The following is a 72,089-nucleotide window of genomic DNA, read 5'->3' as shown; positions in this document are numbered from 1 at the left end:
GCGTGAAGAGTGCTGCCGTCAACAGCTGGAGGTATTTGAAAGGGAACGGCGGGAGAGGCGAATCCGAGAAGAACAGTTGCAGGCCCGGAGCGCGGAGCAGAAGCGCAGGACCCGACAAGATCCCCGAGCCGCCCGCGGTCCCCGAGTCAACGGGACCGTAATAAAGTTCCAGCTGGAGCATGGCTGGGGCTTTATCCGAGACCATCGAACCCCCGGCGACGTCTTTGTCACCCGCAGGGATGTCGAGAGCAACCTGCCGGAGGGACACCGCGGACGTGATCTCTACCCGGGTGATGTGGTCACCTTCACCCGGCACAAGGGTGCCAAGGGACCGTACGCCCTCCACGTTCACCGGCTCACGGAAGAGGAACTACAGTACCGTCCAGAAACAGAGTACACCGAGGGTCCGGACGGACCTGAAGACTACCCGGAAGAACAAGGAGGACACCATTATTAGATAATGGTAAAGTGGAACTGTATATAGTTACCCGTCGGGGTACAAGAACTGTCGTGAAATTGTTGATTGTGTGAACTGTTACCTGTGTGCCCCTAATCCCTAACCAGGCTGAGGACTGTGAGCAGCCATTCCCCTATTCCCACTGGCCGAGGACTGAGAGCGGCCATATCCTTGTACATAGTTGCGCTTCTTAAAGCGCCCCCTACTGGTTTTATACAAGAACCGCAACGTCTACCTCAAAATTAAAATGGACTGTTGCACCTTTACCTGGTCGCAAGTTGCACAGCGGCCAGAGCTCAAGAATATGTTTTGAAAATGTTTTATTTGAAAATGTCTTATAATGGAAAGTTTAATATGTTGCTAAAATAGTAATGCCAAAAGTTTTATATGGTGTTTTGCAAAAAGAGTCCCAGTGGCTTTAGTAGAATGTTTTATAAAAAAAAAAAAAAAAATGTTTTATACCAGTAACGTTAAGAAGAAAAGAGTACCTCCCATAAAGGGATGAGTGGGGGCGTGGCCTAGCTCTTGATGTGAGAGGTCGGGTGGCAGTGCCTCTCCACCACCATTAGCTTCAATTATCCTGCACAGAGCCCGAACCAGCCAAATCCCTTATCAGGAATGGGTGGGATGGGTTGGATTTGCGGGAAAATGGGGTTGCTTATGCTGTTTGACCTGGTATGCTGGGGAACAAAATGGGAAGATGTTACTTGATGATGGTGGATTGTTTTTTCTAATGCACAATGAGTAACCGTACGGTTCAGATTTTAAGTTGGAATGTACGTGGTATATCTGACAGGATTAAGAGGGCAGCAGTTCTGAATCACATCAGATCTTGTGATCCTATGATTGCGTGCTTACAGGAGACCCATCTCACTAGAGATACTAGGCACTGGCTATCGAGAGGGTGGATGTTAAAGACATATCATTCCACTTATTCCTCATACTCCAGGGGGGTGTCAGTCCTAATATACAAAAACGCACATTATGAAGAGCTGGCAGTGCAAGTAGACAGTGAAGGGCAGTATGTATGGATTGCGTGCAGATTGTATGGACACAAAATGATTTTAGTGGCTTTATATATCCCTCCACCTTATTCTAAAAAGGAACTTCAAGCAGTAATGGACTTGACGGCCAGATGGGGGGAGGCTCCGATGTTGATTATGGGAGATGTTAACAACACCATGAATGATTACTGGGATAAAGTACGTCCGGCAGGTATGGAAGCTGGACGGGACGGAATGACTGCATTTGGCACCTACGTGGGGGAGCTGGGGCTGGTGGATCTGTGGAGAGTACGAAATGAGGGTAAGAGGACCTTCTCGTGTCACTCGGCTACACACGGAACACTGTCAAGGATAGACCTGGCTTTTGGGGATACTGCTATGGATGGGATGGTTGGGGAGGTGGAATACCTACAGAGGACTCTATCGGATCATAGTCCTATGGTTGTCACGCTTCTAGTGGGATCTGCTCAGGGTCAGAGGGGAGGCTGGCGTCTTCACCCGACGTGGCTTAAAGTGGTGGATATGGGTGGCATAACCAAAGAACTAGAGCACTTCTTCCAAGTGAATGAAGGGAGTGCTGAGGCCACAGTGGTGTGGGAGGCTATGAAGGCATTTACGAGGGGACTCTTTATAAGTGAGATCTCACGGTGTAAGACCAAAACTAAATTGGCAGATCAACAAATAAAGGATGACTTGACAAGGGCAGAGGCAGACATGATTCTGGCGCCAACGAGTGTAGCTCACAATAGACTAAAATTGGCACAGGAGGCAGTTAATAAACTGCACATGATGCAAGCTGAGAGGAAAAGGGCATTTCAGCAAGCCCAATTCTTTGAGGAAGGAGAGAGAGTGGGTCACTTGTTGGCGGTGATATCTGCGGCACAGAGGGAGTCTTCCAGGGTGTACAGGTTGAGAGACCAAACGGGGACGACTCTGACAGACACAAAGGACATATTGGAGGTCTTCAAGGAATATTACATGGCACTGTACAATTCAAGAGTACGGGACACGGAGGGGGCCGTAGAGGAATTTTTGGAAGGCATCTCACTGTCTAAATTGTCTGAGGAAGATAGGATGAGGTTGGATGAACCTGTGAGTGTGGAGGAGGTGGAATGTGCAATTCTGTCTATGCCCAATAACAAATCACCGGGTGCTGATGGTCTACCTGGAGAGGTGTACAGGGAGCTGGTGGAACTGCTAGCTCCAAAATTGAAATCTGTGTTTGATGAGGCTTTGGTGAAGGGGGCGTTACCGAGATCAATGGAGGAAGCGGTGATAGTGGTTCTGCCAAAGGAGGGGAAAGACCCCATGGATGCGGAGTCGTATAGGCCCATATCGTTGTTGACAACGGATGTCAAAGTACTCGCTAAGATCCTGGCCACCCGGCTCACCGGGGTTGCGCATACTGTTATTCACGAGGACCAGTCAGGCTTTATGCCCAACCGCTCCACGGCTGTTAACTTGAGAAGATTATTTCTTAATATGCAGCTGCCTGCTGATAATGGTGGCGGGAGAATAGTGATGTCATTGGGCGCTAGAAAAGCATTTGATAGCGTGGAATGGAAATATTTATGGAAAATCATGGAAATAATGGGATTTGGCCCCGCATTCATGGCCTGGGTGAAGTTATTGTACTCATCCCCAAGGGCGGTAGTTAAGGTGAATGGTGAACGGTCCGGGATGTTTGACTTACATAGGGGCACAAGGCAGGGGTGCCCGCTGTCCCCGCTATTGTTTGCGGTGGCAGTGGAGCCCCTGGCGGCCAAAATAAGAGCTGAGAGAGGAGTGGTCGGATTTAAATTTGGGAGGCTGGAAGAAAAAATATCACTGTATGCCGATGACATCCTGTTATTTCTGGAAAATGCAGGAGAGACATTGGGGTGCACGATGGATGTAATTAAACACTTTGGGAGCATTTCGGGACTGGAGATAAACTGGCACAAGTCTTATGTCATGGCTGTAGATAGACCAATAAAAGCGGAGGAGATAGATGAGAGGGGGAAGCAGCTCCAGCTGGTTTCACAATTTAAATACCTTGGGATATGGGTGGCGCTTCCATTGACACGATTCACGGATCTGAATTTAGTTCCTCTGCTAGAGAAATTTAAAAAGAAAATAGGCGCATGGTGCCAATTGTCTTTGACGGTGACGGGTAGAACTAACCTGATTAAGATGGTCCTTATGCCACAACTAATGTACGTTTTGCACAACTCACCGATATGGCTACCAAAAAAATGGTTTCAGGGTATTGATTCTATCTTCAGATCCTTGATATGGGGCAAGAGGCAGGCAAGGATTAAATTGGGAACGCTGCAAAATGGGAAGGAGGAGGGAGGATTGGCCACACCCAATCCCTGGGTCTATTTCTTGGCAGTACAGGGCCAGCATGTCAGGGGATGGAGAGAACCCGATTGTGGAGGGGCAGCTTACCGGGTGCTGGTACATGTGTCGGGGAGACGCCCACTGGTCCAGGCGTTAGAGGATGGTACCTTTAAGAAATTGGGAGCAATATATCCTACCTTAGGCTTGACTCAGAAGGTATGGGACACTATTAAAAAGATCAGGGGGGTGGACGGGCTGACTAAGTACTCACCGGTGTTGGGCAATGAACATCTGCCGGAACTTAATAAGCTGTGTCAAATGGGCAATTGGAAGGCGCAAGGAGTGAGATATGTGTGCCAGCTGCAGAGTGGAACGGACCTGAAGACCTTTGAGAAATTGAGAGAAGAATTTGATTTGCCTTTGGTGTGGGGATTTCAATACTATAGGCTTCGACATGCTTGGAGGGCACAGTGTGGATTGGGAGCCATGACGGTTCAGGGTGACATTGTACTAGACTCTGTGTGCATGAAGGGAGGGACGAGGGGAGTCATATCGAGCCTATATCATGACCTACTGCACTCCTATCTGGGGGGAAATCACTTCATTGCAAAGAGTAAATGGGAAAGGGAGGTGGGTACACTCACAACAGAACAATGGGAGGCAATTCTAGAATATGTCCCGAAGATCTCTCTAAGCGAGCAGGCACCGATCTCCCAATTATACATAATACATAGGACATACAAAACACCGCTGCGCCTGTACAAGGCGGGCTTGAGGGGAGATTCCAATTGCCCTAGATGTGGCACGGACCAGGCCGGACTGCTACACATGCTATGGTCATGCCCGCGGCTAGTGGCTTATTGGTTGGTCGTTGTTAACAAAATTGAGAGGGCTTATACATGTACAATTGACAGAAACCCGGTGCTGTGTGTTTTGGGGGAGGTGGATGGAATACCTGTCTCAGAACATTACAAAGTGGCGATAGCGCGATTGCTATATGTGGCACGCAAACTAATAGCACGAAAATGGACAGATTCGGAACCCCCCACTAGGAGGGAATTTATTGCTCAGACACGTACGGTAATGCATTTAGAGGAAAGCATTTACAGGCGGAGGCATGGAGAGAGAACTTTTGGGAAAATATGGTCCGCATGGATGGCAGTAATATGATTGTCAATGTTCCCAGGTATGCCCGGCATAAGGAGTATTGGCGGGAGGGGGGAGGGGGGAGAGGGTTTTGACTGTATTACTACACGTTATGTGAATTGTTATATGTATATTGATAACTGTTTGCTGTAAATTTTTGAAACCTAAATAAAAATAATTGGTTTAAAAAAAAAAAAAGGGATGAGTGAAAAGTTAATGTCTTATATATGAGTGCACTTTAAAAATTTGTATGTTTTAAATTGTCTTTGCTCTTTTCCAGCCCGAGGACGTGCTGTGGTTTACCAGGGGGGAATGTAGCACCCCGAGGACTCGGCTGCTACAGGGGTATTGCACCTCGAACCAGAGGTGTGATGTTCCACTCCCGGGTAAGGATGGAGTGTGGACCGGGGCTCAGTAGGCTGCATGCACCACACACACCCCATTTCCGAGGAACAGACCAACGGTGCTCCCACTAGACAGAGTGCAGGCACGACAGCTTCTGTTCCTGGCTGGAGTGGGGAGGGGGAGGAAAACCCAGTGGTGTAGGAGCAGATAGGGGTGGGTTTCTGGGCATAGGTAGGAGCCCATTGGTTGCTAGTCACCTGGGCTCACACATAGAGGGAGGTATATAAGGTGGACACCATCTTAGATCAGGGTTCAGTTCAGAGAGGAGGAGAAGAAGAGAGGAGCTCAGCCAGAGAGGGCTGACAGGGAGCTGTGGCTCAGTCTGGGCCCAGCTCCAGAGGCAAGCCTGGAGTGGAGGCCTGAGACAGCAGAAAGAGAAAGGAGAAGGAACAGGAAGGAAAGTAAGAAAGGAACTGAAACGGAGGAGAAAGGAGGCAAGGAACACAAAGAAAGGCCCAGAGACACGAAGGCAGAAGGAACCCCATATTCCCAGAGGAGATACTGGGTGAAGGGTTGGCAGAGCAGGGTACCGGAACCCGAATTGGTGGAGGCGACGAATCCTCAGCCAAAACCGGAGGTCGTGACCACATCTTGGTGCGACCCCTCACTACATCCACCAGAAAGGCATACCGTATAGGGTCAGGGAGACCGGAGAGAGGTTTCACCAACAGAAGGCCCGAGGAAGCTGGACAAAGGTGGGTCACTGGTGGGGACGGCCAGTAGAAAGGAAGAGAGGGGAGCTTTCAGCCACACTCTGGAATTGCTTGGGAGTTGACCGAGTCCCTCACCTGGTGGACGCAGCACGGCTCGGGCGGTCACTGCTGGCCGAAGTGACCGAGCAACAACTGTGAGTAAAGCTTTGGAAACTGCACCACACGTCTCTGTGATTCCTTGCCGCTCCAGCACCACTAGCACTGGGACCCTCACACCATCACTACCACCATCATCCACATTAGCTGCCCTGAGGCAATACTTCTCCCGTGGGGAGTCATCCCATACTCAGCTGCGCAAACAACATCAGCCTCAGCGGTCTGCAGCGCAGCGGCGGTCCCCACTGACCGCAATCCACGGGTGGCGTAGTCGGACACTTATTACCATACAAATAGACTGCCACTGGTTTGACCACCCTGGGCACGGACCGGGTCACCGCCACACGGAGACTACAACCCCCAGCATTCTACAACAGGCCCGGTTCCGGGTTCCCCTGCACAACACAGGCCCAGGGGGCGCGTCATATATATACAGTGGGTACGGAAAGTATTCAGACCCCTTTGCATTTTTCACTCTTTGTTTCATTGCAGCCATTTAGTAAATTCTAAAAAGTTCATTTTTTTCTCATTAAAGTACACTTTGCACCCCATCTTGACTGAAAAAACCCAGAAATTTAGAATTTTTTGCAAATTTATTAAAAAAGAAAAACTGAAATATCACATGGTCATAAAGTCTTCAGACCCTTTGCTCAGTATTGAGTAGAAGCACCTTTGTGAGCTAGTACAGCCATGAGTCCTCTTGGGAATGATGCAACAAGTTTTTCACACCTGGATTTGGGGATGCTCTCTGCCATCCTTCCTTGCAGATCCTCTCCTGCTCCGTCAGGTTGGATGGTTTTTCAGGTCTCTCCAGAGATGCTCAACTGGGTCCAGGTCAGGGCGCTGGCTGGGCCAGTCAACAATGGTCAAAGAGTTGTTCTGAAGCCACTCCTTTGTTACTTTAGCTGTGTGCTTAGGGTCATTGTCTTGTTGGAAGGTGAATCTTCGGCCAAGTCTGAGGTCCAGAGCACTCTGGAAGAGGTTTTCGTCCAGGATATCTCTGGACTTGGCAGCATTCATGTTTCCTTCAATTACAACCAGTCGTCCTGTCCCTGCAGCTGAAAAATACCCCCATAGCATGATGCTGCCACCATCATGTTTCACTATTGGGATTTTATTGGGCAGGTGATGAGCAGTGCCTTGCTTTCTCCACACATACAGCTTAGAATTATCACCAAAAAGTTCTATCTTCGTCTCATTAGATCAGAGAATCTTATTTCTCATAGTCTGGTAGTTGTTCATGTGTTTTTGAGCAAACTCTATGCGGGCTTTCTTATGTCTTGCACTGAAGAGAGGCTTTCGTCGGGCCACTCTGCGATAAAGGCCCGACTGGTGGAGGGCTGCAGTGATAGTTGACTTTGTGGAACTTTCTCCCATCTCCCTACTGCATCTCTGAAGCTCAGCCACTGTGATCTTGGGGTTCTTCTTTACCTCTCTCACCAAGGCTATTCTCTCACGATTGCTCAGTTTGGCTGGACGGCCAGGTCTAGGAAGACTTCTGGTGGTCCCAAACTTCTTCCATTTAAGGATTATGGAGGCCACTGTGCTCTTAGGAACTTTGAGTAATGCAGAAATTCTATTGTAACCTTGGCCAGATCTGTGCCTTGCCACAATTTTGTCTCTGAACTCCTTGGGCAGTTTCTTTGAGCTCATGATTCTCATTTGGTCTGACATGCACTGTGAGCTGTGAGGTTTTATATAGACAGGTGTTTGCCTTTCCAAATCAAGTCCTATCAGTTTAATTAAACACAGCTGGACTCCAATGAAGTAGTAGAACCATCTCAAGGAGGATCACAAGGAAATGGACAGCATGTGACTTAAATATGAGTGTCTGAGCAAAGGGTATGAATACTTTATGACCATGTGATATTTCAGTTTTTCTTTTTTAATAAATATGCAAAAATTTCTACATTTCTGCTTTTTTCAGTCAAGATAGGGTGCAAAGTGTACTTTAATGAGAAAAAAAATGAACTTTTTAGAATTTAGCAAATTGCTGCAATGAAACAAAGAGTGAAAAATTTAAAGGGGTCTGAATACTTTCCGTACCCACTGTATGAAAAAGAATTGTAGCGGTAGGCCTCATACACATCCTGTAACAATTATGAAGGAAGACATCATACACATCCTGGAAAAATTAAGAGCTAGGACTACAAGAAGACACTGTAAAAATTTGGAGAGAGGACCGCATGATCACGATGGCGAAGTTGGCAGGATTAAGCCTTGCCGTCAGAATAGCAGAGTGATGCGGGGAAGGCACGGGTTACATTAAAGATTACAACTGTTTCGTGGTCAGAAACAATCAGTGGGTATGTGTGTATCGGACATCTTGTCCTCATCTAAGTCCATGTTGTCCATGGAACCAACTTAAGGAGGGAGGAAGCAGTGGCTGCAGCCTGCAAGCCTCATATTTGGCTCAAGTCTGTGTGCCATCAAAAACTGCACTTATCGAATGGATGAAAGGCCCAAATGCATCTCTTATCTCTTGTGTCGGATACCTGAAGCTCCTCGTTGTGACAGTTGTACCCTGAGTGGCCTCGAAACTGGCACTCATTGTTGTTGGGCACAGATGGCCGAAGGTTTGGATTGCCACTTTGTAAGAGGATGTAGCATAAGCAATGATAATCTCCAGCACTGTGCGGCATTTGTGAATGAGGACTGACATCTACTGTCCAAATGGGACCTTGTGGAACCGACCGGAAGAGAGAGACTTGTGACTTATGGAGACTTATATCAAATCCCTATCAGTAATTTATTAATTTTTCCCCCTCCCCTTATCTCCACCCACAGGGACTCTACATTTTCATTAGATTCACATATATTCTCACGCAAGATGGGTTTTAAGGATGATTTTACATATAAACACCCCCCTCCCCCCCTCGATTGTTTGTACGATCATTTCTGAACAGACTATAGTCCTGTAAATTAACTGCCCAGTTATGGCTCTCGTCCAGCCATGTTTCAGATATCCCCATCATGTTATAATTATTTTCCACCAAAATTAATTCAAATTCCTCCATTTTGTTGGTGAGGCTTCTGGCATTAGTGTACATGCATTTTATGTATCTCTCTGTACCTCTATTCCTTCTTACTATATTGACTTTTCTAACCCCACCCCCAATTTCTTTATTTGTGCCCAAGTCACTATCTTCCCCACCTATAAAATGAATACCCTCCCTCCCCCAATCCCTAGTTTAAACACTCCTCAAACTTTCTAGCCATTTTATCCCCCAGCACAGCTGCACCCTCCTCATTGAGGTGCAGCCCGTCCCTAGCGTAGAACCTGTAGCCAACTGAGAAGTTGGCCCAGTTCTCCAGGAAACCAAACCCCTCCTTCCTACACAAATTGCTCAGCCACTTATTTATCTCCCTAATCTCCCATTGCCTCTCTGGCGTGGCACGTGGTACAGGCAGTATTTCAGAGAATACCACCTTGGAGGTCCTTGCTTTAAGCTTGCAGCCTAATTACCTGAAATCATCTTTAAGGACCTTCCACCTACCTCTAACTTTGTCATTTGTGCCAATGTGCACCATGACCTCTGGGTCCTCACCAGCCCCTCCCAGTTATCTGTCAACCCGATCAGCGATGTGCCGGACTCGAGCAGCAGGTAGGCAGCACACTGTTTGACGATCCCTGCCTTTGTTACAGATTGCACTATCTGTTCCACTAATAATTGAGTCCCCCACTACCAGCACCTGCCTGGCCTGCCCTGCTCTCCTATTTCCCCCTTACTGGAGCTGATACTCCTCCGGCTTTCAGAGGACATGCCTTGCTGCAGCAGTGCTACCCCTGTACTGACAACCCCCTTATCTGCCAACTTTGCAAACTTATTGGGGTGTGCCAGATCAGGACTAGCCTCCCTGGCACTTGTGGCGCCCCTGAGGGTTCGATCATCACAGAGGTATTGCATCTCATCCAGAGGTGTGGTACCTCACTCTCAGGTAAGGAAGGAGTATGGCTCAGGATCCTAACACCAGCATTCACTACACCACATTTCCGGGGGACAGGGCAAGATTGCTCCTACGGGAGAGCACAGTCCCTGATTCCTGGCTGGAGTGGGGGGAACCTCCTAGAGAGGGGGAACCATGTAGTGGATGGGGTGGAGGAAGTAGATCCTGGGAGCACTTGAGTAGGAGCAGTGTAAAATAGGGACACCATCTTAGGTCACAAAGAGAGTTCAGTCAGTCCAGTCAGAGGAGAAGTGAAGGAGCAGAGGCTCTGTATGAGCTCTGCTCCAGAGGCGGGCCTAGCCTGTGAGGCCCAGGACTGAAGGAGAGAAGAGAGGAGTGGGAGCAGGAAGGCTCCAGGAACCGAAGGGACCCTAGGGGTATGGGCCATGCAGAAGGCCACCCGTACGCCCGCTGCTACCAGGAGGTAGAGGGGTCAGGCCAGATAAGGGGAACCGGTCCCTCAACTAGCGGAGAAACAGCAAGGCTCAACTAGAAACCGGAGGCTGCAGAACTTTAAGTACCGTAGGCCGAGAGTCCACACCAGTCCCACTAAGAAGGTAGCAATATAGGACCCATGGGACGGAACACACGTCGCCCGCCAAGGCCCAGGGTACCGGATAGAAGTGTCACTGGGTGTGAGGTGCAGGGAGAAGGCCACACAGAAGGGGGTCCTGCTAAATGCTCCGGAGTTACCTGGCGGTCGGCTGAACCCCTCACTGAGTGAGTACAGAACAACGAGGGCTGTTACATAGGTCCCTGTAACAAGAACTGCAAGAACTGTGAGTAAAGATCTTTGGACTGCATCACACGGACTCTGTGTTCATTACAGACTCCCTGCACTACAACCACCATCATCCACCCACACTGCCCTGAAGCTACAATCTTCCTCTGGGGAGTAATAATACCCTTGCTGCAATACCACCAGCTTCAGAGGACTGTTCTGCAGCGGTGGCCCCCTTTAGCCGCACTCCACAGGTGGCGTAGTCGGACATTATAAAAACCCATATATACAAATAACCCCGTGGATTGACCGCCCTGGGTCACGGACCGGGTCACTGCCACTGTGACTACAACCCCCAGCGTCTACCGGCCCGGCTCCGGGTACCCCACGGCCCCGGGGGCGCGTCACACTCTTCCCCCTACCCCCCCTTCTAACTGTCACCCAGCTAGTTGCTTCACTGTCCTGCTGCTCAATACTACCACCCTCCCCCACATCTACCCCAGTGAGCAGCTGCTCAGTGAGCATCAGACTCCTTTCCATATTGCCAATGGATCTCAGTGTTGCCAGCTGCTCATTTAGATCCAGTATCCTGGGCTTCCAAACGCACAACGTGCACACATCTCGCACAGCAGTATGCACCCACGACCGGCTGTTCAAGGATTGCATACATGTGGCAAGATGTATACTGGAAAACATTGTCAATAATGGAGCTCATTTCCTAATGGGGATTGCACTAGACAGAAATGCTTAGTAAAAAGAATTGTAAAAATACTACTAATAAAATACAGACAGCAATTCAGTCCAAATTCCTCCCTTCCAAACTCCCTGAATACAAAGTCACTGAATCACAAGTCACACACTTTCTTCCATTTGCACTTATGCTCCGGTCACACTCAGCTCGTTCACACTCGCTAAGGAAGAAGATTTAAAGACTTGTTGTTTTTTTTCCCCTTTAGCAGCAATCCAACCTACAGCTCAATGCACTTCCAAAGGACTGGAAGCCCCAACCAGCTGCCCCTTATAAACACTTAATTATGACCCCTCATCTTTAATTAACCCCTTGTGAGTATAGCTACACCTCAAGATTAAAGTGCAAAGTAGTTAACCCTTAAAGACACAGGTAGTAAAATAACAGACTGTAAAACAGTTGAGAGAAAATAGGTTTTAAAAAGACCAATAAAATTAAACAGGTAGATAAGCACTCAGCAGTTCTCAATTCAGCAACTCACAGCAATTCACACAGGTATTTTCTGCAGGATTCCCAAATACCTCTTTACTGAATCAAAAGTCACAGGCTTACTTCCGTTTGCACTTACGCTCTGGTCACACTAAGCTCGTTCACACTCGCTAAGGAAGAAGATTTAAACCTACATGCTCATATATGTAACATACCTGCGGCGTCCTTGCATAGTGGTCCACCTCCCACTGTGCAAGAGCGCGCACTTGATCTCCAGTCCAGACTGCCACTCTGGTTTCTTTCCATGTTGTCTGCTTTGCTTTGCTCTTGCTGTTTAGGGCGACGCCCGCTGAACTTCCTGTTTCTTGTAGCTGCTGCTGACACTCCCCTGATGCGTCCTCAGCCTATTGCTGTCGGTCACCTGGTATTTAACCCAGCTCCTCCCTGGAATCCTGGCCTGAGCATCTTGTTCTGCCGGTTGGCTTCTGGTCGCTGACATGCCAGGTCCTGTCTATGTTTCCTGCCTTACGGTATCAGTTCCCGTGTCTGAACTGTGTCCTGTCTGTGCACTCTAGCCAGCTGTCTCTCTGCCTTCCTGGAGGCTGTATTTCCAGGCCTGTCTGAACACGCTCTTAGCCTATTTGTCTCGCCCTCTGGGGCCGCATACCCAGACTCGCTCCTGTATTTGTTGCAGTACAGTTCCTGTCTGAACTGTCTCCTAGCTTCCTACCTGTTTTGTCTTTATGTCCGTTTGTTCCCTTTTTCTGCAGTGTCTGAACCAGCGCTTGGCTTTACCTAGGCTCGTTCCTGCATTTTGTTGCAGTAACTGTTCTTGTCTGAACTGTCTCCTAGTTTCTTACCTGTTTTGTCTTTATGTCCGTTTTCTCCCTTTTTCTGCAGTGTCTGAACCAGCACTTGGCTTTACCTAGGCTCGTTCCTGCATTTTGTTGCAGTAACTGTTCTTGTCTGAACTGTCTCCTAGCTTCTCACCTGTTTTGTCTTTATGTCCGTTTGCTCCCTTTTTCTGTAGAGTCTGAACCTGCACCTAACTTCTACTCGTTGTCATTGTACTTCCGTTTGTGAGTTGGAGTCCTTTCGCTACTTCTTTGCAAGTACCTTGTGTGTATCTGGTTATGCTTTTCTTTTCCAGTCTGTTCCGTGTGAACAGAGCCCTATCCCTTTTGCTTTGTCTTTGTTTACCTCTTCGGCGATTTATCTCAGCCTTGTCCACCGCGTCTGCGGTTTCGGTCTGCTCAGCCTTGTCCACCGCGTCTGCGGTTTCGCTCTGCTCAGCCTTGTCCACCGGGTCTGCAGTTTCGCTCTGCTCAGCCTTGTTCACCGCGTCTGCGGTTTCGCTCTGCTCAGCCTTGTCCACCGCGTCTGCGGTTTCGCTCTGCTCAGCCTTGTCTACTGCGTTTGCGGTTTCGCTCTACTCTGTTTGTTTACCGCATCTGCGGCTCTGAACTCGTCTCCCAGTCTGTACTGGACCCTACCCAGCCTGCGCTCTAGTCTGCCTGTTCCTGTATTCCCTGGTGTGGGTCAACAGCCGTGTCCGGAGTCTGACCTGGAGTAGACCCTGGTCCCTCTGCTCGGTTCCTCCCTGGTGCACTGGCGTCGTATGCCGTCGTGCGACCTTGGTCAGATCGGGCAGATACTTAGTTACGCCCCTCCAGGCACTCTCCGGTTCATGGCACAGTGGAACCACTAAACACGCACACGTCAGTCAGTCCGGGTGTGTGCATTACAATATAGATGGTTTAGGGAGGGTTGATCCTACTGACAGATGCCCTTTAACAGAAAATAATATGCATATTGCATTCCTTTTAGGATATTATAATTGTTGTAATGCCATGTATGTGTTTGCGTTCCAAATGTAGAAAATGTTGCCACTCATTGTATAAAAATGTTATTAAAAAATTCCTAATATGGTAGATGTTGCTTATTATGCCTCTCAATAATAAAGACCAACCTATTTTAGAGATATAATTCCGTATAACGTGAGGTCGGACTCATGGCAGTTTATTCTGCTCATAAACAACTTCTAAATCTGATCCATCTGTGCAACACAGCAGTAAATAAAGAAGAAACTGCGCCCAAAGATATGTCGGGACCCCATAGAGAGATAATAATTAGAGCTTTCACCACAGCAGGGGATGTATGTGCAGCAAAAGGAACATAAAGTTAAAAAAAAAAAAGACATTTACAGCACATATTCACATGCCACATAAAATGTTACCCACTAGAGGTATGGAATACTTGGGAAAATAAAACCACACAGTAAAGCAAGTTGTCCTATCAAATGTATACAATGCAAATAATTGTATACAAAAAAATCGACAGCACCAGTAAATGTTATTCACTCAATTTGGATTCTGCATGGAAATTAAACGTGTTGCAGACTTCAGATCTCATTATCATCACTCGCAAGTTGAGCAGTCTGGCAATAGGCAAATTATACGTAGTTTACGTATACACTTTGCATAGGTGAAAAGTAATATTTTCAAAGCAAAATTTTAATAGTGGCAGACTTATTATTACTATGCCTAAAGGTAGGTAGCCCAGTCAGGTCGACAATGTGCTAAATTATTATAATGGTGCAAACTGCACAATAAATTTGGCATAGAATGCTAGATTTCTTAAATACTTAGATTTTTCTTACCTGACCACTAATTAAGCTTACTCTTAGAACAATTCTTTTTGTTACAACATTTTGGCACAATTTCATGCATTTTAGGCTAAGTGCCCACATTGCGGAGCTGAAGCATATTTTTTACGCTTCTCCCTGGCGGGAAAATCGCATGCGGATTTTACATGCGGTTTTCCCGCCAGGTAGAAGCGTTTGTGAGGCGTCTTTGCAGCGTCTTCACATGCATTTCTACATGCAGGTTATCAAGCACTTCTCCAAGTGATTTTAGCATCACTTGGAAAAGTGCTTGACAACTTGTTCACACTATATAAATCCATGCAACCGGCATGGATTTATATAGTGTGACCAAGTAATAGTTAAAAAAAAAAGAATCAGAATGGTAAAAAAGAAAAAAATAAAGTTTATACTCACCTTCCGATGCATTCTCTGCCCCGTCCGGAGTCTTGAGCGGCACACGCTGTTGTGTGCAGGACCTGCGGTGAAGTCATTGAGTCATGTGATGGGTCACATGACTCAATGACGTGGCAGGTCCTTCACACAACAGCGCGACGGAGGGAAAACATCAGAAGATAAGTATAAACTTTATTTTATTCTTTTTTTTACAGGTTCTTTGGTACCCAGGTCTGGATGAGAGTCTCCTCTCATCCAGACTTGGGTACCATCCGCACATTGATTCCGCTGCGCTTCCGCAAAATTAATGAACATGCTGCGGATTTTTGACCGCAGCATATACGCTGCGGAAAAATCCGCAGCATGGGCATTGACATTGCGGAATGCCATTGGGGACCATGGGGTGCGGATATACATGCGTTTTACAAGCGTTTACGCTGCGGAAATTCCGCAGCATATACGCTTGTAATACGCAACGTGGGCACGCAGCCTTAGGCTTCATTTCTTTTCTGATACCACAGTCTCTTCTAGACACTTTTGAAATCTGCATCCTCAAGAGCCAATGCACACTGGGCTCGATTCATTAAAACTGCTGTTGTAGATACCTGTCTTTAAGAGCGGGCATGGTTAAAGGGGTTTTCCCATGAACAAAGTACATTTTAATCAATAGTTCTTCTTTCTGTGAGCTAAAACTTTTGCTGCTAGTTTTCAAACATGTTTTACCTCACAGAAAGTAGCAGCTGTGATCCCATGCTGTAATGTCTGTATACTATTTTGCTTCCTCCCTTTCCAAATAGATGTGGTATGATCAGACCATGTCTCTGTACAGTCAGACACAGCCATTACACAGTACACAGCAGGGGAACATTTATAAGATATCAGCACAGGAACAATTTTTTTTTAACACATCCAATTGTGGAACTTTTTTTTTATTAATTCCAAGATCTCTATTAACTCCTTCATGACAAGGCAATTTGCAGGCTTTTTTGTTTTATTTTTTTCCTCCCCTTCTTCCAAGAGCCATAACTTTTTTATGTAATCACACCTGTGTCAGTGTATAGTGCTGAGCTGCCGTGAGAGAGGTCACTTGAGTTCATCAGATAGGTTTGCCCTGGTCCACCACAAGAGGGTATTCCTGGTTCCCAAAGAAAGTTCTATTTTCCCTTCTTAGCAACTTTTGTGCAGACAATATTTCCCACTGAAGCTGCTTTGTGTGTAGTTGGGCTCACATCACTGCTGGATTGCAGGATGTTCGAGTTCCCAAAAGGTACATTGCCTTCCTTAGGCTATGTGCGCAATTTCAGGATTTGAAGCAGAAATTCCTGCAGAGTTTCTGCATCTCCTTGGCAGGAAAAACGCTGTGGAAGAAACGCGCAGTTTTGACATGTTTTTTGACGCATTTTTGAACATCAATGAATGCTTTTTGGAGCTAAATAAAGTTATTTGGTGGGACATTGCTTTTTAGGTTACTCTCAGAACTACGGTGTATATTAGTTAAGTTAACTGATTAAAGAAGGTGTCTGTTATATTTCAAATAAAGTGCTTACTCTGTGTCTGTGTGTTTATTAACTCTTTACTTTAATTAGGTTTGGTGATGAAAGGATCTGATTGACACCTTGTCATCACCAAACAAAAGAGCTAGGTGTCAGCTAATCCCATTAATCCAGTCTCATTAGCATTTCCATTCATGTAATTTCTGGGGCAGCTGTGAGCCTAGGAAGGTGCCAGTAGGCAAACATGGTCTCTGGCTATTATTAACAGCTTACAGCCGCTTCGTTAGCCGCTACGTCCCCCCAATCAGCAATCAGCAGCGCTTTGGACAGAGCTTATTTTTGCGGTGTTCTAATGCTGCACTTTTGATGTCGGTACATGTGAATCCACAGCATACAATGACACTTTAATTGGACAAAATCTGCAGCGAAGACAAGTGTGTCCGCTACAGAAACTGACATGCTGCGGGTGAGTTTTGGGTACGTGGCCACGATCAGGAGCTGCTGCAGGTTTGATGATGCGTGTTTATACAGCATCCAACCCGCAGAGTCCAGATGTTACAGCATCGTGGATGGGATCTCTAGAAATCTAGTCCACTATGTGTGCATCAGAGGTTGCGAATCACCCGTGGACACTGACATGCAGCGCATCTTTCAGGACCGCATGCTAGTTTCCGCAACAGAAATTTGACCACTAGAATGTATTGAATGCGGTAAATACATATGGTTCAGTGAACACATGTGGATTTATCTGCGTTCAATAGAATGCAACGTTTTGGATGCAGCAAAAAATATGCTCTCAGAGCGCCGCTACGTCCGGATTGTGGGCACAGAGCCTGAAATAAAAAAAATGGCGTGGGCTCCCGCGTCATTTTTATGACCAGCAGAGGGAAAGCCGAACGCTGGGGGGGGCTGATATTAGCAGCCGGGGAAGGGGCGATTAGCTAACAATGTTCCCTGGCTATTAATATCAGCCCACAGTTGCTTGTTTAGCCTTTACTGGCTAGATTACAGGAGGACCCCAGAAAAAAATTTCCGTGGGGTAAAAATTTCCGTGGCTATTAATATCACCCCTCAGCAGTCCCAGAAATGGCGCATCCATATGATGCACCAAATATGGCGCTTAGCCTCCGCTTTTCCTACTGCCCTGTAGCGGTGTCAAGTGGGGTAATGGGGTTGGGGTTCACGTCAGCCGCCAATAAAAGGCCAGGTTAGTAATGGAGGGCGTCTATAAGACGCCAACATTACTAACCACGTAGTAAAGTTGTCACCGCTTTTTCAATAAATACATGGCAAGAATAAAATATTTCAATGAAATAAAAACACGTTTTTTTTAAAAAATTTTATTACACTCTCAGTCCCCGAATCCCTCGATCTTCTGAAAAAAACGTAAAATAAAAAACAACCATATCCCACACCTGTCCGCCGTCACAACGTAGTTCACGATTATCGCCAACGATTGTCAATCACTTATGTCACTGCTGTAGAAGACAGCCATTGCTGCTGCAGGAGTGAGGTCACTGGGGTTCATCAGCTGAAGATCAGCTGATCAGCCCCGGTGAGCTCACCACCAGTACTGGTGGAAACATTCTTCAGAATGTTCCCATGGTGAGGTCACGTGACTGCAGGTTCTGGCAGCGCAGTACACTGCTGGGAGTGAGCGCGCTCCCGGCAGTGTACCGCTGGCCGCCAGGCTGAATGCATCGGGAGGACACCGGGGGCCGCCGGACAGGAGAGTATAGTATTTTTTTTTTTAATTTTATTTTTTTTACACCATGTGGCACCCGGCTTGGCTGAGGAGACTACTGCTCCCCTCAGCCACGCCGCTCTCGCTGTTCAGCGGGAGCAGAGGTCAGATGAGAGGTGTAGTAGTCATCCTCTGCCGACCCGGGTACCACCCGCAGCGCGTTTCTGCCGCAAATTCGCACCCATTGGCTTTAATTGAAACGCAGCAAATCCGCAGGTATAGATATTATACCTGCGGATTTGCTGCGGTTCAATTGACCTCAATGGGTGCAAATTCGCGGCGGAAACGCGTGCACAATGGACATGATGCGTTTTTTTTCCCGCAATGGTAATCCTGAGCGGAAATTTTTGCATCACGTGCACAGCACATCAGGATTACCATTGCAATAACTGGCAGACCGTTAAAAAGCGTTTTCCCTGCGTTTCCAAGACAGAAAAACCTGCCAGAGAAACGTAGCAAAAACGTTACGTGTGCACACACCCTTAGTGTCAACTTTGGGACTTTTATTGCTGCCGAGGCAAGGGCTATTATCTAGTCCTTTTTCTTCTTGGCACATCAGAATCTTCGAAAGGGTAGGGATTTTGATAAAGCCCCGTCAATCCTACAGACTTTGTCCCACACCTCTGAATCCTTCTCCTCAAAATGAAATCTCCTTTTGGAAGAGTAGGGTAAACCACCATTTTTTCCACTCCCTGTTAATGAGTGCTTGGATCTTACTATTAACACGAAAGGTTTGCTTCTTCCTCTGCTCTAACCCTCCAAACATCACATCTTCTAGGGTTTTAGCCATCTTCTCTTTTAAGCCCATTGTGGACCTAACAGCTTTGACTATCTTTGACTAGTTTGTCCGTATCTTCCACCAGGAAACATGGTCTGACACCTATGTCACTGCCCAAGGAAGATGAGGAGGAAGATTCACTCCGATATTCCCCTTCTGATAACGGGGAAATGTCAGATTCAGAAGTGACTTCCCTAGATTTCCTCTTCCCTTTTTTAATAGAGATTTTAGGGAGCCTTCCACCTCAGCTCTGATGACAGATCTAAGGTTAGAGGCAAAATCAGGCGTCTTCTCACTAATTGTTTTCTGAATACAATCCCAGCATGCCTTGCGCCCGTGATGTAACTGGCGTGCGCTTTCACTACCTGAGCGTCCCTGCCGCTTCCAGCATGCCCTCACAGACAGAGGCGGCGATTAGAGACATGTAAGGCATCTTGTCTCTGCAGCCTGCACATACGATGGAGCCATTGTAGACCTGCAGATGGCGCCACAGGCACATAGCCTGCTCTTCTGAACGCCGGGACAGGCCTGGGTAAGAGCTTTTCTTCTTTCTTCACTGCTTGCTTTCGGCACAAGGTTCCCATCAAGGACAGGAAACCACCTGATGTTGGGGAGGGGTGCCGCTTTTTTATTTTAGTAGATTTCCTGTCCTTGGTGGGCGGATCCCTCTCAGGTGTGCTGTCATGTGTGAAGGGAAAAAAAAATCATCTCTTTTTTCTCTTTATACGTTCATGTGAACTTCACATAAAGTATAGGACAGTTGATGAAAATTCTGCAACAAATCCACCCCATGTGAATAAATTGAGTAACAGGCAATATGTAGACTAGAGCATTCAGTTGCAGTACTAAGCAAATATATGGTTTGTGTTTCAAGCGGATATGGAGTCTAGCTTTTTTTTTTGGAGCGAGGTGTTTTCTCTGGGAATATGCATTAGTCAGCAAGATAAAAGTCCTTTTTTTCAGTGAGTAACTTTTTCTCTTGGATTCAGACCAGCAAAAATAGAGCAGTTTCACTGTGCAATAAAAAAAATCCAGAGAGAGGATTATACTTTTAGGCATGAAACATCTACTGCATATATGAGGGCAGAGAAGCATTGAATCTTTCTAATCACATAAGCATAACCAGTAGCTTGCAAGCCAGAATGGTGCACTATACAAACATGCGCCATTTCTCCTGTTTCTACTTTTTGAAGATGGGTCGCATATAGCACATACATAATGGAGACAGAAATGCTTCTGTTTTTGGGTTATGACCACAACACACCCATACCTCTACAAACCAAGCGCCCCTGACAGGTCTACCCCTATATTATAATGAACTGTCAGACTGAGGCTAAGTTCGTTCACACGTTCAGTATTTGGTCAATATTTTACATCAGTATTTGTAAGCCAAAACCAGGAGTGGATGAAAAATACAGAAGTGGTGACGTGTTTCTATCATACTTTTCCACGCCTGATTTTGGCTTACAAATACGGAGGTAAAATCCTGGCTAAATATTGAACGTGTTCTAAGATACACTTTATGGGCACTTTTCAGGGCAGCTCTCAGGCACCTACAACAGGATCATGAGTAGGGTGTTAACAGAATTCAAGGAACCATGAATGTTGTCATTTATCCAAAATTATGAAGACACGCTCCAGAAAGACCCTTTAGTTTATAATAATCTTAGCATTTCAGTCTCTACTTTCTAATGAAATAAACAAGTTTTTCATGACAAGAAAGCATTTTATTAAAAACCTCTTACAAGAAAATAGCAAATCCCTTAATGTTGTGGTTCCAAGGCAGAATAATGTATCAAACTTTATTGCCATAAAAACATACAATAGATACAATATATTAGGCACTGTACTGCTTTTTCAAAAATCACCTTTTTTTGCAATATGAGTAATACATTATAATCTTGTGTGCGATTTTATCACACTCCTGTAGATTTCTGGACCCGCAGAACTAAGGAAATGTAATAATTTCGATACAGAATGAACATTCAATGACCAGTTCAGTCACTAATAAGAACGTTCAGTGTTCACACTAACAAATTAAAAAATATTTGAAAAAAAATTATAAAAGGGAACTTAAAATGTGCAGTTCTGCAGTGTACGTATGTAATTAAAATGTGCCATAAATAACTTTACTTCCCAAAAGTAATCACCATTGATCCAGCCCTCACTACTGAGACGTTAAGCAGCAGAGTGGACAAAAACAGTGTTATCCTACGTCCTTCTCTCGCTACTGCTAATATAGAATGTTTTTACACAATGGGCCAAGTATAAATCCGCACAGGAAGGCAAATCCACTGCACGTTCCATGAAAGATTCCTTCGTCCTTCGAGTGTAGAGTGTATTTTCCAGATCATTTTGCAAATGTCATTCTAAAGTTGAAGTGTCATCACCTGAAACAAGATAATACGTTTGAGACCAACAAGTCAGCAGATGGGGTAAACAGAATTTCTATTAAGTGTTCAACATAGCCTTATCCTATATCAATTTCTTATTTTATAAAGCATGCTATGCTATCTATATGGATCAGCTACAGTTAGGTCTCAAAATATTTGAAAAGTGACTGAATCTTCGTGATTTGGGCTATGAGATGAAATTGAAGTGCAGACGTTCAGGTTTAAGCAAAGGGCTTGAACAAAAATATCCTGTAAAACGTTTAGGAATTACAACCATTTTTCTACAAAGCTGCCTCATTTCATGGGCTCAAAAGTAACTGGACAAATTAACTTTACCATAAATAAAATATTAATTTTTAATACTTTGTAGAGAATCCTTTGCAGGCAATGACTGGTGACGTCCATGGCTTCCAGACTTCAGGCAAACACTGGGTTTCCTCCTTTATGATGCTTTGCCAGGCCTTTACTGCAGCTGACTTCAGCTGTTGGTTGTGGGTCTTTCTGCCTTCAAGAAGCACTCCTACCATCAAATTTTTTATCCACTTAATTTATTGTAATAATCATATTATATAGCACTGTGCACTTACAATTGCTCATTTTGCCCTTCTACCCAGCTGAGTCTTCTGTTTTCCATTAGGTCTATGACATCTCATGATTAACCCCTTCACGACCTTGCGATTTTCTGTTTTATTGCTCCCCTTCTCCCAGAGCCACAACTTTCGTATTTTTCCATCAATATGGCCTTGTGAGGGCTTGTTTTTTGCGGGTAGAGTTGTACTTTTGAACGCCACCATAGATTTTACCATATACTGTACTGGAAAATGGGAAAAAATTCCTAGTGTGGTGAAATTGCAAAAAAAAAGTGCAATTCCACATTCCAAATTGTTTTTTTTTTTTACCATGTTCACGAAATGCTAAAACTGACCTGCCATGATAATTCTCCAGGTCAGTACACGTTTGCAGATACCAAACATGTATAGGTTCTTTTTTATTTAAGTGGTGAAAAAAATTCAAGGTTTGTAAAAAACAAAGCCACCATTTTCGGAGACCCGTAGTGTCTCCATTTTTCGGGATCTGAGGCTGGGTGAGGGTTTTTTTTTTCCTGTCAAGGTGACATTTTTATTGATACCATTCTGGGGTAGATACAATGTTTTGATCTCCTGTTATTGCAATGTTGCAGCCACAAAAGAAAAAAAAAGGTAATTCTGGAGTTTTGATTTTTTTCCTCATTATGTCATTTACCGATCGGATTAATTTACTTTATATTTTGATACATCGGACATTTATTTATGGTTTTATTATGAATGGGGCAAAAAAGGGGGTGATTTGAACTTTTATATTTTTTAAAACATTTTTTTTTTATTTTACTTGCTTCAATAGTCCCCTTAGGAGACTTGAAGCTGAAATCTTCCAATCGGTTGTGCTACACATAGCAGGGCTTCAGGACTAATAGGATGGTATTTAACAGGGAGAAATGCAAGATTCTGCATCTGGGCAAGAAAAATGAATATTACATCTATAGAATGGGAGGAATAGAACTAAGTAACAGCACAAGTGAAAAAGACTTGGGTATACTAATAGATCACAGACTGCACATGAGTCAACAGTGTGATGCAGCAGCAAAAAAGGCAAACAAAGTTCTGGGATATATTAAGAGGAGCAGGGTGTCTAGATCAAAAGGAAAGTAATTATCTCCCTCTACTCCTTATTGGTCAGACCTTATCTGGAATACTGTGTCCAGTTCTGGGCACAACATTTAAAAAAAAAGACATTGAAAAACTGGAGCAAGTTCAGAAAAGAGCTACCAGGAGGGTGAGCGGACTGCAAAGTACGAGAAACGGTTAAAGGATTTGAGAATGTTTAGCTTGCAAAAAAGAAGGCTATGAGGAGACTTAAAGGGGTTTTCCCAAGAACAAAAGTTCATTTTAATCAATAGATCTTTGAATAATAATAAGTTCCACAATTGAATGTATTTAAATAAAATGTTCCTGTGCTGAGATAATCTTATAAATTTGCCCCTGCTGTGTAATGGCTGCATCTGACCATGCCATGCAGGAACACGGTCTGATCATACCACATCTCCTGGGTAGGGTAGGAAGCAAAAGACTATACAGACATTACAGGAGGGGATCGCAGGTAATTCTTTCTTTGAAGTAAAACATTGTTTAAAAACAGGCAAGGAAATGTTTTACCTCACAAAAAAAAAAAATCAGCTGCAATCTCGTGCTGTAATGTCTGTATAGTCTTTTGCTTTTTCCCCTGCCCAGGAGCTGTGGTATGATCAGACCATGTTCATGCACGGTCAGACACAGCCATTACACAATACACAGTTGGGGTACATTTATAAGATTATCTGAGCACAGGAACATTTTATGTAAACACATCCAATTGTGGAACTTATTATTATTCCAAGATCTTTTGATTAAAATCAACTTTCGTTTGTGGGAAAACCCTTTTAATAGGCTTCTACAAATAATTTCAGCTATATCACAGTGTAGAGGGATCATCATTCTCATTTGCACATGGAAACATGAGAAGCATTAGAAATCAACTGAAAGGGAGAAGATACAGATTAGATATTAGAAAAACTTTTTGACAGTGAGGGTGGTCAATTAGTGGAACAGGCTGCCACGAGAGGTGGAGAGTTCTCCTTCAATGGAAGTCTTCAAATAGAGGCTTTACAGACATCTGTCAGAGATGGTTTAGTGAATCCTGCATTGAGCAGGGGGTTGGACACAATGACCCCGGAGGTTCCTGCCAACTCTAACATTCTATGATTCTATGTGTAGCAGAAATCATCATCTCCTATGAATGTCGACTGGGGGCATTTTGAACATTTATATTTTTTAAAATATATACAGTACAGACCAAAAGTTTGGACACACCTTCTCATTTAAAGATTTTTCTGTATTTTCATGACTATGAAAATTGTACATTCACACTGAAGGCATCAAAACTATGAATTAACACATGTGGAATTATATACTTAACAAAAAAGTGTGAAACAACTGCAAATATGTCTTATATTCTAGGTTCTTCAAAGTAGCCACCTTTTGCTTTGATGACTGCTTTGCACACTCTTGGCATTCTCTTGATGAGCTTCAAGAGGTAGTCACCGGAAATGGTTTTCACTTCACAGGTGTGCCCTGTCAGGTTTAATAAGTGGGATTTCTTGCCTTATAAATGGGGTTGGGACCATCAGTTGTGTTGTGCAGAAGTCTGGTGGATACACAGCTGATAGTCCTACTGAATAGACTGTTAGAATTTGTATTATGGCAAGAAAAAAGCAGCTAAGTAAAGAAAAATGAGTGGCAATCATTACTTTAAGAAATGAAGGTCAGTCAGTCCAAAAAATTGGGCAAATTTTGAAAGTGTCCCCAAGTGCAGTTGCAAAAACCATCAAGCGCTACAAAGAAACGGGCTCACATGAGGACCGCCCCAGGAAAGGAAGACCAAGAGTCACCTCTGCTTCTGAGGATAAGTTTATCAGAGTCACCAGCCTCAGAAATCACAGGTTAACAGCAGCTCAGATTAGAGACCAGGTCAATGCCACACAGAGTTCTAGCAGCAGACACATCTCTACAACAAATGTTAAGAGGAGACTTTGTGCAGCAGGTCTTCATGGTAAAATAGCTGCTAGGAAACCACTGCTAAGGACAGGCAACAAGCAGAAGAGACTTGTTTGGGCTAAAGAACACAAGGAATAGACATTAGACCAGTGGAAATCTGTGCTTGGTCTGATGAGTCTAAATTTGAGATCTTTGGTTCCAACCACCGTATCTTTGTGCGACGCAGAAAAGGTGAACGGATGGACTCTACATGCCTGGTTCCCACCGTGAAGCATGGAGGAGGAGGTGTGATGGTGTGGGGGTGCTTTGCTGGTGACCCTGTTGGGGATTTATTCAAAATTGAAGGCATACTGAACCAGCATGGCTACCACAGCATCTTGCAGCGGCATGCTATTCCATCCGGTTTGTGTTTAGTTGGACCATCATTTATTTTTCAACAGGACATTGACCCCAAACACCTCTAGGCTGTGTAAGGGCTATTTGACCAAGCAGGAGAGTGATGGGGTGCTACGCCAGATGACCTGGCCTCCACAGTCACCAGACCTGAACCCAATCAAGATGGTTTGGGGTGAGCTGGACGGCAGAGTGAAGGAAAAAGGGCCAACAAGTGCTAAGCATCTCTGGGAACTCCTTCAAGATTGTTGGAAGACCATTTCCGGTGACTACCTCTTGAAGCTCATCAAGAGAATGCCAAGAGTGCGCAAAGCAGTCATCAAAGCAAAAGGTGGCTACTTTGAAGAACCTAGAATATAAGACATATTTTCAGTTGTTTCACACTTTTTTGTTAAGTATATAATTCCACATGTGTTAATTCATAGTTTCGATGCCTTCAGTGTGAATGTACAATTTTCATAGTTATGAAAATACAGAAATATCTTTAAATGAGGTGTGTCCAAATTTTTGGTCTGTACTGTATATATATTTTTTTTTACTTGCTTCAATAGTTCCTTTAGGAGACTTGAAGCTTCAATCTTCCAATCGCTTGTACAATACATAGCAGGGCCTCAGCCCTGCTATGTGTAGCAGAAATCATCATCAACTATGAACGACAGCCAGGGGTCGGCGTTCATAGGCGGAGATCTGTAATGACAAGCATGGGGATCTTCTGCAAATCCCCGGCTGTCATGCCAACCCATCGGTGCCCGGCGATCATGTGACAGGAATGCCGATGGGCGGATCTTATGACGAGCTTCCAGCACGCTCGAGCTAAACGCCGCTGTCAGTGATTGAAGTTGACAGCTGCGGGTGGATCGCAATTTCAACCGCAGCTGTTAGAGACACATGTGGTGTGCTTTGGTTCATGAGCAATTCCAAGGCTTCTCCATAGTTTCTTTTTCCCATTAATTTGGTACAGGTTGATATTAGTTTCATCTGTCCAAAGAATTCTTTTGAAGGTCGATTAATGGTTTGCAAGTTGATCTTTGTTCACTGCTGTCTTTTTGGATGTCCAGCCTTTATGAATTCCCAAGCTCACCAGTGCGCTCTATTTTGTAGAATGTACCAAACTGTGATTTGGCAACTCCTAACATTTCTGCTATCTCTGTGATGGATTTTTTCTTTTTTTAAGCCTAATGATGGTCTGTCTCTCTACCATTAAGAGCTCCTTTGACTACATGTGCGTTCACAGCAACAGCTTCCAAATGCAAATGTCACACCTGGAATAAGCGCCAGACCTTTACCTGCTTATTTGATGAATTAACAAGGGAATGGCACATGCAGCCCATTTAAGAATCTTTTGAGAGAATTGTCCGATTACTTTTGGTCCTTTCAAAAAGAGGCAGCTACATTTTAAAGAGCTGTAATTCTTAAAGGAAACCTGACTTCAATAAAATGGTGCCGGAGGTGGCGCATGAGCAGATCGATATTTCAGCTCTGAACTGACCCAAGATTTCGATCTGTGCATGCGCTGCATCCGGCGCCATTTTACTGACCTGCACACAGGACGCTGGCTCCCATTGCGCACGCGCCCACACACTGATGGCGGAGCTGAATTTTAAAAAGGAGGCAGGTCACTGAATAATCATTGACCTGCACAAGAAACAGGAGGCTGGTGGGGTGGTGGAGAACAAGAAGAATACCCTCCACCATCGTCCCGCCCAGAAGCACACAAGTCATCATTTTCTGAAAACTTCATAAAGGTGAGTATTAAACAACCACAGAGCGGATCCCTTCACATCAGGTATCATATTAATCAGCATCACAGTGCCATTATAGCCATGCCTTTAGTTTATAGAGAAGAATCCTGTTGACACGTTTCCTTTAAACCCTCACTCAAGATGTGAATACCTTCAAATTAAAAGCTGAGAGTCTGCACTTTAAGCCCAAAAATAATTATATAACTGTATTTTGAATATGTTTTGGTAAACAGCTAAAATTGCAAAACTTCTGTCATTATCCCAATTGTAAATTAGCATAAGTACTATGTCAGGTCTGCAGCTAAGCAGCCAAATATGCAGCCGGTTGCAGTGCACTGTGTGGTATGATGTCCATCACTTCCAACATTACTTTTTCAGGTATCGGATCAGATAAGCTAAACTATGCTCTCCACAGGCTTCAATAATTGTGCACCCGTGACTCTTGCCTCTTATCGCTGGTTCACTAGCTTCCATGTTAAGGTATGTCCAAGCGGGTTATAAATGCTGTGGATTTTCTGTGCTGATTTGCTTACAGAAAATATGAATAAGAATAAAGTTAACTAACAAGTGGACGTGAATGTTAAAAATTTCAGCCACATGCTGCAAAATTTACAGTATGGAAATTGACTGAGGTGTGTATATTTAAAGCCACAGCATATCAATGTCTCTTGCCAAAAAAACAACAATTTGTTCTTGATTTTTCCCAATGTCTTCAATGAAAACGTAAAAGTTAAAGTCTACTGTTGCGGATATGGATGATAATTTAAACTAGGAAGAGCAGCAAATGACGCTCCTGGACCCTTGTCTGGTTCCCCACTGGTCTCTAAACACTGGACTTCAGCAATTTAGCTGGAGTAAGAGCAACAAGATTTGGCCAAGGAATTGTGAGCGACAAAAGACAAACAGTATACAGCTTTTTTGTTTAAACTGTAATTTTACAACCTGTCAAATAAAAGAAATATAAGAATGATTTGGTGTCGAGTTACATAATGGATTGACATACAAATTTGTTATTTTCATAATTCTCTGTAAACGACTGAATATAACTTATTTTATGCTAGATACCACTGGTGATAAACATGGGACTGGTCTGGCGTCTATAGCAGGGCATGGAAAATGCTGCCTGCAACGTTCTGCCTGGCGTAAAGAGACGTCCAGTGTCAGAACTGATGCTGTGAATGCTAAAACTTTCACAGTAAAGCATGGGGTCAGTTCTCACATGGAAACACTGGAAGGAAACAAAACAGGGCTGCCAGACATGGGTTGTGATAGAGAAAAACTGTTTTGGTACTAATGTCAGAAGGCTCTTTTCAATTAGCCATTTATAAAGGTCAACCAAAAGAGAAACATTGTTTCAAAAGATATCGGTTGTGTATGAGAGGATTTCTTATCAATGTCTTGCTCTATCATTCTACTCCAATTTTAATTTCTATTGATAATGTTATTCTCGAAAGTCTACATTTTATGAAACCAGTGTCTTACCTTCGGCTGAGCTGGTTTTTAGAGGCTGCATGGCTGTAAAAAGAGAGAACATTGGTGGATTTTATTTTCAGCGGAATCATCACGCAAAAAAACAACAACAACATCACAATAAATCAGGGCAGCTTTCTACAGGACAGGTTTTTCTCCATTTATCTGATTAACCATACCTGTTTTTAACTCTCCATTTTCCTCACGCTCTTCATTGCCTGCTTTATAGAAATGAAGTAAGAATATGGTTAAACGTGATGGGCAAATGTATTTTGTCTGTGAACAACAATAAGCACCTATATAATATTCATAGCGAAGCGAGGTGCTTTCATGGGTGACATAGTACACACTGAAGGAGCCCCCAAACTGCTTAATGGCGAAGAGTCATGGTGCTATGGCCATGGTACTTGTATGCTGAAAGGATTCACAGCTGCAAACACGTGATAACACAGGATAGGTGATGAATGACTGATAGCTAAGATTCCCACTGATTACAAGAACTGGGTCTTGATCCCTCGTTCTTCGTCCTCTGGTGAGGACTAAATGGAATGGCACAGTCATGCATGGACTGAATTGAACGGCAGAATAATAATAATAATAATAATTTTTTATTTATATAGCGCCAACATATTCCGCAGCACTTTACAATTAAGCGGGGACATGTACAAACAATAAATTCAATACAAGGTGAGACAGTTTAACAGTTACATCAGGAGTGAGGTCCCTGCTCGCAAGCTTACATTCTACAAGGAAATGGGGGGACACAATAGGTGGAAAGTGCTTGTTATTTCAGGTCAGGCAATTATAATAAGTCGGGATTATCATATAAAGCTGCATGATCCGGTCATCAGCCTGTATGTTCAAGTGCAATACTCAATTACCGAGTGCAGTTATCGTGTGCATGGAGGGTGTAGAGACAGATGAACAGTGGGGGGCAGATTCTGTATAGTAAATCATGCATGGCCACTGCAGCTGCATTCAGTGTCCATGGAAATGATAGGTATAGTAGCCAGCACAAAGCTCTGCTATCTTCATCATTCCCATAGTTATGAATGGAGTGGCAGCTGTTATGCACAACTAAGCTACTCCATTTAAACCAAACCACAGTTAGGAAGAATGGGAAATTGGGACCTAAATTCTTGTAAAATCAGTGGTGTCCCAGCTGTGGGACCTGCAAAGATCAGACATTAATCACCTGTCATGCAGATAGGAGACAAGTATCTTTCATGGGAAAACCCCTTATAGACAAGGGGTGAATCAGCCTACCGCACAGGCTTTTAATCTCTTAGTGAATATGGACGTAGCACTTGGGGTCAACAAGTGTGGAGAGGCCAACAGCGACCGCTTCATTAAAACCCTGTGTTAGAGATTATCAGGAGCATTTAAAAACAGCCGCAAATCAGAATTCGGCTCCAGCCACTGCTGTTAGATACAGGTGCTGGCTATGTAATATAGCCAGCATCTGCCGCGTGTGGAGAGATTTCAGCTCCTGACCCCACTGCAGCAATGATGTACATGTGCTTCATTTTTTGTTAAAGGGATAAACCCAAATTACACTCAACCAAGTGCAATGTCTAATGCATCTTCCTATGAGTATCTTATTTTCTTTTTCTATGTCTCTGCACCAGGCACCCCAAACTTGCTGTAGGGTAAGTTTATAGGGGTCAGATTTTCTGGAAAAAAAAATTGCAACAAATCTGTAGGGAAATCCACAATGGCAAGTCTGCACCAAATCATGCAGATTTGCCAATGCAGATTTCCTGCAGATTCTGAGAAAAAAAAATCAATTTTAAATCAATTGAAAATCTGCAACAAACCTGTGACAAATATGAGACATGGTTTTGTACTGTGGGTGTGGGGGTTGCAGGGGCGATTGTGCAAAATCCTATGAGGACAAAAAAATATTGCACTCCTCTTCCCCACAACATCCATTATCAAATAATTAAGGAAGACCAATGCTGTAATCCACTGCATAGACAGTAACAGATGACAAAGCTCTCAATATAATCTCGACTGCTATACTCTGCATAGACATTGAATCATGTGCAGCACTGTGCTCTCCAGAAGAGACAGAGGCCTGCTGGGAAAGCTGTTCCAAATGTAAATGTATAAATACATGAAAAAAAACACAGAAACACTAACATAATACATTTTATGTTTTTATACACTTTGTGCTTGGGGGATAAGGGATTTGATACCGGACTGATGTAAGGGACTCAGGGAATGCCAACAGTCCTTGAATTAGGGGCCAGAAAATACTTGCCTTGAGCTCTGGCAAACACTGATGAGACCTATATATTAAAAATCCTCAATGCAAGCCGGTAGAGTTGATTTGCTAAAACCTTATTGTTTTTCCCGCTACTATATATGTTGAAGACTAAAATCTTCAGGGAATGCATCCACACTGACATAGTGCAGCAACAATATGTTCCATCACAGCAGAGAGGTACTGTGACCCACCCAGTCCATAACTTTGTCCTAATTACCTGCTTCTTCCTGCTCCTCCTCACAGGTCTGTTTGAGATGTTTTCTGCATACACATGCCAGAGCAACTAGAAGACCAAGTAGGCAAGCACATAGCCCGACCGTCACCCACACAACGACCAAAGGGAAAGAAAGATGTTGACCTTTACACAAAAACATGATATAAATTAAATAAAGCTACTGGATTCCATCAATAAATGAAAGAATTTTGTTGGCACAGAACTTCAACAATTTGGTGGACTCAACCTAAAGTGGCCAACTCTTAAATTTAGCTATAACCTCTTATATATACACAGCAAAACTAATCTATATTAATTATTTTCTTACCATAGCAACATAGCAGCATATGGTAGAAGCAAAAGTTGTAGTATGTCATACGTACTTTTTGTCTGTGTTTTAAAGCATATGTAAAGAATCCGAGTTTGTTTTTGGTGCCTTTTTATTTAAAGACGTTGTCCACTACTTTAACACTGATGACCTATCCTTGGGATAGGTCATCAATGTCTGATTGGTCGGGGTCTGACACCCGTTACCCCCGCCGATCAGCTGTTATCGGTATCGGTGGTCGCCGGCCAGAGATACTCACTTGCAGAGGTGGCTCTCTTCTCACAGTGGCCGATGTAGGGTATTGCACTTCCACCTCCTATTGATTTGAATAGTAGGCGGATGTGCAGTACCATGCGGAGGCCACTATCACAAGACAGAGCAGCTCCGCAAGTGAGTACTTCCGGACGGCGACCACCGACACCAGCTGATTGACGGGGGTGCCGGGTGTCAGACCCCGACTGATCAGATATTGATGACCTATCATAAAGATACGTCATCAATGCTAAAGTAGTGGACAACCTCTTTAACTGTGTGACCATTTGTGACTGCTACATACTGTTTTTTTTTCAACAAACCAAGAAATGAAAATACAACAAACTGGTACTTAGGCACTGAATAATATACATTAGAATAGCCTCATTAGGGAGACATATGTAGTTATAAAACTGGTTTTCCAGGCTTGGAACAAAAGTCTTTATCACAATTCTCCGGTATTCCCAATGCAAGGGGGAAGTCACGTGACCACGTGCATGTAAGTTCCATACTTGTGATAACAAGCCGACTAGATTGCTACTCGTAAGGCTTCTCTCCATAAAAGTGAATAGAGAGCAGCCAAATATGTCTAATTAGCATGTGACTAAGTATGTAAACTACATATACTTGGTCAAGTAACTACCACCAGGGAATGTGGTTCCAAGCCTTGACAGTCCCTAAGAAAACCAGTTCTAGAGAATGTAAAATAAATAAATAAAAAGTAGAGATCAGCAGAGTACATAAGCACATAGCCAATTTCAGCAATTAAATGTAACTCAACTGATTATACATAATAAAGTATTATGAATAGTACTAAGCTAGCATTATAAAATGCATATACACTGCCTAGTGCAGACTGATTTACTGTAAATAGAGGAAGGAGTTATCTGCTGTTCTTAAAGCCAAACATCTGGTGACTGACCTATGACTAAATGATGTATTTACTGCACTGACCTGTGACACTGAGCGATGCATGAGTCACCATCTGCAGCAGAGGATTATATACCAGGCAAGTGTAAGTGTCATTGGTCTCCAGGATTACACGGATAGAGCTCTGCACATGGAACAAGCCTTCCTCATTGGCTACTTGAGATGCTGTAATATTTTCTGTAAGGTTCTTCCCACTTCCATCTTGCCACAGTATTTCAGCCTGAGGATATCCGCGGTAGGTATGGCAGGTTACAGTTACCTGGTCACCAGGCTTAAGTCCTTCACTAGGATCCATGTGCAAAGTTGGCTTAGTGTAGAAGGCTGCAAGTAAGTGAAACATATGGGTTAATTGAACATCACCGGATGAATGTCATTAACAAGATTTGGACCCACACATAATGCTTACCTGCCACCTGAAGACTTACAGCAGCTGAACTGGAGTTCCCTACATTTACAAAGCATGTATAGCTGCCTTCATCAGATAAACTGACTTTGTGCAGTAGGAGAGACATGTTACCCTCTGGTAGCTGTCCAAGAAAAAGTTGTGTCCGGTTAATAAATTTAGGATCTTGTTTCTCTAGTTGCTCTTGTCCTTGGGTGTAAGCGTGAACCTGCTGGAGTTTTGTAATCTCCCAAAACACACTGAGGTCCTGCAAGGAAAATCCATCTGGAGGAGAAAAGCTGCATGGAAGTATGACATCTTTATCCAGGATCCCAGTGACAGGAAAATCAGGGACAATGACTTCAATGGATCCTTAAATAAAATAAAAATACAAGACAGCATTAGGCTATGGTCACACGTTGCGTTTTTGATGCGTTCATTTGCGCAGGCAAAACCTGCTCTCTTAGCAGCAAAAAAGTTGCTTAGTTTTTGCCGCGGTTTTTTTTTTACTGCATTTTTGTCAGGCTACATTCGTCTCTTCTGCATGCTGAAACTTTAGTGCATAAAAAAATAAACTGATTCAACTTCATCAGGTTTTGACACCAAGAACACAGCAAAATCTGATACCGGAGTTTTTTTCAGCATTTTTTGCACTACCTATTGCTTTCAATGCAAAAATGCGCTGCAAAAATGCTGAAAAAACACTGAAAGAAGTGACATGCTGCATTCTGCAAAAACGCAGCTCTTTGACAAAACAGTCAGGATAAAAAACAAGGTGTGTGCATGAGATTTCTGAAATCTCAGACTTTGCTGGTACTGTAAAACGCAGCTGAAAATTTGCATTAAAAAACGCTGTAAAAACGCAGCGTGTGAATATAGCCTTAAAGAGAGAGGTAGCAATTTTTGCAGCCTTTGCAGGCCGACGGGAAACTAATTACACCCTCTGAATTCTACGGTTTTACATATCAGAACATACAAATAAAAAACTTGTAATTAGCAATGCTAAAATTAGGTAAATACAACCTCAGATGAACAACAAGAACATAAATAATGGCACGGTGAAATTTGTTAACAAATACTATGTCTAAATGCAGTTGCAGTGTGTAAAGTACAAATCAAGCTGTAAAACAACCTTTAGCAGCAATAACCTGAAGATTTTTTTCTCTATCTGTATCAGTCTCTTATATCATTTTGAAGTAATTATGGCCCACAATTTAAATTGTTACTTAAGTTTATTGAGGTTTGTGGACATTAGTCTATATATGGCTTGCAACTGTTAGAACCTTGCTCTTAGTTTTTTTTCCTTTGCTGGTCACATGACCTTGTTGGCCTATTTAATCCTGCTCCGCCCTTCTGGCTTTGCTGGACTTCATTGTATATCTACTTTCTAGCTAGCCTGTGCTCTGTGTCTTGCTCTGTTAGTTTGCTTGGTCTACTGACCTCTATGTTCTATATATTTTGTTTGTTCGTCTGTCTGCTACTATTTCTGTTAGGAGGTGTCCCATATTCCTCCCAGTCCTTAGTACTTGTAGGGATTCCTTCCTCACATCTATAGGTCTCCGTACAGACTAGCTTAGGACTTTAGCAGGTCTGATCGCAGGATCAGGTTCCCTGTTACATCGTAGGGATTAAGCTGAGTTCTATCGTAGGGACAGATCTCCTCTCTTTCCTTAGCTCTGGTAGCAGAACATAACAGCAACTAGGGTTGAGCGAGTATGTTCTGTCCGAGTATGCTCGGGCCGAGCTCCGAGTATTTACAGCTGCTCGGTGATATGGTTGAATCGCTCCCGTGTGCATGATTTGCAACTGTTTGACAGCTTTATTACATGTGAGTAATGTGTAAGAAATAGACACTCCTCACATGTAATAAAACTGTCAAACAGTTGCAACTCATGCACACGGGAGCGATTCAACCATATCACCGTTCAGCTGTAAATACTCGGAGCTCGGCCCGAGCGTACTCGGCAAAAGGGTTAATAGAACATACTCGCTCAACACTACTTGCAACACCTTGATGTTTTCTCCTTCAGCCATTCTGATGTAGCTTTGCTGCTATGCTTATGATCATGGTCCTGTTTCAGCCAAGCTTTAGCTTTTGGATAAATGGCCTCACATTTGACTTTAGAACACTTTGGTGCACAGAAGAGCTCATGGTCAATTGTCAATGACTGCAAGGTCTGAGGCTGCAAAGTACAAATCATGACCCCTCCGCTCTCATGTTTCACAGTTTTATGAGGTGTTTGTGTTAATATGCGGTGTGATTTTTACCAAAAGTGGCACATGGCAATATGGCCAAACATCTCTACATTGGCCTCATTTGTCCAAAAGTCTTGTGGTTTCTTCAGATGCAACTTTAGCTATGCTACCATGTTCTTTTTAAAGAAGAGGCATTATGCTGGCTACTCTCTAAACAAGCCATACTTGTGCAAGTCTTTTTCTTATTGCACTGTCATGTATTAGAACATTTAGGCCATGTTCACACGTTGCGTTTTTTGATGCGGTTTTTTTCTGCAGGCAAAACTTGCTCTCTTGGCAGTAAAGAAGCTGCTTACAAAAAGCAGGTTTTGCTGCGTTTTTCAGGATCCCAAAGTTCAACTTTGCTCCCACCTCAGAAGCATGAACACATGTCACCAATGCAAGACATATGTGAAACCATAAAACCATTTTTTTTTTTTTTTTTTTTTTTTTTTTTTAAAAAAAGGCAATTTGATCAAATTATTTAGTGGAAAAAGATTTTTATGTCTGAAAAAATTGTAACTATTCTGAACAAAAAAGTTCATATCAGTTCATGAAAAAATACACAATTACAAATGTAACAGTGAAGGGAGGTGAATTGGTCGGGAATACCTTACCCAAGACATTGGCAGTGCATTGAGTTTGTAATACACTTTATTTCCACACTTTTGTCATCTTTTCAGTTGATCAGGTATTGTTACATTTCACACCTTGGTCGGCCAATGTTTACCTAGCACACATATCACTAATTTAATTAAACTGTACTAATCCTAACTAAATTGTACTGATCCTATACTGCCATTCTCGGTGAGGAGACCAAGACATGGTTTAAACTTGGGAAAAAATCACAAAAATAAATGTGTTTCACATACTGCTGTACATGCTTTTTTTTCTTTGCTAAAACGCAGGAATCAGGTTTTGCTGCTTTTTAGATGAAAAAAACCCACATACAGCAGTATGTGAAACCCATTTATTTTGCACCTTTTCTGGTACTGTAAAACGCAGCTTAAAATTTGCATTAAAAAAGCAGCAAAAACCCAACGTGTGAACATAGCCTTAGCATGCTAACTCAGACCTCGAGTTTGAGCTGTAGCTCTTTGTTGTTTTTTTTTGCAATTCCTCTGAGCATTGCACACTCTAACCTTTCGTAAATTTGCTGGGACATCCACTCCTGGGAAGATTGTCAACTGTCTTGAATCTTTTATCCTCATGAACAATCTTTCTCACTGAAGAATGACAGCCTACAGGTTACTTGGAAATAGTCTTATAACCCTTCCCATTTTAATGGACAGCAAAAGCTGCTTCTCTAAAATCATTGCTCGTTTTTTTTCCTCCTTTACATCATGTTAAAATATGCTAAAATGCTCCAGACCTGCAAACTGCCAAAACCTCTGCTTTTATAGACGTGGTCACACTTGCTGATAACTAATCAAGGGCACCTGATTAGCAGCATCATGCTGCTAAATACTTATTTCATAAGAGTTAAAAGGGGTAAGAGTGTGCTTGAATATTCACACACTGCTTCTGTATTTCTGCCTAGTTTTTGATAAATAATTATGTAATTTGTCATGTGTTATTGTACATCTGAGGTTGTATGTCCCTAATTTTAAGACCTTCTAAGAATCTAATTTCATATATTATATATATATTTTTTTATGACTGTACATCTTCTGCAATTCATTTTCCAGTCTAATAATGACCTGTAGATCAGTCTCTACATATGCAATACCCATCCCAACTGCAGGTCTAAAAGTACATACTAAGAACCAGGAGAGACAAAGTAAATATGGCATAAAATAGATATTTTATTTAATACAAATGTAAAATTCAAAATATTCAATCAGAAAATTGTCATGACAGACATAAAGTGCAGTGTGCTGGGAGAAACGACTACTGCACCCTATCACATGCCCCCCAATAAAGATTGCCACATCACAGCAACATATGCCATATCGAGTGAAAGCCCTGAGGCAGGTCAGAGAAATAGTGCATGTGGCTTAATATTAAATCCATTAATTGAAAGGGTAAGTCACACAAGTAATGCTTACCACTGGATATGATGGGAGGTAATGTGGAGGGCTGCAGCAGAAGATGATATCCCGGCGAGTGGATGCCCCGACGCGCGTTTCGCCGCTGAAAACGCTGGCTTTCTCAAGAGACGTGCTCATAGCCAGTGAACAGGACCTTAAATAAGCCCTCCCACAGATCACATGGTACACCACGTGACAGGAATAGAGTCATGTGACCGGAAGGTTCTCCACAGCATATGCTCCATGGCGCATGCGTCGGGCCTCCCGGGTCCCCACGGTACGGGCACTGGCCGTTAAGTGGCGGAGCGCATCCAGGAGCGCACATGCCGGGAGCGCGCGGCCAGTGAGAGACAGCCATGCTCGGGCCAAGGGGCCGGAGAACCACAGCGCATGCGAGCCGCAAGGAGTGGTACAGGGTACCACTAGGAGGAACAACAATCGGGAAAGAATTTACATTCCACAAAAGAGTGACAATATGCATTAATGTTAATAAATACATTGGATCATAAAATACACTACCTATGTCATAATATAAATGTAAACACAAATATATAACTGGGGAAAAAAATAAATCCCAAATCACTGTATAATAGTATATGAGACACAAGCAGTCCAATGATGAGAATAAATAGGATGACAGGCCAAATTTTCTTTCCAGACATAATGGGTCAGAGGGCAAGGTCAGGTCCCACTCAGATTCTGATCAAAAAGGAAAGACAAACAATAAACATGGGTAAGAGAAAAACATCTAAAATACACTTAAAAAGAGGGCCGAGGTCAAATAGATGGGACTTACAGGAGAGCAGACAGATCAGGCCACTCATAGGAAGGAAGCAAAACCCAATGCCTCATTCAACCCTCGTGGAGCCATGGTGTCAAGATTGATAATCCATCTGGTCTCCTTCTAGGCCAGAAGTTTCCCCTCATTTCCTCCACGGGATCCCGGATGTAAGATATCCATCCCACGTACTCTCAGAGATTTTGGATCACAATTATGTTTGCACTGAAAGTGATGTGGGAGAGTCCTAAGTTCCCGGGGGGTCGGTAACTGACCTGGCCGCACAAATGTCACGCACATGCTCCCACACTCTCCCCCTCAGCTCGTTGGTGGTCAAGCCAATATAAATTAATTGGCAGGCACATGTGGCATAGTAAATCACATGGGTAGAGCCACATGAGATATAACTGCGTATCTGAAATTCACGAGAGCCATCGGATGAGGTGAAGGAAACAGAGCGTATGACTTCGCGCATGCCAGCCAGTGGCCGCACGGGAAGAAGCCAACCACGGGTTCGAAAGGGGTTAGTAAGTGGAGGGACATAGCAGCTGGAAACCAATAAGTCCCCCAAGTTGTTGGCCTTACGAGGAGTCATCAGAGGATAGTCTCTAATGTGATCACGCAGGAAGGACTCCGCACCCAGAACCCCCCAATGTCGGGAGAAGATCCGCCGCATCGCCTCCCACTCATGGTTGAAGGTGGAGATGTAGAGGACCTTCCCCGAGTCGTTCTTCCTGTCCGTAGGAATGGGGTACAGCAAGCTTTTACGCGAGGTACCCCGTGCCCTCCCATAGCCACGGCCGATGCACCTGTTGCTATACCCTCGATTTTTGAAGCGGTCGGTTAGATCGGCCGCCTGTTTCTCAATGGGAGTCGGTGGAGCGGATGCGCCTCATCCTCAGAAATTGTCTGATCAGGACGGCCCTAATAGTTGATATATGATGTGCAGACGAGGAGTGAACCAGGGAGTTGACAGCCGTTGGTTTGCGAAATACATCAGTCAAGATGCGACACTCATTGTCGACCTCCAGAGTGATGTCCAAAAAGCATTCTTTGATGGTGATAAGTATATGTCAACTTAATACCCCATTCATTAAGGTTCAACCGCTTCATAAACTCATCGAGCTCCTCCACTGTCCCTTGCCAAAGAAAGAAAACATCATCTATGTACCTAAGCCACGTCACGACCTGGTCCGCGCCCAGGAAGAGGTTGGCGTACGAGGGCGCGCAGGCCGCCCCCATTGCTGTGCCTCTGCAGGTATACCACATCTTTGAAAAGAAAATAATTATGATCGAGGACAAAGTGGAGGAGCTCGAGGAGAAAATCACGTGATGGGCAGTCCAGATGGGAGGTCCCGAGGAAGAGGCAGACAGCCGCCAAACCGAGATCATGTGTGATGCAGGTATACAGGCTCTCAACATCGGCCGTGACCATGAGAGTGCTCTCATCCACAAGGACGCCATCAACCCGCCTGAGGACGTCCGTCGTGTCTTTAATGTAGGTGGATAGTGTTTCCACAAATGGCCAAAGATGATTATCAATATAAGTACAAATCGGTCCACTAAGACCCCCCAAACCAGACACGATCGGACGCCCAGGGGGACTGAGGGCGTCCTTGTGGATTTTAGGGAGAAGATAGAACGTAGCAGTCCGAGGAAAGCGTACCGTTAACGCCTTGACCTTTTTCTTATCAATAATGTGTTGTTCACAGGACTGGGCCAGGATCCCCTGGAGGGCGGCGGCGAAGGAGGCAGCAGGATTAAAGGACAGTCTAGAATAGGTGTTAGTATCTCTTAGCTGTCGTAGTGCTTCCCTCTCATATTTAGAGCATGCCCATATGACAATGTTCCCGCCTTTGTCTGCCAGCTTAATGACAACATATTGAAGGGATCGTAATTGATGGATAGCCGTACGCTGGGAGTAAGTAAGGTTGTCAAATCTTCTACGGGTGGATAATTGTTATAAATCTTCTGTAACCAACCGTACAAAGATTTCCACTGCCGGACTTAAGGTCTTGACACCATGGCTCCACGAGGGTTGAATGAGGCATTGGGTTTTGCTTCCTTCCTATGAATGGCCTGATCTGTCTGCTCTCCTGTAAGTCCCATCTATTTGACCTCGGCCCTCTTTTTAAGTGTATTTTAGATGTTTTTCTTTTACCCATGTTTATTGTTTGTCTTTCCTTTTTGATCAGCACCTGAGTGGGACTTGACCTTGCCCTCTGAACCATTATGTCTGGAAAGAAAATTTGGCCTGTCATCCTATTTATTCCCATAATTGGACTGCTTGTGTCTCATATACTATTATACAGTGATTTGGGATTTATTTTTTTCCCCAGTTATATATTTGTGTTTACATTTATATTATGACATAGGTAGTGTATTTTATGCTCCAATGTATTTATTAACATTAATGCATATTGTCACTCTTTTGTGGAATGGAAATTCTTTCCCGATTATTGTTCCTCCTAGTGGTACCTTGTACCACTCCTTGCGGCACGCATGCACTGTGGTTCTCCGGCCCCTTGGCCCGGGCATGGCTGTCTCCCACCAGCCGCGCGCTCCCGGCATGTGCGTCACCGCGCTCCTGGATGCGCGCCGCCGCTTGATGGCCAGTGCCCGAACCGTGGGGACCCGGGAGGCCCGACGCATGCGCCATGGAGCATATGCTGTGGAGGACCTTCCGGTCACATGACTCTATTTCTGTCACAAGGTATGTCATGTGATCTGTGGGAGGGATAATTTAAGATCCTGTTCACTGGCTATGAGCCCGCCTCTTGAGAAAGCCAGCGTTTGCAGCGGCGAAACGCGCGTCGGGGAATCTACTCGCCGGGATATCATCTTCTGCTGTGGCCCTCCACATTACCTCCCATCATATCCAGTGGTAAGCATTACTTGTGTGACTTACCCTTTGAATTAATGGATTTAATATTAAGCCACATGCACTATTTCTCTGACCTGCCTCAGGGCTTTCACTCGATATGGCATATGTTGCTGTGATGTGGCAATCTTTATTGGGGGACATGTGATAGGTTGCAGCAGTCGTTTCTCCCAGCACACTGTACTTTATGTCTGTCATCAGGGCTGTGGAGTCGGAGTCGTGGAGTTGGTGCTCATTTTGGTGGAGTCAGTAAAAAATGGACCGACTCCAACTCCTAAAATATATAATAAATTGTGTGCAGTAGATCAATGCAGTTTGTGGGGAATATTTTTTCATAGGAATTTGGGAAAGTTATGAAATGATAAATAGCAAGAGGGTAAAACATAACCTTTATTCAGTATTATTTTAAAAAAGGTTCAAAAAAAGGTGCAAAGTGCATGCATAAGTACAAGAAGTACCAAAGTACAAAAACATTAAGACACAATAGGAAACTTATCCTTATCCTGATGGTGTTCCTATATAAGAAATAGGTCACACAAGACCTTTGAGGAAATAGTATTCATCATTTACCTGAGAAATTAACAAAGATAATCTCACTGGTATAGTTCACCAAACAACCGTGTCCTCTCTAGCTATTTCCCATCCATAATTTAGCCAAATAAGATAAGGTATTGATGTAAATACAATACACAGCGTATGGGAAAGGTATATGCTAGTAAGCATATAAAGCAACTCAGCCAACCATATAGAACAACAACAACAGAAAGAATGTATTCATTATATTCACAACTGAATAAACTATTTTGTGGCATTAAACATTATTATATAATCATAGAGGAAATTTTTCAACTTATCTGATCCTCCATTAATGATGGGTATGCAGTCTCAACGCAGGCAGGCTCCCGACGCGTTTCCCTTTGATTATCAGGGGAGTAAAGTGCCTATAATCATGCCCCCATTTGTTGGATATGCTTTAGTGGCTGGTTAGCAGTACCCATTGCTGCAGTGCCTCTTATACATGTGCTGCATGATGAAAACAGCATTTACTTCCAGGTATGACGTCATATCCTGTGCGCAGACCATACAGGACGATAAAAAATGACAACTTCCGGTCTATGGAACGCATATGGAACGCACTAGAGACGAGCAGTAGCGATCTCAAAATGAATCGCAATAGTGATCTCAAAATCGATCTCAGTAGCGATCTCAAAATCGTTTCCCAGATACAATATGCTAATAGAGGGCGTGTATCTAACAAACATGCTCACAATGATCTAGTGCCAGACGCTAAATTATAAGCAATATGAAAGCGTCAAAATGTGATCAAATAAGCCCAAATATAAAGAATAAGAGCCACAACAGACCACATACCACAAAGTATGTACAGTACCTAGTCACAGATCTACATAAGCGTACACAAATAAACGCAGAATTACCAAAGCCAATTGCGATAAAGGAAGAATATGGTAGTATAGAGGTAAACAAAAATGGAAAAAATAGCCAGTGGTCACTGAGCTCACATACCGACACAAATATGTGTATGGCAAGGTAGGAAAACTAACTGGGTACCACTTATTGATATTTTTGACTTATTTTGTAGTATGGCAGGGTTCCTTTCATCAGGCATAGACACTATCGTATGGGTTACTGAGGCCAAAGAGGTTTTCTCGGACCGTATATTTGTTCAGAAAAGATATACCCCTTCGTTTAACTCAGCGTTTAAAGACCTCACTAAGACCTATAGAGATCAGATTGTATCATGGTGGGAGGTACAGAGCCTTGATAATTACATTAAATCAGGCATTGTGCCACGCCACCTCAGGATTGCTTTATCTCCGGGGTACCGGTACAAAAATCCTAATTTAATCATCAAATGGGAAAAGGAAGCTACAGACAGTTCATTAAGGCTTATGAAACTTTTGTTGGAAGAGGAAAAAACTAATCTACATAATTTGAATGAATCTCTCAGAGACCAAATAGAAATCACAAAAAAAAATTTCTGCTGAACCTGAATTCCTAAATAAGGAACTGAGTCTTCAGAATAGTCTAGAGAAATTTAAATTTTATTTAAAAGAACGCAAACATAGACTATATAGTAGAGACCTTCAGGAGTTCAGAGATAACAAAGCTTATTCGATATTGATAGGTCGTTCTCAGAGGTTACCAGAGACTGACATCTCCTCCTCTGAGACTGACATCTCGGATTTAGATATCCGGCCTAGACATCCGAGAGGTAGAGGAAGAGGTAGAGGAGGTAATCGCGGAAACATAGGAAGTGGAAGGAGGTCTCCCCCAAGGGATGTTTTTTTTAGAGTACAACTATCCTCTGTGCAACCGTCTAAATTCCAGCAGCGGCCGCTGAATGTGGGTACCCCCTCTGGCACAGGATATAGAAAGTATTGGTCCCCTCCTCCCTCTGCCAGTCAATCTCACAGGAGTCCTACTGCGCAGACCCAATCACAGGTAATTAATCTATCCTCCAGGCCTATCAATAACGCAGAGATGTGTGTCTTGAGTAAAGGCCTGTCGTTTGTTCCCACTACTGACTTCAATCATTTTGAAACCATCAAGGACCTTAATCTCTTTATTAGGAAATTGAGGTGGAAAAAACATTTCAATCGGGAAGATAAGAGGACTTGTTCTGAATTGGGTATTGCAGAAGATTTACTTCAAGATGTTAGATTCCTGTACCATTTGGGAGACAGGGATTGTATTTTTGACGGGAATGGTCCTTTTACCCCCCTTAAAAATAAAAGTAGAAATATGCCTCCGGTGTCTGGTGATCCTGGATCCATTGAAGTTTTTCTTGATCTCGTTACTAAGGACATTATGGATTTACCTCGTAAAAAAACTTTTTGTAGAAACAATTTGACTAAGCTTGAAATGCAGAGTCTTTGCAATCTTGAGAGTGACACCAGTATAACCATCAATACTTGTGACTATAAAGACCTATGTTTGACATTATTGAATGACCACACTAGTTACGAGGTTGTAACCACTAATCCCACCAACGGTCTTTTAAGGGAGCTGAAGCTTCTTGTTGATGAAGGGGTTGCTGCTGGGGTCCTGGATAGTAAAGAAAGAGAATTTCTCTATCCTCAATTTCCGATCATGGCCACTTTTTATTGTTTACCCAAAATTCATAAAGGGTGTAACCCCATAAAGGGTAGACCTATAGTGGCAGGGACCGACAGTCTAAAACAAAAATTGGGTGTTTACCTTGATTGTATACTTAAGCCATTTGTGGGGTCACTGAGCTCGTATGTCCGCGACACAACGGACCTTTTGAGTAAATTAGATGGTATTTGTTTGGAACCTGATATGTTGTTGTGCAGCATTGATGTGGAAGCACTTTATACCTCCATTCCTCAACATTGGGATTACAAGCAGTTGACCACTATTTGAGCACTAGAGGTCGTCAGTTTCATAGACACAATACCTTTGTCTTGCGTGATCTGGAATTTTGTCTCAAAAACAATTTTTTTCTTTTTGACAGGAAGTACTTCCACCAGCTCAGGGGTACTGCGATGGGGAGCCCTTGTGCCCCCCTCGCATGCTAACCTTTTCCTGGGCTGGTGGGAGGAAACTATGGTCTTTTGTGAACCAGCCATCCCTCTGAGTGACAACGTCATTGTTTGGCTACGCTACATTGACGACATTTTTGTTATCTGGAGAGGATCGGAATCTTCGTTTGGTGATTTCGTTACACAACTTAATGTGAATAACATTGGTCTAAGATTCACACACCGTTTCTTGATGTCTGTGTTCAGAGAAATAAAACTGGTGAATTGAGCACTAGTAACTATAGGAAACCAACGGCTACAAACTCTCTCTTGAGATGGGAGAGTAGTCACCCTGGCCCTCTTAAGAAAGGAATTCCGAAAGGACAATATTTAAGGATACGCAGGAATTGCTCTGATATCGGTACTTTTAAGAAACAGGCCCATGACTTACGTGGACGTTTTGTTGAGAGAGGCTATCCTGAATACATACTTGCTGAGGCCTATAATGACTCACTATCTAGAGATCGAAAGACTTTGTTGACCCCAAAGGTTATGAAAGAAAAGGAGGGGATCTCAAGGTTCATTACTACCTTCTCCAGTGGGGCCAAGGGAGTCAGAGAGATTTTGAAACGCCACTGGCCGATCTTACTTATGGATGCAGACATCAAAGAAGCGGTAGGTCCCTTTCCTCAGATTACCTATCGTAAAGGCAGATCGCTCAAGGATAGGTTGGTTCATAGTTTTTTCAAACAGACATCAGATCCATCATGGTTGGGTAACAAGACAAAGGGTTGCTACAGTTGTGGCAATTTCTGCGCATGTAAATCCATGATAAAGGGCAGATCCTTTATAGGGAATGTGACTGGGAAAGAGTATGTTATACGTCATTTTATCAACTGTCGCACAACAAAAGTGATTTATAAAGCTACATGCCGTTGTAGAATGGAATATGTGGGCAAGACTAGACGGGAATTTAGAAGAAGGATAAGAGAACATGTCCGTGATATTGTAAACAAACGTGACACCCCGATATCGAATCACATTAATGTCAATCATGGGGGTGATGTTAACTTCATTCAGTTTATGGGAATTGACAGGATTGCACCCTCAGTCAGAGGTGGTAATTGGGACCAGAAAATCCTACAAAAAGAACGCAAGTGGATTTTCTGGCTCAGGACAACACAACCCTCAGGTCTGAATGAACAACTATCCTTCAACTCTTTTTTATAGTGAGAGGGCCAATCAGGGTTATCCTAGAGAGGGTTAGAGGGTTAGCCATCGACGAGTGGGGGCGCCATTCTCGTTTCCCTTAGGGTGCCAACCTCCACAGTAGGTAGGGCTAGTTGAGTCTAGCTACCATAGGGACATGCTAGATCCTCTCTTTTCTCCCCCTTTTTCCCACCTTGCCATACACATATTTGTGTCGGTATGTGAGCTCAGTGACCCCTGGCTATTTTTTCCATTTTTGTTTACCTCTATACTACCATATTCTTCCTTTATCGCAATTGGCTTTGGTAATTCTGCGTTTATTTGTGTACGCTTATGTAGATCTGTGACTAGGTACTGTACATACTTTGTGGTATGTGGTCTGTTGTGGCTCTTATTCTTTATATTTGGGCTTATTTGATCACATTTTGACACTTTCATATTGCTTATAATTTAGCGTCTGGCACTAGATCATTGTGAGCATGTTTGTTAGATACACACCCTCTATTAGCATATTGTATCTAGGAAGCGATTTTGAGATCGCTACTGAGATCGATTTTGAGATCACTATTGCGATTCATTTTGAGATCGCTACTGCTCGTCTCTAGTGCGTTCCATATGCGTTCCATAGACCGGAAGTTGTCATTTTTTATCGTCCTGTATGGTCTGCGCACAGGATATGACGTCATACCTGGAAGTAAATGCTGTTTTCATCATGCAGCACATGTATAAGAGGCACTGCAGCAATGGGTACTACTAACCAGCCACTAAAGCATATCCAACGAATGGGGGCATGATTATAGGCACTTTACTCCCCTGATAATCAAAGGGAAACGCGTCGGGAGCCTGCCTGCGTTGAGACTGCATACCCATCATTAATGGAGGATCAGATAAGTTGAAAAATTTCCTCTATGATTATATAATAATGTTTAATGCCACAAAATAGTTTATTCAGTTGTGAATATAATGAATACATTCTTTCTGTTGTTGTTGTTCTATATGGTTGGCTGAGTTGCTTTATATACTTACTAGCATATACCTTTCCCATACGCTGTGTATTGTATTTACATCAATACCTTATCTTATTTGGCTGAATTATGTATGGGAAATAGCTAGAGAGGACACGGTTGTTTGGTGAACTATACCAGTGAGATTATCTTTGTTAGTATTCATCATTTACCTGAGAAATGATTTATTCAGAGGTCTTGTGTGACCTATTTCTTATATAGGAACACCATCAGGATAAGGATAAGTTTCCTATTGTGTCTTAATGTTTTTGTACTTTGGTACTTCTTGTACTTATGCATGCACTTTGCACCTTTTTTTGAACCTTTTTTAAAATAATACTGAATAAAGGTTATGTTTTACCCTCTTGCTATTTATTATTGTAACTAACTGGGTACCACTTATTGCTATTTTTGAAAGTTATGAAATGTCCTATAAATGGCTGTTCTATTCCTGATCTAAGGCTACATTCACACACAGCGTTTTTGCTGTGTTTTTTGAGGATACGTTTTTCAGCTGCAAAAGCACATCATCTTTTTAAAAAACCGCATCACCTGAAAGGTTTTTGAGCTCATAGATAATGTTTTCAATAGCAAAAGCAGATTAGAAAAAAGCCCAACAAACTGACATGCTCATTCTTTGTGACGATCCATTTTTGAGCCCAGAAACAGATCTTCACAAAACGATGTGTCTGAATGTCATATCTTGAAACCCATTGACTTTGCTGGGATGCCCAGAGACACTGCATTTTACTGCAAAAAAAAAAAAACGCATCCGCAAAAACGCTGTGTGTGAATCATGGCCATAGCCAGCGAGGGGCAGGGGGGGCAGCGCCCCCCCCCCCTAGAAGCAGGGGCACGCACCTATCAAAACTCACTTGTATGCTGCAGTGCTCCCGTCCTGCACCGGATCCAGGCTGCAGGGGGCAATCTCCCCTCCTCTGTCCTGTCTTCTGCCGTCTTCACCAGAGAGAGGAGGGGGAGAGGTGCCTGTCCTGCACAGGATCCGATTCCTGGGCCCGAGCTGGAGAAAGTGAAAGTACTACTGCTCATCTCTGTCACAGGAAGGTAACTAATGCTAATATTGTAGGTGATTATTATGTGCTCTCTGTACAATGGGTGTGAACTATATGTGCGATATGTGCAATGTACTATTTGCTGTCTGTAGCTGTCATCTGTCTATCACACTCTATCCCTCCATCTATCCCTCATTATATTCTATCTAAATATCTTGATTATTGTATCATAAAAATGATTAAATGTCTGATGTTCACATTGTACTACAATAAATTTTTCCCTTAAATATAAGCAATATATGTGGGAGTCGGAGTCGGTGTAAGGGAAATTGAGGAGTCGGAGTCGCAGGTTTGGCTTACCGACTCCACAGCCCTATCTGTCATGACTATTTTCTGATTGAATATTTTGAATTTTACATTTGTATTAAATAAAATATCTATTTTATGCCATATTTACTCTTTGTCTCTGCTGGTTCTTACTATGATATTTCAGAGTAGGCATATGAAGGCCGATGTTTGTTCACTAAAATACATACTGTATGTGGTTGTTAGTTTGGGCTAGGAAACCTACAATTGACCCAGGTATTGTGATCCAACCACAGACCATATAATCTGGACACGTGTTTTCGGCCGCACACGCTCATACTCAATGTCTTCATGATGTTGATGAAGTCTCCATACCATTGCCATATACAAGGAGTGTCTCCCAAACAGACACAGGCACAAATGACATAACAGTGGCTTCACAATAATTCAAGAGAGGTAAAATGTGAGCAGCCAATCAGGTCACTTATACATGATGTAGTGTCAAATGTCGCAGCAGAGGCATCCTCTAAAGAAATATGGCCAAGGACTGGTGAACACTACTAAATCTGGTACTTTCCATTGAGTCTATGGAACTTGTCATTGCCAAAGGAAGGTTACCCCTATAACTTATTCCCTCCTCTTCTGATATATTATATACTTGCAAAACTTACTGCATAAAGGAAGAAGAAAAAGAAGGCATAGGACATCCATGTTTTAGGGTCACTCGGAACTAGAAAATAAAGAATGGACATTAGTGACATTTTAAGTGATGACAAATCAGGAAATTGCGGCCATAATATCCTGACAGACAACCCCAGACCAACGTGAGAACACACAAAACACACTACACATTTTGCTGTGCAAAATGTCACTTTTTAACATTCAAAGAGAATCTGCAGCCATCAATCTGACGGTTTACCCTTCCAAGAGTGAAGCTAGCCATACATACTAGATACAAATCAGTGAGACCGGCTGGACAACACAGGTTATACAAGGATGACAACAGTCCTATGACAGCAGAGGTTTGGGGAAGAAGGATCAGTTGAATTTTAGAAAGCTTATTGCCCTCTACTAGTGATGATCGAGTATGCCTCATTAAGCCTTTAGGCGCAGTCTCGGGTGCTCGCCGAGTATTTTGGCATGCTCGGCGTTTCATTCATTGTCGCCGCGCCATCAAGTGTTACAGCTGTTAGCCTGGCAAATAGTTGTCTATCTCTGCATGTGTCACAGCTGTTTAACAGCCCTGACACTTGCAGGCGCGGCGACAATGAATGAAACGTCGAGCATGGCAAAATACTGGGCGAGCACCCGAGCGTGTGCGCAGAAAGGGTTAATGAGGCATACTCGACCATCACTTCCCTCTACCCTTTTCCCAGAAATTATATCCTTGGAGTAGGTGCTAAATGTCTGCTAAGAGCTCCAACATGTTCCCACAATTACCAGAACTGCAGTAAAGGCTCATTGCATGGCCAGAGTTAGGAGGAGAATAAATGGTCGGGTGGCTGGGCACTGTATTCACTATCCACATGGCTTAGCTGTGTCCCATAAACAAATGGACAGAGTGGCAAGATGTAGGTAAATTACTTAACTTGGCAGTTTTCTTTTTGATGAAATGGTAGAATCTGACATTGGTTCTGAACTAGTGCCTATGTAAAATTATATATGTATGTATATACATTTTATTCCATGAAGACACAGGCAGCACTCCAATCTTCGGTGAAAAATGGTGGTTTATTGACACATAGTCATAGCAGTGGCTATGTCTATGTGTCAATAAACCACCATTTTTCACTGAAGATTGGAGTGCTGCCTGTGTCTTCATGGAATATTACTTCGGTTTGGTTGTGCCTTTTGAGCTCTGCACCCACGGCTTTTTTCAGCTAGCCTGTGCTGCACCGTGTATTATTTTTTATGAATCCTCACATTGCGCATGCTGCGAGGAATCTCCGATGTCAGGAATGGAGGTCATGTGAGCGCACGTATGCGATATGTATATTCCTGGCCACATTCAAAAGTAGATGGGTGTAGCATCGCTCAAAGAAAGAGCGAGGCCGGAAATAGCCTAGTCAGGTTGTGGCTAGGAGCATAAATACAGCAAACTTGCGGTCACATTACCACTGTTCCCAGAGTCGGTGAATCCTCCCATTGCGCAATGCGTGCGATTTGAGGATTCACAAGTCTGCATTCAAATAGAGTGACTGCAGACTTGTAGGTTGTCAGCACAGAATGACTGCTCAAACCAAGTACAGGCGCTCGGTGCTTCATGGCGGGGCCAATCATTTATATACACCTTCCCACCTGCTTGGCTTCTAAGTCTCGGATAACCCCTAACTAATTTTGTTCGCATGACAAAAATATTTGTACGACCTGTCGGTGACGTGACCATTTTAGAGCTGTGATCTTGAGGTGAATAAAATAGACAAGGCCCACGTTGCAAGCAACTTACATTCCATAGACTTCAATATGTGTCACATGAGACTTGCAATCAGCACCAAAAAATCCAACACATTTGGAAACATATTCAGGTATGTCACAGATCGCAACGTGACACTGTAGGAAATCATCACATCTAAGGTTGCACTGTGTCACATTCAGCGCCCGGTGGCACATCTCACCGCATAGCCTTACATTCATCACCTATCGGAAGCACAGCTCATAAATATCACACATGTACGGCCGTATATGCCTGGCTGAGGCTGCCAGTAGAGGTAGGCGACCACATCTTACTGCCCATCTCCAATAGGCGTATACAACCGATTTGATGCACTACAGATCACACGGCGACTCCGTCTGCTTCATTATAGCCAATGACCCCGTTATCACATGCGCCCAATACCATTACGTGGGAGGTTGGGATGTGGGCCCGATGGTGACACTGACCATAAGAGAAAACGCTGTGTGAACAAAACTAAGGCGATGTGCACATGACTACCTTTTGATGCAGACGTTTCCTTTCCGCTGGGTTTTGGAACCAGAAGACGTTTCATGAATATTCCTGCGGGGTGTTTCCTGAAGCGCAGTGGCATACCACCAATTGCGGCAGGCTACCCGACTGCTATTGGGCCCGTGAGCCGGGGGGGGGCCCATAGCAGTTGTCTGCACCGTGTACGCCCCGCATCGGGGCCCCGGCACGATACTTACCTCTCCCCGTGCCTCTGCAGCTCCGGTGTCTTCCGCGTCCTCTGCTGTGATGTCCCCTGGTCAGAGGGTGCGATGACGTCTTTCCAGCGCGCCCTCTGCTGAGCAGTCACAGCGCAGAGCGGGAAGACGGCGACGCTGAGGAGTCCAGAGCAGCGGCAGCAGGTGAGGGGAGTATGTGATTTTTTTTTTCTTTATGTATGGAGGCATGGGGCACTAGATGGGGCCCATATACTGTGTGGGGGACTATATATATGGGGGCCAGTATACTGTATGGAGGACTATATGGGGGCCAGTATTCTGTATGGCTAGTGCATTATACTCTGTGGAGTGTGGAGAGGTCTGGGGTCATTATACTGCATGGAGGGCTGTGTGGGGGTCACAGTTGGGGGATTATACTGTGTTGGGTTCACCATACTTTGCCTTGGGAGGAATTCACCATGGGGGTATCATACTGTGCCTGGGGGCACTTTTGTTGGCATCACACCTTATGGGGCAATAAAAGAGGAATCTGGGAGTTCAGCAGAAGGAAAATTACTATGGGGGGGCCCCATGATTCCTATGTACGCCCCTGCTGAAGCGCCTTCTTTCTTGACGTTTCTGCGACATTTATTTTCACCTGTGCCTATAAACCAGTGAGTGCTGAAGACTGGACCGATCGCTGCTTTTAGCCACTTCTTGGTTTTCGAAGCCTGAAGGGGGTTAAAAGGAGCATGTGCACACAAGACGTTTTTACATTGCAGTGAAAAAGACCCGTTGTGTACACATACCCTAATCTATGGCAGAGCGGAGCCAACCTGTTGTAAAGTCGCCCAGAACTGCAGCAGAAAACAAAGCAATGTGTGATAAAAGAATCGCAACACCTCATCTGCCCCGCATGACACACAGTGCGGTAGCGCACCGCTCCACAGAACAGCAGCCGCGCACACAGTGCAGTACCGCACCCGCTGAGATACAATGACAGGCGTCTCCACACCAAACAAAAGACCCAGCACGTACCTGGCACAATGTGGGCGCTGGTCACACTGCCCCTCAGGCCGCCGTCCTCAGTGCTGCCCGGTTTGCGGGTCCATGCTCCGTCTGCTTCCCCTTCCCATTCCGTGGTGAGATCATGCGGTGCTGGCGGGAGGATGGGGGCGAGATAAGACAACTCATTGGTTGCGGCTCTGACAAAGACCTCTTGGTGGAGGCGGCCTGAAGCAGCGGTGCTGGGGAGGCCACATTTCCTGTCACTCCTATCCGCCCTCTGGAAGAGGTGGCTGTATCCTATATCCCAGTGTAATGCCGGCCCAGCCCGGTGACCGCATGAGCTCCGAGGCTGTGCCCTCGGGCATAGGCCTTCTGCTGGCAGTCCTGGCACCTAGGAATACCAGTGCTGATCATCTCTTTCTTTATTGGGGGTCAGTCCCCATCTATTGCTGCTGGTGCCAACTCTACTCTGTTTATGGCTTTGCTCACATCTATAAAGGGTGACATGACTCAGAATATTACGCACGGCGCAGCATGGCTTCACATTGCCATCGCCGTCCGTGTGTCGTCATCTTGGTGTAAAAAATAGAGGATTGCTGTTATAAATGAGTCTCTGTGACAAAAAAAGAAATGTGTTGGTAAAAGTCCCAGAAAATGTCATAACGCTCGTCTCCATATGGTGGTTTTCATGAGAGGCCAGTTGTGCATTCATACGTATCGTTATTGCGTACAACACAATGTTGCTTATGTGCCCAAAATGCTCCTTAGAGCCGTAACATTTCTATTTGTTTTTCCGTTGATGGAGCTGATTGAGAGCTTGTTTTTTACATGGTGAGCCGACGTTTTATTGATACTAATTTGGAGTACATGCAAGATTAAATCACTTTTTATTGCATTTTATAAGGGAGGTAAAATTACCCAAAAAAACACAATTCTGCCATTTCCAGTTTTTTCTCTTTACGGTTTTTACCATACCGGCTCATACAATTTTAGAACAGACTTTTATAGATTAAGTTATACCAATTATATTCATTTTTACATCAGAAAAAAAAAAAATTCCGAACTTTTGTTTAGTCCCATAGGGGATGTAAACCTGCGATTAGTGATGAGCGAGTATGTTCTTTTAACCCTTTCGGCGAGTAGGCTAGAACGAGTACCTTCAGCGTACTCTGTGATATGTTTGAATCACTCCCGTGTGCATGATTTGCAACTGTTTGATAGCTTTAATACATGTGAGGAATGCTTAAGGCCTAGTGCCCACGAAGCAGAAATGCTCCGGATTTTTTCTGCGTCTCCCTGGCAGGAAAAACGCATGCGGATTTTACATGCGTGTTTCCTGCCAGGTAGAAGCGTTTGTCAAGTGTTTTTGCATGCATTTTTGCATGCAGGTTATCAAACTTTTCCAAGCGATTTTAGCATCACCTGGAAAAGTGCTTGACAACTTGGTCACACTATATAAATCCAAGCAACCGGCATGGATTTATATAGTGTGACCAAGTTAATAGTTAGGGTATGTGCACACGATGCAGAAATGAAGCAGAAAATTTCTGCATCATTTCTGCATCTCCCTGGCAGAAAAAACGCATGCAGATTGTGCATGCCGTTTTCCTGCGGAATACATGCGGATTCAAATGCGTTTCCACATGTGGATTGACAAGCGCTTTCCAGGCGATTTTAGCATCACCTGGAAAGTGCTTGACAACTAGGTCACACTATATAAATCCATGCAACCGGCATGGATTTATATAGTGTGACCCGAGAGAGTGGTAAAAATAAAAAATAAATGTATACTTACCCTCTGATGGCCCGCGCTGTCCTGCTCAATCCGTTCTCCCTCGCCGGCAACTTTGAATTGAAAGACCTGCCGACGTCAGTGTCACGTGACCCGACTCTGACGTCAGCGCAGGTCCTTCACTGCAAAGTGCCGGGAACCAAGCAGGAGCGGTGCGCGGGCCGACAGAAGGTAAATATACATTTATTTTTTATTTTATTCTTGCTTTACAACTTTTTTAATGGTACCTGGGTGTGGAGGAGACTCCTCTCCTCCACACCCGGGTACCATCCGCACATTAGAACGCGCCAATAACGCAAGTACAAATGCAGTCTTGCGGAATTGGCGCATTCTAATGCAAGTCAAGGGCGGCGAAAACGCCGCGTTTACGCAAAATTAATTGACATGCTGCGGATTTTTGAGCGCAGCGTTTACGCTGCGGAAAAATCTGCATCATGGGCTCAGCACATGCGGATTTCAATTGGGGAACATTGCTGCCCTTCTACCATGCGTTTTTAATGCGTTTCCGCGACGTTTATGCAACTGCAAAAACGCCGCGGAAACGCATTAAAAACGCATCGTGTGAACTCAGCCTTAAAAAAATAATAAAAATGGTAAAAAATACTAAAAAAAAAAAAACATTATACTCCCCTTCTGATGGCCCCCAGTCTCCTGTATGGTGTGTCCTGGCTCCCCGGCGGCTTGCGGTGATGTAAAAGGACCTTCCATGACGTCATGTGACAGGTCACACGACCGCTGACGTCGGCGGTCGCGTGACCTGTCACATGACTAAATGACATCATGGAAGGTCCTTTTACACCATTGCGAGCCGCCGGGGAGCCAGGACGCACCATACAGGAGACCGGGGGCCATCAGAAGGTGAGTATAATGTTTATTTTTTATTTTAAAATTCTTTTTTTTAACAGGTACTATGGTACCCGGGTCTGGATGAGAGTCTCCTCTTCTCCAGACCCGGGTACCATCCGCACATTGAATCGCTTAATATCCGCATGAGAACATGTAGTCATGCGGATATTAAGCGATTTAATGCAAGTCAATGGCGGCAATTACGCCGCGTTTCCGCAAAAATAATTGACATGCTGCGGATTTTTCCGCAGCAGAAATTTCCTCAGCATGTGCACAGCACATGCGGATTATCATTGGGGACCATGGGGCACGTATTACCAAGCGTTTTTTAAGCGTTTTCACTGCGGAAATTCCGCGGAAAAAACGCTTGAAAAACGCATAGTGGGCACGCAGCCTAAGAAGCTATCAAACAGTCGCAAATCATGCACACGGGAGTGATTCAAACATGTCACCGAGTATGCTGAAGATACTCGGTACTCGCCCGAACATACTCGCTCATCACTACCTGCGATCATTTGATATATAGTTACATAGTTTATAAGGCCGAAAAAAGACAAGCGTCCATCCAGTTCAGCCTATTTCTTGTGCACTTGCAGCTATTCCGCAGCGTTGATCCAGGGGAAGGCAAAAAAAAACATGCAGTATAGGCCAATTTACATCATTGAGGAAAAATTCACTTCCCGACTCCAATCTGGCAGTCAGATTAAATCCCTGGATTAATTAACTAAGCATAAGATGTAATTTTATTGTTCTCAAGAAAGGCGTCCAGGCCTCTCTTGAACTCATTAAGTGAGTTGGACATCACCACTTCCTCTCCCAGAGAGTTCCAGAGTCTCACGGCTCTGACCGTAAAGAATCCCCTTCTATGCTGGTGCAGAAACCTCCTTTCCTCCAGATGAATAGTGTGCCCCCTCGTCTTTGTCACCATCCTTGGTATAAACAGGTCATGGGAGAGATCTCTGTACTGCCCCCTGATGTATTTATACATGTTTATGAGGTCTCCCCTAAGCCTTCTCTTTTCCAACGTAAATAGGCCTAATTTTGACAACCTCTCTGGGTATTCTAGTCCCTCCATTCCCTTTATTACCTTAGTCGCCCTCCTTTGTACCCTCTCTAGCTCCAATATGTCTTTCCTGAGCACCGGAGCCCAGAACTGTGCACAATATTCTAAGTGCGGCCTTACCAGCGCTTTATACAGAGGAAGAACAATGTTCTCATCATATGCCCTTATTCCTCTTCTGATGCATGCCATGACTCTATTTGCCTTCGCAGCTGCTGCCTGACACTGGGCACTCCAATTTAATTTGCTGTTAACCAAGACGCCCAGGTCCTTCTCCATGTCAGATTTCCCCAACGGCTTCCCATTTAATATGTATGGGTGACTGCTGTTTTTCTTTCCCATGTGCATGACCTTACATTTATCAGCATTGAACCCCATTTGCCATTTTTTGGCCCAACTCCCCAATTTATCTAAATCCTCCTGTAGCTGTGCCCTATCCTCATCTGTATTAACTACTTTACAAAGTTTAGTATCATCTGCAAATATTGCTATTTTACTGTGCAACCCTTCCACTAGATCATTAATAAATATATTAAATAATATAGGGCCCAAGACAGACTCTTGAGGCACCCCGCTAGTAACCCTGACACACCCTGAGCTTACTCCATTGATAACCACCCTCTGCTTTCTATCACTCAGCCAGCTATTTACCCACTTGCACACATTATCCCCCAGACCAAGCATTCTCATTCTTGAACTATGTGCTGCAATACAGAGGTGTACATAGATATCATGAAACCGCATAGCAGAAGTCCTAATTGGGTCTGCCCCCAAATCATTTTGCTCCTATTGAAGTCCTTTGGTGTTCCCATGCACTAAGATACTCCTTTCATGGCCCCCATATATTATGATGCTAACCAACGTGCCCCCAAACACAGTATGATACCTCACAGTGAATTCCACCAGAGTAACGTGCACACGCACAGTATGATGACACTACAGTACCCCTGCCCACAAAGTATGATTCCAGCACAGTGTTATAGCTCCCACACACAATATCATGGTCCCCCACACACAGTAGGATGGCCCCAACAGTCCTCCCACACAGTATGAGGCCCTACAGCTCTTCATACAGTATGATTGCCCTCCATACAGTATAATGGACCCAACACAGCCCTCCAAATAGTATGTTGCACACTAAACAACCCTCCACACTATATAAGAGCCCCCCAAACAGAATATTGTTCCCCCACAGCCCTCTAAACAGTATAATGGCCCCACAAACAGTATAATGACCACCACAATGTACTCATTGATTTAAAAAAGAGAAATGACCTCTTCCCGTTCCTTCGCTGCTCTGGTCTCTGCAGCATGTGGTTTAAAGCAGTTGCGATGTATTGATATCATCACGCCCGTTGTGCTGAGACGTCAGAGTTCAGCTGCAGAGGGACAATGATGGAGGAGGGATCTGATAGCTCCCTGTTCCATCATTCCTTTCAACTATATCTCGGTATCACCTTGGTACGGTATGATCGTGTCTCCAGGGACCGATGGGAGCCATTACACGCACAAGAGCAACTGCTGTCAAGAGATTGGCACCTCACTGGTTAGACACAGATGTCAGCTATGTAACAGACAGCATCTACCTTGAGCTCAGTTCCTCAATGCAGACCCCTGCCTGCCTATGACGTTTATTCACAACCTAATGCAGGGAGGGTTTACCTTTTTTTGGTAAAAATGCATGTAAAACCACTTTCCATGTAGGCCTCACCCACATGTCTGTGTTGCACGGACATGTAGTATTCGTTTATTTCACAGCTACAACAGGTACCCATTATAATCAATGGGGCTATCCACATGTCCATGTTTTTTCACGGGCCAGGTGTCTGTGCAAAAGTCACGGAGACATGTCCGTTTTTTGCGGTATCACAGGTAAAAAGGGCCAATACAAGTCTATGGGTCCGTGAAAACACGTACAGCACACGGATGGCATCCGTGTGCTGTCCGTGTTTAATATTGCAAAGTATAGGAGAAGCTTTGTAATTTATTTAGGTATCCATCAGTGAAATATATTGATGACACTGATGATGCACTGATCCAAATCACTGATGACTCCGGAACCATTTTTTCACCTATGTCTTTAAACACAGACGTGTGAATGAGGCCTTACACACATTTTAGCTGACATTTTCAGTCGTTATTGGTGTGTTTTTTTTTAATTAGTTTTAGTACCTGCAGATATTGTTGTTTTTAATAAGAATTGAGCAAAAAGATTTACAGGAACCTGGTCCAGCTGGCATCCCCCGGACGCCAAGAAATCCCCGCCTATGTGCTTATTATTCCCTCAAATCCCTGCCTATCTACTTAATTATCATATTCCCGCCTCCCCTTCACGTCACAGGGCCCTGTGACGTGCACTGTGCTCCCTCTTGTGACGGGCATGCGCAAAGCGCTGCTCACATAGAGGGCGCTTTGCTTCATCTCGGCCCCATCTGCCTGTGCTCTGCGCCGCAGGTTTTTATTGCGCAGGCGCTGGGAAGTGACAGTGACTCTCCGGCGCCTGCGCAAAAGAAACCTGCGACGCAGAGCAGAGACAGACGGGGCCGGGTTGAAGCAAAGCGCGCTGTACGTGAGCGGCGCTTTGCGCATGCCTGGGAAGTCAGGGAGCACAGTGCACGTCACAGGGCCCTGTTACATGCAGGGGAGGGTGGAATATGATAATTAAGCAGAGAGGTGGGGATTTGGAGGAATAATAAGCACATAGGCGGGGATTTCTTGGCGTTCCCTGGACGCCAAGCCTGTGAAAAACGGAGTTTATAAAAACGGATTTCTCTGCAATCAAACCTCTACTATGGGCCATACAGGTATGTATAGATTTACTTTTCTATACCCTGGATACCCATAGTAGAGGTCTGATAACTCCCAGGGGGTGACAGATTCCCTTTAACTCCTCTCAAACATATCCTGCAAAGGGATGAATATGTACAGGGCCGGCTCCAGGTTTTCGTGGGCCCCGAGCGAAAGAGTCTGTGGGCCCCTTTAACGCACGCACACAGCACGTAGACATAGACACACACAGTACACCAGGGGTCTCAAACATGTGGCTCGAGGGCCGCATGTGGCCCCTGAGACTGCTTAATGTGGCTCGCAGGCACCGGAGCTCCCGTGATGATCACGGCAGAATTGGGGACATTACTACAAGATGGGGACCAGGATGGGCACATTACTATAAAATGGCAACATTACTACAAGAGGGGGAATAGGATGGGGACATTACTATAAAATGTTGGTCAGAATTATCATATGGTGCTAATTTTAAGAGAAAATTTGTGTTTGTGGCCAATTAGCGGACACAGAAAGTAAAAATGTAAAAAAAAAAATCAAAATAAAGTATGAAAATTTTGTTGACACTAAAGATGCTGTTTTATGTATGAACTAAAGTAAACAAAAAAAGTGCACATTTGTTATCTCCACGTCTGTAATGACTCAAGCTATAAAACTGTACCATAACCCATACAATGAAGGCCATTTAAAAGAATAAAATAAAAAAACAAGGCAAAAAAGTTCCAAAAATTATCAATAGATGCATAGAAAATATATGGCATAACTAAAAATGTCAACCTATCCTGCAAAGGATGCGGTCCTTCAAATTCACATGTATTCTATGTGCGTCCCATATACCCAGCTGAGTTTGAGACCCAGGCAGTATGCAGACATGCACACACATAGTACGCAGACAAGCACACACACAATACGCAGACATACACAGATATGTACACATACAGGCACATGTACATATTTGAAGACAAATTCATAAAAACACATATAAAACAGACATAAATATACAGCTCTGGCAAAAAATAAGAGACCACTGCGCAGTTTTCTAAAAATCCCCATCTCTACATGTCTGACAACCATTCCATTCCAGTGTCAGTTGAATTCCAACCAAAGTACACCTCATTCTACTTAAGGTGCTTCTGATTAGGTGATCACCTGAACCAAATCTTATGTAACGAGCGAAAGTATAAAAAACACTGCTGTGGTCTTCACAATCCTCTTGTAATAGGACAAGCTGGATAGCAAAACCAGTGCTAGGCATAGCCCAAAAGTAATTTGAATGAAAAAATAACTTTTAACCATTCCAAAGGAGTTGAAAAGAAAAGTCTTGAGTGAACAAAAGAAGGGCTCAATCCTAGCTTTACTAGCAGAGGGATACAGTGAGCGTCATGTTGCCTCCATCCTTAAAATTTCGAAGATGGCAGGCTATTACAACAAGGTCAAGCAGCAGGCATTGGGGACAACAAAGCTACAGACCGGCAGAGGGCGAAAGCGACTCTCCGCTGACCGAGATGACAGTCATCTTATTCGAATGTCACTCAGCAACCGCAGGATGACATCAAGTGACCTACAAAAGGAATGGCAAATGGCAGCTGGGGTGAAGTGCACGGCAAGAACAGTTCGTAATAGGCTCCTAGAGGCAGGCCTCAAGTCATGTAAAGCTAGAAAAAAGCCTTTCATCAATGAGAAGCGAAGGAGAGCCAGGCTGAAGTTTGCCAAAGACAATAAGGATTGGACCATAGAGAACTGGAGTAAGGTAATCTTCTCTGATGAGTCTAATTTTCAGCTTTGCCCAACACCTGGTCGTCTAATGGTTAGACGGAGACCTGGAGAGGCATACAAGCCACAGTGTCTTGCACCCACTGTGAAATTTGGTGGAGGATCGGTGATGATCAGGGGATGCTTCAGCAAGGCTGGAATTGGGCAGGTTAATCTTTGCGAAGGACGTATGAATCAAGCCGCATACAAGGTTATCTTTGAACAACACTTGTTTCCTTCTGCTGAGGCAATGTTCTCCAACTCTGAGGACTGTTTTTTCCAGCAGGACAATGCCCCATGCCACATAGCTAGGTCAATCAATGTGTGAATGAAAGAGCACCACATCAAGACCCTGTCAAGGCCAGCCCAATCTCCAGACCTGAGCCCCATTGAAACCCTCTGGAATTTAATCAAGAGGAAGATGGATAGTCACAAGCCATCAAACAAAGAACTGCTTAAATTTTTGTGCCAGGAGTGGCATAAGAACACCCAAAAGCAGCGTGAAAGACTGGTGGAAAGCATGCCTAGACGCATGAAGGCTGTGATTAAAAATCATAGTTATTCCACCAAATATTGATTTCTGAACTCTTCCTGAGTTAAAACATGAGTATTGTTGTTTCTAAATTAATAAGAACTTGCTTTCTTTGCATTATTTGAGGTCTGAAAGCCCTGTTTCTTTTTTATTATTTTGACGATTTCTCATTTGCTGCAAATAAATGCAACATTTTTAGCTTTGAATTTCGGAGACATGTTGTCAGTAGTTTATATAATAAAACAACAATGTACATTTTACTCAAAAATATACCTATAAAGAGAAAAATCTGAGAAAATGAAAATTTTGCAGTGGTCTCTAATTTTTGCCAGAGCTGTATATATACACATCATACATGCACACACACAGACACATTAGAAATATTTTTAATATGGGGAAGCTGGCAACAAGCCTCGCTCACCTCCCCCACGGCCTGTCTCCCGTCCAGCTCCTCTGGCATGTGGCTGTGCAGGGCCGCCGGCATGTGTTTGATGGTTGTCACTTTCACAGACATGGCCCTGGACCATCAGTGGGGCCCACAGGAATGTTGAAGGGGCAACAGATTTGAACATGAGACCGGGTCAGGTGACGTCCAGTGAGGAGTTTTTAAATATAACGGTTGAGCGCGCCAAACCTGAGGTGATTTTGGCGCCAAGCTGCAGAGAAAAGGAGACGCGCGTGGGATGCGCTGAGGAAACCAGCTTGACAGGTCAGAGGCAGAGACCTACGAGGCAGCACAGGCGGACGCCGGTGAACAAATGCCGGATTCACCGCAGAGGTCCCCGAGTACCGCGGCCGCTGAGGAGAGCATGAAAATGATCTTGCTGCGGAATGCACGGTTCTTCTTCTTGAACCATGGAAGGAAGTGCTGTTTGAGAAACTCAACATACATTATGGAGTTCATCTTTACCCCTTCAGGGATCCTAAAAGGGCCGACAATCTCTCTCCCTGTAACGAGTCCGGGAGGCGGAACCTCTGAGCTACTATACAAGGGGGCGGCCCTTGTAAGGGAGCGGGTGGCAGTCTCTGGGTGAACGGACAGGGAGTTACGGCAAGTGATCAGGGCAGTCTCTGGGTAAGGGGTAGGTACGACCTGTGATGGCAGAGCCTCCGGGTAGGCTAGCAGGCAGATGGTAGATGTGTGCTCCCAGGTGAGCAAGCGAGAGTCTCTGGAATAGCAGGTGGTCACGGCACGTGACGGCGGAACCTCCGGGCTGGCAAGCAGGCAGGTAACGGAGATGCGCTCCCAGGTGAGCGGGCAAGAGTCTCTGAGATAGCTGGTGGTCACAGCACGTGACAACGGAGCCTCCGGGCTGGCAAGCAGGCAGATAACGGAGAAGCGCTCCCAGGTGAGCGGGCAAGCTGGTCCATAGACAGACTGACCGGAGTAGTAAGGCAGACCGTCGGACCTCAGGCAAGCAGGCAGGTAGCTGATATGCGCTCCCAGGTGAGCGGGCAGGCTGGTCCTTTAGACAGACTGACAGGAGTAGTAAGGCAGACCGTCGGACCTCAGGCTGGCAGACAGGTAACAAGTATTCAGGCAGGAATCAGGCAGGTAACTAGCAGGAAACTGGCAGGAAACTGGCAGGTAACTGGCAGGTAACTGGCAACGGGACCTGAGGGCTGAAGCACAGGTGAGACACAGGTGCAAACAACATTGCTCGGGCACCTCCATTTAGGAGGAGGTGCCTTATATATGATGAAGTCCTCCGGCCATTGGCCGGGGACTCCTTAGGACGGCGCGCGCGGCCCCTTTAAGAGGAGGGGAGCGCGCGCGCCCTAAGCACAGGGGCCGGGAAGGAGCGCGCGCTGAGAGCAGAGCGGGAGGAGGACGCCGGGAAGGAGCGCGCGCTGACAGCAGAGCGGGGAGAGGACGCCGGGCACGGAGCAGAGCGGTGAGGGGAGCAGCGTCCCTGCCTAGCAGAGGGCAGGGACGCCAGCGCTACAGTACCCCCCCCTTTAGGCCCCCCCTTTTTTAGGCCAGACAGAAATTTAGCTAGGATGAGAGGGGCATGGATGTTCTCCCGGGGCTCCCACGTTCTCTCCTCAGGACCAAACCCCTTCCAATCTACCAGAAAAAAGGTCTTTCCTCTTACCCTTTTGGTGGCAAGAATGTTCTCTACCTCAAACTCGTCCTCAGCAGAAACCGGAGCAGGAGGCGTACCTGTAGACTTGGAAAAAGAGTTAAGCACCACAGGTTTGAGGAGAGACACATGGAAGGAGTTAGGGATCCGTAAGTTGGCCGGGAGTTTCAATTTATAGGCCACCGGGTTGATCTGACTGATGACCTCCAGTGGGCCGATGAACCGAGGCCCTAACTTATAGGAAGGGATCTTGAGCCGGACATATTTGGACGAGAGCCAGACTTTATCCCCAGGGCGGAATTGAGGAGGGTCCAGACGTTTTTTGTCAGCGTGTCTTTTCATACGCTCGGATGACAGAAGGAGTGCGGACCGGGTACTCTCCCATATGGAGGAAAATTTGTTAACAAGAGATTCCGCAGCCGGATTGTCCGCCGAGGTGGAGACGGGAAACGGGATCCGAGGATGCTGACCGTAGACTACAAAAAACGGGGATTTGGAGGAAGACTCGCTCTCGTGATTGTTGTACGAGAATTCGGCCCATGGCAGGAGATCCACCCAGTCAGAATGGTGGGCATTAACGAAGTGCCGAAGGTAACTGGTCAGGTTCTGATTGATCCGCTCCACTTGACCATTAGACTGTGGGTGGTAAGCGGAGGAGAAGTCCAGGGTGACGTCCAGCAATTTACAAGTGGCTCTCCAGAAACGGGAAGTGAACTGTACCCCACGATCCGACACGATGTGACGGGGCAGGCCATGAAGACGGAAGATGTGGCGGATAAAGTCTTTAGCCAGCTCGGGTGCAGACGGAAGACCTGGCAGTGGAATGAAGTGAGCCATCTTGGAGAAGCGGTCAGCGACCACCCAAATGACCGTACAACCGGCAGAGACGGGTAGATCAGTAATGAAGTCCATCGCTATATGCTGCCAGGGGGCAGCAGGTACTGGCAGAGGTAGGAGGCGGCCGGCCGGCAGGTGTCTCGGAACTTTGTTGCGGGCGCAGGACACACAGGCAGAAACAAAGTCTATTACATCCTTGTGCAGGTTAGGCCACCAGTAGTGCCGGGTAATAAGCTGGAGGGTCTTTTTCTGACCGGCGTGGCCAGCTAGTTTAGAAGAATGACCCCAGTGTAGGATCTTCTCCCGATCAGGTACTGGTACGAACGTCTTACCAGGAGGAAGATGATTTAGACTCACGGGAGCCACCTGCATTACTCTGGCGGGATCGATGATATGTTTCGGATCCTCCTCGAGATCAGACACCAGAAAGGACCGAGACAAGGCGTCCGCCTTGACGTTTTTGTCAGCCGGGCGAAAATGAAGGACAAAATCAAAACGAGCAAAAAACAAGGACCACCGGGCTTGGCGCGGGTTAAGTCTCTGGGCATGCTGGAGGTAAGCCAAGTTCTTGTGGTCAGTGTAAATTATTACCGGGTGAAGAGCCCCCTCGAGCAGGTAACGCCACTCCTCCAATGCCAGTTTGATGGCCAATAACTCTCGGTCTCCTATGGAATAGTTGCGCTCAGAGGAGGAGAAGAGTTTAGAGAAGAAGCCACAAGTTACCATCCTCCCGGAAGATGATTTTTGAGTAAGTACCGCTCCGGCTCCAGAGGAGGAGGCGTCAACTTCCAGGAAGAACTGTTTGTTGCCATCTGGGCGATGCAGCACCGGGGCGGAAGAGAAGGCCTGTTTAAGGGAAAGAAAGGCCTCCTCTGCTTCGGGTGGCCACTCTTTGGGATTAGTACCTTTACGGGTGAGCGCAGAAATTGGGGCCGTCCGGGAAGAGAAGTGTGGTATGAAGAGGCGGTAGTAGTTGGCGAAGCCCAGGAATCGCTGAATGGCCTTCAACCCCTCCGGTCGGGGCCATTTCTCGATGGCAGACAGTTTCTCAGGATCCATTTGTAGGCCGGTCTGAGAGATAATGTAGCCCAGAAACGGAAGCGAGGTCTGCTCAAAGAGGCACTTCTCAAATTTAGCGTAGAGATGGTTCTGCCTTAGCCTGAGCAGGACCTGACGAACGTCCCTCCGGTGAGTCTGGAGATCCGGAGAGAAGACCAAGATGTCGTCCAGGTACACCACTACGCAGGAGTAGAGAAGGTCCCGGAAGATGTCATTGACCAACTCTTGAAAGACGGCAGGAGCGTTACAGAGACCAAAGGGCATTACCAGGTATTCATAGTGGCCGTCCCGGGTGTTGAATGCCGTCTTCCATTCATCCCCCTGACGAATACGAACCAGGTTGTACGCCCCACGAAGGTCCAGTTTGGTGAAGATCCTAGCCCCCCTCAGGCGATCAAATAATTCTGGAATGAGCGGAAGGGGGTACTTATTCTTCACCGTGATCAGGTTTAGGCCTCTATAGTCTATACAGGGACGGAGAGAGCCGTCCTTCTTTTTGACGAAAAAGAAGCCTGCTCCCGCCGGGGAGGTAGATTTCCGGATGAATCCTCTGGCCAGATTCTCCTCAATATATTCGGACATTGACCGGGTCTCAGCAGCGGATAAAGGATAGATACGCCCACGGGGAGGAGTAGTACCGGGTAGCAGATCGATGGGACAGTCGTATGGTCTATGTGGTGGTAATGTCTCTGCCTCCTTTTTATTAAAGACATCTGCATAAGACCAATAAGGAATCGGAAGTCCAGGTAGATTAGCTGGGGTAGGAGAGGGACGGACGGGATGGACGGGAACCAGGCAGGTTTTATGACAGTCTTGTCCCCAGCGAAGGACCTCTCCGGTTTGCCAGTCTAGCACGGGTGCATGTCTCTGGAGCCAGGGCAGACCTAGCAAGAGGGCGTGAGAGAGTCCAGGCAGAACATGAAAGGAGATACTTTCAGAATGCAGCATTCCCACCTGCAGGGTAATGGATTCGGTGATGAGTTGAATGGGGCGAGGTAAGAGGCCCCCATCCACGGCAGCGACAGACAAGGGTACAGCCAGAGGTTTGGTGGGGATGCGGTATTTCTCAACCAGGGACTGTGAAATAAGGTTCCCGGCTGCTCCAGAGTCAAGTTGGGCTAGTTCGAAATAACGGTTCTCCCCGTAGATGATCGAAACTGACAACAGCAGGGATGGAGAGGATTTATTCTTGTCTAGGTGGACCTCTCTGAGCGAACCTAGACACAGGCGTTTCCCGACCTCTCCGGGCAGGCACGGATCCGGTGCTCCTTACTGCCACAGTAGAAGCAGCTCCCCTCGGCACGGCGTGAGTCCTGACGGGTTTTGACCATCTTGGTCTGGTCGACCTGCATAGGCTCAGGAGAGTGTACCTGGGGAGAGATGGAGGGAATGACGGGTTTCTGGAAAGTAGGAGCTAAACGTGGAATCCTTCTCTCACGGGTGACCTCTTTGGCACGCTCCTGGAACCGTAGGTCAATCCGGGTGGCAAGGGTTATTAGATCATCGAGAGAGGTAGGAATGTCCCGACCAGCAAGTTCATCTTTAATACGACCGGACAGACCCTCCCAGAAGACGGATACCAGAGCGTCGTTATCCCAGGCCAGCTCCGAGGCAAGGGTGCGGAACCGTATGGCATATTGGCCCATGGTGAGACCCTCCTGACGGAGGCGTAGCAGAGAGGATGCGGATGAGGTCTTCCGTCCGGGTTCGTCGAAGACTTTCCGGAAAGCCGAGAGAAAAGCAGGCAAGTTGGACACCAGGGGGTCTCCTCTCTCCCATAGAGGATTTAGCCAGGCCAGGGCCTCCCCGGTGAGATGGGACATGATAAAGGCAATTTTGGCCCGGTCGGAATTAAACTGATGGGACAAAAGTTCAAAGTGCAGGGTGCACTGATTTATGAAGCCCCGAGCCTGGACGGGGTCGCCTCCGAAGCGAGGAGGTGCAGAAAGCCGGGGTCCGGGGTAGGATACCATAGTATTAGTGGGCAGCGGAGCTGCCGGATTGCAAGATATGGCACTGGCGGAGGTTGTTGGTGGATCAGACAGAGTGTTCAGGCGAGTATTAACATTCCGCAGGTGACCCAGGATGGCCTCCTGTTGGGACCTCTGACGGGACAGTTCAAGACAGAGGTCCGAGAGCGAGGGAGCTTGGGTGCCACCGGGTTCCATGGCCCGAGCAAACTGTAACGGGTCCGGGAGGCGGAACCTCTGAGCTACTATACAAGGGGGCGGCCCTTGTAAGGGAGCGGGTGGCAGTCTCTGGGTGAACGGACAGGGAGTTACGGCAAGTGATCAGGGCAGTCTCTGGGTAAGGGGTAGGTACGACCTGTGATGGCAGAGCCTCCGGGTAGGCTAGCAGGCAGATGGTAGATGTGTGCTCCCAGGTGAGCAAGCGAGAGTCTCTGGAATAGCAGGTGGTCACGGCACGTGACGGCGGAACCTCCGGGCTGGCAGGCAGGTAGGTAACGGAGAAGCGCTCCCAGGTGAGCAGGCAAGAGTCTCTGGAATAGCTGGTGGTCACCGCACGTGACAACGGGACCTCCGGGCTGGCAAGCAGGCAGGTAACGGAGATGCGCTCCCAGGTGAGCGGGCAAGAGTCTCTGAGATAGCTGGTGGTCACAGCACGTGACAACGGAGCCTCCGGGCTGGCAAGCAGGCAGATAACGGAGAAGCGCTCCCAGGTGAGCGGGCAAGCTGGTCCATAGACAGACTGACCGGAGTAGTAAGGCAGACCGTCGGACCTCAGGCAAGCAGGCAGGTAGCTGATATGCGCTCCCAGGTGAGCGGGCAGGCTGGTCCTTTAGACAGACTGACAGGAGTAGTAAGGCAGACCGTCGGACCTCAGGCTGGCAGACAGGTAACAAGTATTCAGGCAGGAATCAGGCAGGTAACTAGCAGGAAACTGGCAGGAAACTGGCAGGTAACTGGCAGGTAACTGGCAACGGGACCTGAGGGCTGAAGCACAGGTGAGACACAGGTGCAAACAACATTGCTCGGGCACCTCCATTTAGGAGGAGGTGCCTTATATATGATGAAGTCCTCCGGCCATTGGCCGGGGACTCCTTAGGACGGCGCGCGCGGCCCCTTTAAGAGGAGGGGAGCGCACGCGCGCCCTAAGCACAGGGGCCGGGAAGGAGCGCGCGCTGAGAGCAGAGCGGGAGGAGGACGCCGGGAAGGAGCGCGCGCTGACAGCAGAGCGGGGAGAGGACGCCGGGCACGGAGCAGAGCGGTGAGGGGAGCAGCGTCCCTGCCTAGCAGAGGGCAGGGACGCCAGCGCTACACTCCCCATGATTCCAGCCCAAAACATTACTCCACCTCCTCCTTGTTAGCGCCGTAGCCGTGTTTGCATGGGTTGTCCATCAACCAGCCATCCTCCACTCCATCCATCTGGACCATCGAGATCATTTCATGCATGATAATGCCCCGTCTCATGCTGCACATAACACATCTGCATCTCTGGCTGCTATGGGCATAAAAGGGGACAAACTTATGGTGTGGCACCCATGCTCCCCTGACCTCAACCCCATTGAAAACCTCTGGAGCATCATCAAAAGGAGTGTCTATGATGGCGGGAGGCAGTTCACATCTAAGCAACAGCTCTGGGAGGGTATTTTGTCCTCATGCAAAACAATTGAAGCAGAAACCATCCAAAACCTGACAAATTCAATGGATGAGAGAGTTCAGAAGCTCCTTTCGAACAAGGGGTCCTTTGTGCAAATGTAACATCACCTAGAATAAAGTTTTGAGTTGAAAACTGTTTGATTTCAGTTTGTAATAACCTGCTAATGCTTATAATTTCAAAAATGACCATTTTTTTGCTCTTTATTAAAATGAAAAGGTTGAAAACTCTGCTGTGCATAATAATTTGGAACATGCATTTTGAGTGCAGTTTGAGTTTTTTATTTTTTTAAAAATATACTGTTATCATAGGCAGTTTGTACAAAAACCTTTCAATTGTACTCTAATAGTTATTTGACTGGAAAATTACAATGACTGCAATTCATATAGGTAATTTGGGAAAATCTGAGAAAATATTATTTGCATAATAATTTGGAACACAGTGTACATGCTGATCCAACTTTGATGTAATGTCCTTAAAACAAGTCAAAATGAGGCTTAGTATTGTGTGTGGCCTCCATGTGCCTGTATGACCTCCCTATAACGCCTGGGCATACTCCTGATGAGGTTGCGGATGGTCTCCTAGACCTGGACTAAAGCATCCGCCAACTCCTTGACAGTCTGTGATGCAACGTGACGTTGGTGGATGGAGTGAGACATGATGTCCCAGATGTGCTCAATCGGATTCAGGTCTGGGGAACGGGCGGGCCAGTCCATAGCTTCAATGCCTTCAGCTTTCAGGAACTGCTGACACACTCCAGCCACATGAGGTCTGGCATTGTCCTGCATTAGGAGGAACCCAGGGCCAACCACACCAGCATATGGTCTCACAAGGGGTCTAAGGATCTCACCTCGGTACCTAATGGCAGTCAGGCTACCTCTGGCGAGCACATGGAGGGCTGTGCACCCCTCCAAAGAAATGCCACCCCACACCATTACTGACCCACTATAAACCAGAGAAACCATACGTACTTTCAAAACCCCAAAATAACATAATTAAAACACCATATGTTGACTAAAAGAGATAAATGCTTTATTTATGTATTTTTTAAGAAATAACACATAGGTATAAATAACATGTGTGAAAAGACATAACATGGGCATGTGAGGCAGCAGGGGATAGATAGAGACACAGCTGGTATCAAATTCACATTGGACCTTTAATAGGTCACATAGTCCAACCCATACAATCCATAAGTCACAGACAATGTGTGCAGAAAAAGTTAAATAACATAGATCAAGTGACCTATAACAAGTCACAGTATAAACAATCATCAGAGGTTTTTTCAGCAACACATAAAAAGTACAAACATCACATGGAAAGGGTTAAGTAAGACATACTTAGTGAAAGTAAACAGGTGACCAGCAGTGCCAGGGGAGGCCCCGACACGTGTTTCCGTACTTCCTCGCAGCGGAAATACCCGCACAGGCAGCGCCGCTCCCCGGTCCTCACTAACACGGTTCGCTGATTGGTCGCGGCCGCCGGTGCTCACGACTGGCGGCCGCTACCAATCAGCAACGAGCGCAGTCCGGCCGCGAATTGGAGACGGATTTGAAACACGCTTCGCTGATTGGTTGCACTCGCCTGGCCGCGACCAATCAGCGATATTAGCGCGAAATTTAAGACACCGCTGTCCTGAGTGCTCACGACTGGCGGCCGCTACCAATCAGCAACGAGCGCAGTCCGGCCGCGAATTGGCGCCGGATTTGAAACACGCTTCGCTGATTGGTTGCACCCGCCTGGCCGCGACCAATCAGCGACTGGCGCAGCCGGTCATCTCCCGGCTGCTCGCAGCAGAAGTACCCCGACCGGCGGCCTCGCTCCCCGGTCCTCCCTTCACACTTGCCGTCGGGAGATCAGCGGCCCTAGCCGCTGATCTCCTGACGGTAGCCGCATGGAGGTCAGCAGCGATGCAGCCGGGGGATAACCCCGCCCACAGTCCGTCATTTACCGTGGTACACGGAACAGGAGACCTCTGGCTGCAGCCGCAAATAGTCGTGATGTAAGCGGAAGCAAGAGCCGGCTGCAGCCGGGGGAGTTACGTGCTGGCTGTGCGTGGTCAGCGATGTTGTCACAAGCAGTATTGACAACATGATGTAATTACAAAATTCATTAGGGGGCCCCAGGGGGATACATTGGGGGGTTAATTAAAAGTAGTGCACAACCCATTTAACCCCTTTACCCCCGAGGGTGGTTTGCACGTTAATGACCAGGCCAATTTTTACAATTCTGACCACTCTCACTTTATGAGGTAATTACTCTGGAACGCTTCAACGGATCCCCCGGATTCTGAGACTGTTTTTTCGTGACATATTGTACTTCATGATTTTGGCAAAATTTCTTCGATATCACTTGCGTTTATTTGTGAAAAAAAAGAAAATTTTGCAATTTTCAAAATTTGAATTTTTATGCCCTTAAATCAGAGAGATATGTCACACAAAAGAGTTAATAAATAACATTTCCCACATGTGTACTTTACATAAGCACAATTTTGGAACCAAAATTTTTTTTTGTTAGGGAGCTAAAAGGGTTAAAAGTTGACCAGCTATTTCTCATTTTTCCAACAAAATTTACAAAACCATTTTTTTTAGGGACCACATCACATTTGAAGTCACTTTGAGAGGTCTTTATGACAGAAAATACCCAAAAGTGACAACATTCTAAAAACTGCACCCCTCAAGGTGCTCAAAACCACATTCAAGAACTTTATTAACCCTTCCGGTGCTTCACAAGAATTTTTGGAATGTGGAAGAAAAAAATGAACATTGAACTTTTTTCACAAAAATGTTACTTTAGACCCAATTTGTTTTATTTTCACAGGGGTAACAAGAAAAAATGGACCCCAAAATTTGTTGTGCAATTTCCCCTTGGCACGCAGATACCCCATATGTGGGGAAAAAACACTGTTTGGGCGCACGGCAGGGCTCGGAAGGGAAGGAGCACCATTTGACTTTTTGACTGTAAAATTTGCTTGAATAATTAGCGGACGCCATGTTGCGTTTAGAGAGCCCCTGATGTGCCTAAACATTGGAGCTTCCCCACAAGTGACCCCATTTTGGAAACTAGACCCCCCAAGGCACCCATCTAGATGCATAGTGAGCACTTGGAACCCCCAGATGCTTCACAAATTGATTCGTAAAAATGAAAAAGTATTTTTTTTTCCAATTTTTCATTTTTACGAATCAATTTGTGAAGCACCTGGGGGTTCCAAGTACTCACTATGCATCTAGATAGGTGCATAGGGGGGTCTAGTTTCCAAAATGGGGTCACTTGTGGGGGAGCTCCAATGTCTGGGCACACAGGGACTCTCCAAATGCATGGTGTCCGCTAACAAATTGAACGGAAAATCGGCTCAAATTGTTAGCTGACACCATGTTGCGTTTGGAGAGTCCCTGTGTGCCCAAACATTGGAGCTCCCCCACAACTGACCCCAGTTTGGAAACTAGACCACCCAAGGCACCTATCTAGATGCATAGTGAGCACTTGGAACCCCCAGGTGCTTCACAAATTGATTCGTAAAAATGAAAAAGTATTTTTTTTTCCACTTTTTCATTTTTACAAAGCAATTTGTGAAGCACCTGGGGGTTCCAAGTGCTAACTATGCATCTATATAGGTGCCTTGGGGGGTCCAGTTTCCAAAATGGGGTCACTTGTGGGGGAGCTCCAATGTTTGGGC

At 45.2% G+C, this 72,089-nt stretch overlaps 1 protein-coding gene across 2 annotated transcripts; it reads right to left on the bottom strand.

Annotated features, from left to right (window-relative positions):
- Positions 1-20,784: 20,784 nt before the first annotated feature.
- CD276 (CD276 molecule) lies at positions 20,785-52,482 on the bottom strand. 2 transcript variants are annotated; one of them, XM_073652764.1, is made up of 8 exons: positions 52,080-52,482; positions 48,614-48,672; positions 33,008-33,355; positions 32,626-32,922; positions 31,095-31,235; positions 28,788-28,826; positions 28,621-28,653; positions 20,785-21,431 (listed from the first exon to the last, which is right to left on the bottom strand). In XM_073652764.1, the coding sequence occupies exons 2-8, from the start codon at positions 48,651-48,653 to the stop codon at positions 21,406-21,408; spliced, it is 924 nt and encodes a 307-aa protein (XP_073508865.1). In that variant the 5' UTR covers positions 48,654-48,672; positions 52,080-52,482; the 3' UTR covers positions 20,785-21,405. The 2 variants fall into 2 exon arrangements, with proteins under 2 accessions (XP_073508865.1, XP_073508864.1); XM_073652763.1 differs by having other exon boundaries at positions 28,788-28,829; positions 52,080-52,480.
- Between the last annotated feature and the right edge of the window lie 19,607 nt (positions 52,483-72,089).

This window comes from Phyllobates terribilis, unplaced genomic scaffold (assembly GCF_046119375.1).
Source record: "Phyllobates terribilis strain yellow unplaced genomic scaffold, ASM4611937v1 Scaffold_11__3_contigs__length_659146591, whole genome shotgun sequence".
NCBI classification, from domain to species: Eukaryota; Metazoa; Chordata; class Amphibia; order Anura; family Dendrobatidae; genus Phyllobates; species Phyllobates terribilis.
This window is presented reverse-complemented; position numbering and strand designations above follow the sequence as displayed.

Bases quoted from the DNA above. Each gene is read 5' to 3' on its own strand.
- CD276 (XM_073652763.1), bottom strand. From the start codon at position 48,653: ATGGATGTCCTATGCCTTCTTTTTCTTCTTCCTTTATGCA. The intron at 28,654-28,787 runs GTATGGTTAATC...CTCTTTTTACAG, and splicing joins AAATGGAGAGTTAAAAACAG to CCATGCAGCCTCTAAAAACC. The intron at 21,432-28,620 runs GTAAGACACTGG...ATCTTGTTTCAG, and splicing joins AAAAACCAGCTCAGCCGAAG to GTGATGACACTTCAACTTTA.